General features: G+C 42.7%; 3 protein-coding genes across 13 annotated transcripts in view; 1 reads left to right on the forward strand and 2 right to left on the reverse strand.

Annotated features, from left to right (window-relative positions):
• Positions 1-9652, reverse strand: part of IST1 (IST1 factor associated with ESCRT-III) — a 21710-nt gene extending 12058 nt beyond the window's left edge. The window contains exons 1-3 of the mRNA XM_034639038.1: positions 9503-9652; positions 1557-1659; positions 947-1128 (exon numbers count right to left, since the gene is read on the reverse strand). Coding sequence (XP_034494929.1) covers positions 947-1128; positions 1557-1644 — 270 coding nt within the window. The 5' untranslated portion in view covers positions 1645-1659; positions 9503-9652. The remainder of the gene's footprint in view (positions 1-946; positions 1129-1556; positions 1660-9502) is intronic.
• Positions 9653-25221: 15569 nt separating this feature from the next.
• ZNF821 (zinc finger protein 821) lies at positions 25222-43084 on the forward strand. 10 transcript variants are annotated; one of them, XM_011227189.3, is made up of 9 exons: positions 25222-25360; positions 26022-26083; positions 27280-27367; positions 28661-28777; positions 36382-36507; positions 39130-39275; positions 39944-40048; positions 41204-41370; positions 42135-43084. In XM_011227189.3, exons 4-9 carry the CDS (start codon positions 28738-28740, stop codon positions 42787-42789), a joined length of 1239 nt encoding a protein of 412 aa, XP_011225491.1. In that variant the 5' UTR covers positions 25222-25360; positions 26022-26083; positions 27280-27367; positions 28661-28737; the 3' UTR covers positions 42790-43084. The 10 variants fall into 10 exon arrangements, with proteins under 10 accessions (XP_011225491.1, XP_034528202.1, XP_011225492.1 ...); XM_011227188.3 differs by having other exon boundaries at positions 25223-25360; positions 25803-26083; XM_019801519.2 differs by lacking the exon at positions 26022-26083 and adding an exon at positions 25803-25970 and having other exon boundaries at positions 25223-25360.
• A 1810-nt stretch (positions 43085-44894) lies between these two features.
• On the reverse strand, positions 44895-55805 carry ATXN1L (ataxin 1 like). 2 transcript variants are annotated; one of them, XM_011227192.3, is made up of 3 exons: positions 55668-55805; positions 53719-53786; positions 44895-52565 (listed from the first exon to the last, which is right to left on the reverse strand). In XM_011227192.3, the coding sequence occupies exon 3, from the start codon at positions 52446-52448 to the stop codon at positions 50382-50384; it is 2067 nt and encodes a 688-aa protein (XP_011225494.1). In that variant the 5' UTR covers positions 52449-52565; positions 53719-53786; positions 55668-55805; the 3' UTR covers positions 44895-50381. The 2 variants fall into 2 exon arrangements, with proteins under 2 accessions (XP_011225494.1, XP_011225495.1); XM_011227193.3 differs by having other exon boundaries at positions 44895-52568.
• Between the last annotated feature and the right edge of the window lie 8749 nt (positions 55806-64554).

Below are 64554 nucleotides of genomic sequence, written 5' to 3' on the forward strand. Positions count from 1 at the left end.
TTAAAAAAAAAAAAAAATTTAAATCAAACCAACAAAACCCTAGAATTTGTATCATATATACTTTACAGCCTCTGAACTTCTTTCACGAATCTCACTGGATTCTCACAAAGAATTCTAGGATTTCTAACAATTTTCATCATCCTATTTTACTTCTGGGGAAATTCTGACAAGCCCAAGGTCAAAAAAGGAAATGGCAGAGCCAAGACTCAAACTTAGACCTTTTGATTTCAGAATCCTTATTTTCTTTTCAATTGTCTATGTGGAGATCAGGCCTTCCAGCAAAAGTATTAGGAAAAAGGTCCTTGGGTATGTAAAGTAGTCCCCCTAATGCTACCCACCACATGCAGTAGGAGACCAGTATTACTCCTTTCTCAAATTCCCTTTCTCAAAAAGGTGACTTGATCTAGGTCTTCAAAATACCTTATTTCATCTCATTACAGTTACACAAGATGAATAAGTTGTAGAGACCTACTGAACAACGCTGTGCATATAGTTAACAATACTGTACTATGCACTTAAAAAATGCTAAGAAAGTAGAGGAGCGCCTGGGTAGCTGTTGGTTGAGTGTCTGACACTTGGTTTCGGCTCAGGTCGTGACCTCACAGTCATGATATCAAGACCCCCCGTCAGGCTCAGCGCTCAGCACAGAGTCTGCCTGGGGTTCTCTCCCTCTGCTCTGCCCCCCAATGCCGCTGCTGGTGCATGCACGCTCTTTGTAAAATAAATAAATATTTTTAAAAAATGTTAAGAGGGAAGAGATCTGATATCATGTGTTCTTACCAAAAAAGGGTGGGGGGGTACCACAGGAAAATTTATTACCTTGATTGTGGTGATAGTATAGAGGTGTATACAGAAGGCCAAACTCAAATTGTATACATATGTACAGTTTCCTTCTATAAATCATACCTAAATTAAGGTTAAAAAAAAAAAAAGACAAAATATCTTACTTCATAGACTGGATAAGGCCAAACCGAGCCAGCAGCAGATCACAATACAGCTCCAGAATCTCCATGGCCTCCACAAGGTAGTCTTCTCGGATAATGTGCTCCACCCGGATCCGAGCTCGTTCATCTTTCCCAGCAGCCAGATAATCAGCAATCTCTTTCCTTGCTTTCTGGGCCAGTTCAGCTAAGGCACAAATCCCATCCAATCACATAGCAGCAGCACATTGGGCCCTGGTCTGCAGGAGACTTCCACCCAAAGAGCAAAGTGGGTGTTTCTAGTACATCCTAGCTTACTTCTCTCTTACCAAATCTAGTCCCAACTCATCTTGTCTCCAGAATTTGCTCCTTTATCTAGGTGAGAATATTGTTGTAGCCAGAAATTTCCACCTCAGGAGTCACATTACTATTCCCTGCAAAAGAATGCTTCAATTCCCTGCAACTGAATGATTCAATCTAACTGGTCACAAAGAGCAGCAGTAATATATCTAAAGCTTCAAGGATATGGGATCCCTAAGACTTCATAGTACTAGTTTGACAGAGCCAATATTAGGGTGGTAGAACCCAGTGATATATTTTGGAAAAGAAAATACAAGGCAATCATGCATTACTCACTTTTTTTTTTCTCCAATAGTTTAAGCCGGTTTATGACTAATCTCAAATTGACTCGTAAACGCTCAGCTTTAAATCCAGAGCCCAGCATGCTGTGCTGTTCCTCCTAGAAAAAGATAAGCACAGTTACTACTTTCAAGTTGAAATTATTCCAGTTAGAGGATGGATTAGCTGACACTATAAACCAGAATGGCTTCCTAATATAGGCAATACAACAAGATCTGATTCACACTTCTTAAAGATCATTTTGGCTTGTGTGGAGAACTGAATGGGGGAGGGCAGTAACAGAAGCAACAGGACCAAGGAAAAGGCTTTCACTGTAGTCCAGACAAGAGATGGAAATACCTTAGACCAGGGTTGCATGACTGGATTTGAGACCTATCTTGAAGGAAGAGCTAAAACAACCTGGTAATGGATAAAATGACTATCTATATATTGGTGTAGGAGTGGGTTGATAAAAAGACCAAGCAGCAGCAGGAAGGACTCCTACTTCTCCCAAAAATCTCATCAGGGCAGTGTTGAGGACAAGATTAACAAATTTAGAACCAGGGGCGCCTGGGTGGCACAGCGGTTGAGCGTCTGCCTTCGGCTCAGGGCGTGATCCCGGCGTTATGGGATCGAGCCCCACATCGGGCTCCTCCGCTATGAGCCTGCTTCTTCCTCTCCCACTCCCCCTGCTTGTTCCCTCTCTCGCTGGCTGTCTCTATCTCTGTCGAATAAATAAATAAAATCTTTAAAAAAAAACAAAAAAACAAATTTAGAACCAAATTCAAAAACTTCTCCCATTAGTTCCTCACCTCCTCCTACTAAGTCTCAGCCTTTGGGAAAAAACCAGTGCCCAAGATCACAAATAATATATTAACATTTACTGACATACAAAGAAATATACAAAGGGATGAAAAGTCTAAGAAAAAAAAACTGCTCTACAAAATTTAACAACAGAAAGCTATTTATCAAGACTTTCAATGAATAGGGAAGTTATAGTCAACAAAACCACTCTTCTATTATACCACTGTGCATTCCATATTGAGACAGCACAAATTCTATGTCTCTCAATGAATTCTGGAGTTGAACGTCAAAACATATAACATCCAAACAAAAGCTAGGTCTAACAAACTAACCAATAAACAGACAAACCAAAAAAGATATCCAATGTAAGAAAAAACACTAGGGATATTTGTGCATAAACTACTACTAAACATCAGATGTATTTTTCTTTTGTAAAATTGCCTCCAGAAGCTTTTATACATTTAATCATTAACCTAAGTCTCAGTTTAGAATGGGGCTTGTATGTCATGAAACATCTGGGATGCATTACAATGAATTACGACCAATCCACAAGAAATATTTACCAAATATTTCTATATCAGACAATAGCTAAACACTGAAGATTTACAAAAAAAAAAAAAAAAAAAAGGTACAGTCCTTGCCCTCAAAGGAACTTATATTCTACCGGAAAAAAAAACAACTAAGAAAATCTGGCAACTATAATACTATTTAGTAACAAGTGTAATTTTAGAGTGGTTCTCAACTGAAAGTGACTGCCCCATATGGGACATTTGGCAATGACTGGAAACATCCTGGGCTGTCACGACTGGAAGGGATGCTACTGGCACTGGTGGGTAGATGCCAGGAATGCTGCTAAACATTCTACAATAAACAGGACAGTCCCCCACAAAAGAATTATCCGGCCCAAATGTGTGCCAAGATTAAGAAACCTAATTCTAAAGAGAAGACACCCAATCTGAGAGACATTACAGAACACTTTCCAGAAGAAGGAAAGCCTAAGTTGAGTCCTAAAGGACAAACAAATTATAAGGTAAAAAGAGGATGTGACTACCCCAGGCAGAGGAAGTGCCATATGTAAACTCCAGGTACCAGAGAGAACAAGAAACTTTCAGAGGAACCCAAGTTCAGTACAGTTGAAGAATGGCATTAACTACAGTTTATCTCTCATCATAAATTTAAAACTTCAATTTGACAATTATTTATAAGAGAACAGGTGCTGTGGTAGGTTCTGGTGCTAACTAGATCCAGACAGTACCCTTGTTTTCAAGGCATTCATAACGAGACATGGATGGGAGGTAGAAGGACAGCTAGAAAAACAGTAACTAGCACTATCATTTGCTGTACCAGGCACTGGCCCAGGACCAACCAGGAACTAAGTGATAGAATGAAGAATAAAATCTAAGTCCATCTAAATTCAAAACCCAAGTAAACAATCTTAATCATACAGTCCTATAGCATTTCAGCACAAAAATTGTAACACTATATATTTTTAATCCCTTTCAACAAATATTCACTGAATGTGTTAATACTGTGACAGGGGCTAGAGATACACTGGCACTGAAAAACAGACATGGTTATTGCCCTCATGGAGTTCACAGTCTAGTTACAGAAAGCTATCACCTCAGTAACTATAAAATCGCAAATAAGTAAGTGGGGCTCTGGAGTTTATTCCAAGAGGGTTTAACCTCTTTGGCCACTTGCTTGGATACTGTTTTGAAGATAAAAGATAACAATATCAGTGGTCTAGCAGCCTCGCAAGGTATGACAGAAAAATGTCAAGATTTCTCTGTGGTTCTTAACTAATCTATAAGCAACAAAACTTTAGTATTATAAATATTTTCAAAAGGCTTAAAAACACATACATTTTGACCTATTAATTCTACTTCTAGGAACTTAGCCTAAAGAAACAGAGCTTCATTCAGACTTTTATATAAAAATATTTATCAGCATATTTTAAGACCAAAAAATTAGAATAACGAATTAATACTGCTTATTAAACTATAGTATATTTGTGATGGAATTTTATGTAGCCACTAAAATTTTTAAAAAGCATTTACTGATGTGAAAATATATCAATAGTATCAGCTGAAAAGGCTGGACTACATATATGAAGTATGACCCCAAATTCTGAGTTTAAAAACACAAATGTAAACAAAGGCAGGACTAAAAAGAAAAAAGATTTAATTATTACTATACATAAAGTCTTTTCAAACCCAATGAGTTAAGACTAACAGTAGAGTTAATATTAAAAACCAAACCCACCTCAGAAAGCATATAATTTAGAATTTCTAAAAGACAAATAAATTTGCCTCCTTAGAAAAACAAAATAATAACCCATCAGAAAACAATAATCAACATCACCTTATCATAAGTGAATATATGGGGAATCTGGGAAAAAAACAACCACCCACGAGCTCACAGATACAGAGAACAGACTGGTGGTTGCCAGAGGTGGGGGGGGGGCGGGGGGGGCAGAGGGGTCAGAGGATGTCAAAAATTACAATGAAAAATAAGTATGGTGCATTACTGAGCATCAAAAAAGTGCTTACAACTGTCCAGTAATTTATCACCATCGCCTCTGACAAACAAACACACATTAAAAAAAAGAGCACATGCATACTGTGTGCGAGCCTGTGATGAAGAACTAATGCAAGAAAAGGAGCACAAAGGAGAAATCTTCTCACTGGGTGCCAGTCCCTGGCCTTCATATCCATCAGCTCATCTGTCTCACCACAATGAATAAGGACAAGATTTGGGTTTAAAGCCCAAATGCAACATTACCCACACAGGGTGACCACTTAGCAAAAATATTACAACTGTGACTAAAAATGTAAATGTGGTCTTGATATCCCTCTTAACTCAAATGCTCTTCCAGTGGAAGGGGAGAGCTATGGAGAACATCCATTCTGCCACGGAGCTGTGGGAAGCTTCCAAGAAGAGGAAGGATGTGCACTAGGCTTGAAATGTAAAGAGGACTCTACAGACTGGCAATGCAGCAAAGGTTAACAGAGACTTGATTCTCAATCCTCACTTCTGTTCTTCTACCCCTGCTTGTGTTGTTGCTCTAACAAATAAATAAAATCTTAAAAAAAAAAAAAAAGTCAAAGCAAAAATACTACATCTCCCCATCTCAAAAAAAAGCAAAAGTTAATGAGGACGTGAACAGAAAAAGAGTAGAGCTGATTAATACATTAATACATATTTAAGAAAATTAACTTTACCAAAAAAATTAATTCACCACAACAGGTATCTAAAGTAAGCCAGACACTGAAAGACACATATTAACAGAGGAAATAGGTAAAAAGGTGTGGTTTTAGCAACATGAAATGCTGGAGGGTATAAACATATATTTATTTCACATAACTGCCTAACATGGTCGGTGTCCACAAATGCTAGTTTAGGACCATGCTGGAACCGCCTGGGAAAGAAAAGATCCCAAGTCAAAAGAAAAGGAACTCTGAAGAAGAAAAAAGTGCTAAAATTCTCTGAAAGAGGCGCTTAACAAATGTTTTATGCTGCAAATAAAAATCTGATTCTGTGAAGGAAGTTGAAAATACTGAAGTGTGGCAAAGTTGTTTATATTTCACCTTAATCTTTTAGCTGGGGATGTTTGGAGAAGAGAAACTCCAAAAGCCTATTGTAAATCTCAGTGGAAGGCAGATAAAAATAAACCCAAATTACTAATCTTATCATTCAGTAATAACATTTTTTTTTGTTCAAGTCTAAAACAGTAAGTAAAATCAAAAGGCCTGTTCAGGGACTCTAACAATCACGTTTCCAGCTAAAAACAGATTAGCATCCACAACCTGGGTAATGTGAGAAGAATTTAATTGACTATGAACAAAGATGTGGGTAAGGTTTAGAGAAACCAACAAAGGATAGTGTACTGCCCCAGAACCACTAACATATCCAGGCCTGAAACGGCATGATGAGGAACTGAAACCTCATAGGGGTAGCAACCCTGAAGAGGGGTCTCCAGACAGGAATCAAGCTCACTGACAGACGCATGGAGATAATTTGCAGCACCTGGCAAGAAAGGAGAAGGGAAATAAACACCCAGCCCTCATTCCTTCTGCCCTCTGGTCTCCTGGTACCTCCCATCTACCACCAACTGAAGAAAGGAAAGGGACCTATAAACACAGTGCACAAGAGTCAGCCTCCAGGGACATACATCAGAGGAAGGATGCTATGCAGCTCTGGAGAACGTAACAAGCCCAAAGACTATACAAACACACAAGACCAAACAAGAAGGAACCTAGATCTACCAAAGCAACCCCAGATTTACACTGTAGTTAAGATTTCAGCTAACCAGACTAGAAAACTGAATTTAAATGAATTGCCTAAAAAAAGAAAACTATGAGGGTACCCAGGTAGCTCAGTCGGTTGAGCAACCAACTCTGTTTTGGCTGGGGTTGTAATCTCGGGGTCATAGGATTGAGCCCCAGTGTGGGGCTCCTCACTCAGCAAGAAGCCTGCTCCCCCTCTCCCGCTGTCCCTCCGTGCCCCCCAACTTGTGTGCTTTCTCTGAAATAAATACATCTTTAAAAAAAAAAAAAAAGGTAAGGGCCAGTTAAACGTCTGCCTTCAGCTCAGGTCATGATCCCAGGGTCCTGGAATTGAGTCCCAGGTTGGGCTCCCTCCTCAGTCGGAAGCTTGCTTCTCCCTCTCCCTCTGTAGCTCCCTTTCTGCTCCCCGTTTGTGCTCTCTGTCAAAGAAAAAAATAAATGCTGTAAAAAAAAAAAAAAGTGTTGGAAAGGATACGGAAAAAACTGGAGCCCCTGTGTACCATTGTTGGTGAGATTGTAAAGTGGAGTACCACTATGGAAAACAGTATGACAGTTCCTTAAAAAACTGAAAATAAAAAGACCATATGATCCAACATGATCCAACAATCCCACTTCTGGGTAAATATTCAAAAGAACTGAAAATAGGATTTCAAAGAGATATTTGCACACCATGTTCCTAGCAGCATTATTCACTATAGCCAAGAGGTGGAAGTAACCCAAATGTTCACTGACAGATGAATGGATAAACAAAACATGCCGTTTATGTTTGTTTATGTTTTCTGATACATATATAATAATAAAGTCTGAGTCCATGTTGTAGCACGTAACAGGATCTCCTTCCTTTACAAGGCTGAATAATACTCTGTTAGTATATTAGTATTTAATAAAATGTATGCCTTAATGTGTAAGATAAATGTACACATATACCTTAGGATCTGGCAATCCCATTCCTGAACATATACCCTCAAAGAAATTCGTACAGAGGGCCATGAAGACACATGCATAAGCATCCTATGGTAGGAAGGAGGTGGCAGAATACCGTTATAAGAGGACAAATAAAATTAACAGAAGCATACAACAGACTACTATGCAGCAATCAGAATTAATAACTAACTATACTTAGAGCAATACGTGTAGTCCTTAAAAAACAGAACCAAGAGAGTGCCTGGGTGGCTCATTCAGATGAGTGCCTGACTCTTGGTTTTGGCTTAGGTCATGATCTCCTGGATCGGGAGATCCAGCCCCTCATCAGGTTCCGTGCTCGGTGGGGTGTCTGCTTGAAGATTCTCTCCCTCAGCCCCTCCCCCACCCGAAGTCTCACTTTCTCAAATACATAAACCTTAAAAAAAAAAAAAGAAAAAGAAATAAAAGACACAAAGAGAGAACAAACAGAAACCTTAGAATTGAAAAAAACAATAACCAAGGTAAGAAACTCACTGATGGCCTCAACAGCAAAATGGAAACGACAGAAGAAAAAGCCAGGGCACTTGAAGATAGATTAATAAAAAGTATCCAATTTGAAAGAGATTTTTTAAAAAATTGAAAAAGTGAATAAAGTCTCAAGAGATCTGTAGGGCAATAGCAAAGGATCTATTATTTGTGTCCTCAGAGTCCCAGAAGTGTGATACCAAAAAAATCGTGAAAACCTAGAGGCTGAGGGGGCACCTGGGTGGCTGGATCAGTCAGTTAAGTGTGCAACTCTTGATTTTGGCTCAGGTCACGATCTCAGGGTTGGCATATCAAGCCCTGCATAGGGCTCCACACTCAGCTGGAGTCTACTTGAGATTCTCTCTCTCCCTCTCCCTTTGCCTCTCCTCCCCCACTTGCACACACACTCTCTATAAAATAAATCTTCAAAAAAGAAAACTATAGGCTGAAAACTTCCCAAATTTAGCAAATGGCATAAATCTATAGACTGAAAAAGCTTAGGGAATTCCAAACAGAATAAATCCAAAGCAATGTATGCACAAACTAATCATCATAAAAGTGCTGAAAACTAAAGATAAATCTGTAAAATACTGAAAGCAGCCAGAGAAAAAAATGCATTACTTATAGATGACCTATTCAAATGACTAAGAATTTCACATCAGAAATCATAGAGGCCAAAGAGAAGTGGAACAGTACTTCTAAATCGCTGAAAGAACGGTTAAGCAGGAATTCCATATCCACTGAAACTATCCTTCAGAAATGAAGGTGAGATAAAGTCATTCTCAGATGAAGGAAAACTAATAAAAGAAGTTGTCAGCAACCTGCTCTTAAGTTTTCCAGGCAGAAGGAAGTGATACCAGAAGGAAATCTGGACTATTAAAGGAAGAAATGGAAAATATAACTTTCATTACAGATATAAGTATCTGGGAAATATAATAGATGACTCTTCTCTTGAGTGTCTTAAAATGCATTTTTAATAGTTAAAAGCAAAACTAGTAACACTGTCTAATGGGGTTTTCAATGTATGTAGATAAATACATAAGACAAACATAACATAATGGGATAAAGAGGGCAGGGTAAAGTGATCGATATGATGTTTCTATATTCCACAGGAAGTGGTAAAATACTGACTGTAGGTACACTGTGAAAGTACATCTATTGTAATCCCTACAGGGACCTGTAAAAGATACGACACAAAAAAAACAAAACAAAAACCAAAAAAACTCAAGATTTTAAACTAGAATACTAAAGTGTTCAAATAACCCAAAAGAAGCAAAAGCAAAAACAGAAATGAAAAAGAGGAACAGAAAACCTAATAAAATGGTGGACCTAATTTCAAATATAGTAATAATTACATAAAAAATTATATAGAAATGGTCTAAAAACAATTTAAAGACAGACTATCCAAAAAATAGTCCATCTATATACTATCAACAAGAAACTCACTTCAATATAATGAGTATGTTTAAAGTAAAAGGATGAGGGGTGCCTGAGTGGCTCAGTGGATTGAGTATCTGCCTTCGTCTCAGGTCGTGATCTCAGGGTCCCAGGATTGAGCCCCACATCAGGCTCCCTGCTCGCTCTCTTTCCTTCTTGTGCTCTCTCTCTCTCCTCTCAAATAAAATCTGAGAAAAAAAAAAAAAAAAGCCATTGTCCATAGCATACAAGTGCAAGATGAAGCAAGTGCTGATGCAGAAGCTGCAGCCAATTATCCAGGTGTAGCTAAGACAATTAATAAAGGTGGCTATACTAAACAACAGATTTTTTTTTTTTTAATTTGACAGAGACAGCCAGCGAGAGGGAACACAAGCAGGGGGAGAGGAGAGGAAGCAGCAGCTCCTAGCAGAGGAGCCTGATGTGGGGCGTGACCCCGACGGGATCACGCCCTAAGAGGAAGGCAGACGCTTAACGACTGCGCCACCCAGGCTCCCCAAACAACAGATTTTTTTTAGGGGCTCCATGCTCAATACAGAGCCCAACATGGGGCTTGAACTCATGACCCTGAGATCAAGACCTGAGCTGAGATCAAGAGACAGATGTTTAACCGACTGAGTCACCCAGGCCCCCCCCCCAAACAACATTTTTTAAATGTAGATGAAACAGCCTTATACTGAAAGGAGATGCCATCCAGGACTTCCATAGCTGGATAGAAATCAATACCTGGATTCAAAGTTTCAAAGGACAGGCTAACTCTTGTTAGGGGCTAATGCAGCCTGTGACTTTAAATTGAAGCCAATGCTCATTTATCATTCTGAAAATCCTAGGGCCCTTAAGAATTATGCTAAATATATTCTGCCTGTGCTCTATAAATGAAACAACAAAGCCTGAATGACAGCATATCTGTTTACAACATGGTTTATTGAATATTTTAAGCCCACCACTGAGAACTTCTACTCAGAAAAAAAAAAAAAAAAAAATCCTTTTACTGTTCATTGACAACACACCTGGTAACCCAAGAACTCTGACGGAGATGTATGAGATTAACATTGTTTTCATGCCTGCTAACAAAACATCCATTCTGCAGCCCATGGATCAAGGAGTAACTTCAACCTTCAAGTCTTACTATTTAAGAAATATATCTTATATGGCTAGAGATGCCATAGACAGTGATTCCTCTGATGGATTTGGACAAAGTCAACTGAAAACCTTCTGGAAAGGATTCACCATTCTAGATGCCATTAAGAACATCTGATTCATGGCAAGAGGGCAAAATATCAACATTAACAGGAGTTTGGAAAAAGTTAATTCCAATCTTCGTGGATGACTTTGAGGGGTTCAAGACTTTAGTGGAGGAAGTAACTATACATGTATAAATAGAAAAACAATTAAAATTAGAAGTGGAGCCTGAAGATGTGACTGAATTGCATGATAAAACCTTGATGAGAAGTTTCTTATGAATGAGCAAAGAAAGGGGTTTCTTGAGATGAATTCTACTCCTGGTGAAGATGCTGTGAAGATCGGTGAAATGACAACAAAGAATTTAGAATATTAACATAAACTTAATTGATAAAGCAGCAACAGGGTTTAAGAGGACTGACTCAAATTTTGAAAGAAAGTTCTATGGTGCATAAAATGTTATCAAACAGTATCACATGCTGAGAAACTATTCATGAAAGAAGTCAAATGATGCCAAAAAAATCTATTATTTTAAGAAATTGCCACAGCTTCAGCTTCACCCAGATCAGTCAGCAGCCATCAACAGGCAGCGAAGATCCTCCACCAGCACAAAGTTACAACTTGCTGAAAGTTCAGGTGATGGTTAGCCTTTTTTTAGCAATATCTTCAAATTAAGATACGCAGGTTGTTTTGTCAGACATAATGCTACTGCACACTTAACGGACTACAATGTAGTATAAACATTAATTATTATATGCACTTTGTAAACAAAAAAATTCAGGGGCGCCTAGGTGGCTGGGTCAACGGGTTAAGCATCTGCCTTTGATCACTGGCGCTCTACTCAGCAGGGAGTTGCTTCTCCCTCTCACTCTTCCTCAGTGATCTCCCTCTCTCTCTCTCTCAAATAAATAAAATCTTTAGGGAGGAAGGGAGGGAGGAAGGGAGGGAGCAGAGAGAGAAAAGATCAGATCCTGAAGTCCTAAGAAACAAGCTTTAGAGTATGTAGCTCCAAAATGCCAAGTGGGGAAGGGAGGCAGCAGAGTCAATAGTGGCTAGGATGATATTATGCAGTATAAAGGAAAACTTTTGTATTTGAAATGTATTATTTTACGTATCTTGAATACTTCTTCCTTATAAATGACATGAACAGATTTAGGTATGACCACTGTAATGCAGCTATGAAGATGTGACATCCTTAAAACCTCTGATTTACAGAATGCCAACTTTACTATATTTTCACACTGTTAACTGTTAATTAAATCTTCACTGACCAAATTAATCAAGATTAAAAAGTTAATAAAATGAAGGGCCACAAGACCAGTAGCATGTGTAACTTTCAAGTACAGACTACAGAAAGCAAAGACCATCAAGATATTCCAGAAGAAGCTATAAATACTGAAATGTGTAGGCATTATCAAAGTATTTCTGTTTTGTTTCAATATAAAAAAAATTACAGAAAGGTCATTGGGTATACGTTTTACCAAGAGTTTTTCCTCATATTTTTACACAGTTGTAATCATGGACTCTGACACTACGGAGTCCTTTTATCACGTGATATATGTCATGTTATAGTCTTCAGCTTTAATGGCTGCCTAATATTCCATAGTAATTTTTAAATTATTTCCCAAACTTTGACATTTGTCATATAAATAATGCTGAAATTAGTATTCATATGCATACTACTTTTCCTATATTTGAAATTATGTCATTAGACTACATCCTATCTTCTAGTTTTATCTTTTAAATCAGACTAGACTACATACAGCTGGGACTTGATTCTAATTTTAAAGGAATGAGAATTTAAGTAGACTGGGGATTCTGAAGGCTCCTGATCACTTAAAAGCCCACAGGCACAGCAAGAGAGGAAAAAACATTTGGACAAAACAGTAATAGTACTTTACGAACGGATTTAGAAACTGGGTGACTTTAAAATACAATGGTAACATTAAAGTTTCAAAACACTCTTTTAACTTCTAAGAAAAGGGTATTACCAAGTCTTTTATTCCCTGAAGATGTGATTCTGAGAAAAGTTGTAAAAACAAAATTTCCCACGGACTACTGGATTGTAGCTGAGTCAAAAGGCTTCTACGTGTATACGCACCCACTCACATATATCTCAACTAATGTTTCGTTAAACACATGCACAAGGAGATATATACAAAATTGGCCCTGAACTGATCGATGTTGAAGCTAGATGAGGGAATTCATTCCACTCTTTGTATGAAATTTTAACTGCAAGTTAAACGCGTAATGCAAAACAAAAAATTACAATCCATGAAAAGAGTTATTTATGAGCGGCTTTTAATTTTACTACCGCAGAGAATGAAAGCGGCTGTGTCTTTCCAACTGGCTAATTGTAAAGGGAGCCCTCCATGGATCCCGATACTGGCAAAAGTTTACGCTGCTGAGTTTAAAATCTTCAGCTCCAGCACCCCGAAGAGGAGCTCTGAGAACACAAAGGAGAAAGGCAAGGACAGGGCCTCAGGCTCTTCACAAGGTCTCCCATATAAGACACGGAGGAGTCTTCGAAAAGGGGCAAAGGCCGCTGCTCGCTTAAGCTAAAGAGAAAGCCAATTTCCTCCAGCCAAAAGGGGCACCACCTCAGGAGGCCGCCCCGCCAGGTAGAGGCGATCTGAGTCTCGCAGTCAACGCAGACCCCGACCTTCCCGAAGTCTCTTTGGACCAGTAGAAACGGCACACGGGTGTTACCGAGACCGCAGGCCGAGCCCGTCACCAACAGAAGCCGGAGCCGAGGCCGCGGCGTTTCCGCCTCGGGGAAGAGTCCTCGAGGCAGGAAGGACAACAGGAAAGTTTCGCCGCCTCAAGTAGCCAGGACCAGCGGTACCCAAGCGGCTCGCGGCCCTGCCACGCCCCCAACCCCGGCCGCAGGCGGCCTCCAGCACCGCGGACCTCCGGCCTGACCCCAAACCCAGGATCCTTCCCTTTCTCCTCACCGGCCACCTCACGGTCGTCCGAACCCCAGACTAGGGACTTCTGAACCCGGAGCGCAGTGCGAGGAGAAAAACAGAGACCCTTGACGTTAAGACTGCCACACTCACCTGGCTGAATCCAGGCGTGAAAACGGCTGAGAGGAACTTGGCACGTAAAGCACAGCATCCAAAATGGCGGTTTTCTCAGCCTCAGCACAAGCAAGCGCGGGCGGAGGGATCTGCAGGACCAAGCTAGCCACGCCCTCCTTCCCAGAGATTGGCTGCGCACCCTTCGCTCCCGGAACTCACGTCCACAGGGGCTCGAGGCTCCCTCATTTAGCTCCCTTCGGAGCCAAAGCGATGGGGACTACTTCCCGCGGCGGAGGCATGGATGGTGACGCGTGATACGTCACGCCACCTGCGTTATCGTCACCTGGCAGAGGCGCACCCTGGATAGGGGAGGTCGTTCCCTGGGCGCGAAGAGGCAGTCGGGAGTGGTTAGTTCACCTGCTCCGTGCCCAAGTACGTTCTTCCGGATTTTTGCAGGTCCTCGAAAAACCGACTCCAGTATTACCTTTTAGAAACCTGCTCCCGTCCTTCGCTCAACTCCAATCGCCCTAGGGCCTTTCCCCCGGGTGCCGGGTTCTTTCCTCCCGCGGCAGTGACTGAGCAGGTTTCGATTCCTTAGACGCTGTTTATCCGACACTTCACCCTAGTCATTTAGTTGCCCACCATCACTCCATCGATGTCCACCAATAGCTCTGCTCCTCTTTTAAACCAGATCTGATTGCTCTGTCAACCCGAGTCTCTAGTCTGTATTATTTAATTCACGTGGTTTCCTCAACACCACGTTCTCCGGTAATTTACCTTATCTCTATTCAGAGGAAACTTCCATTTAGTTTTCTTTGTTTTTCACTTGAAAACCGGTCTCTCGGTTTACCGAGGGGCAGGGCCTTCCACGGCTTTCGGCTCCTAGGAGAGGTAATTCTGCCCCCTGCTGTAGAGGCTGCAACTACCAGGACCAAAATTGTGGTTTGCGAAATTGTAATGCGGTCGTGTGACAAGGATGGAACTACACGTCACTGTATGAGATTTATATGAATTTAGAAATAGTGTGTTTTTATAACCGCTTGAAATATTTCCTTAAAAGACCGGTTCCAGAACCTCAAAATACAGTGTTTGATTCTTTTAAAATGTGTGTGTTGGGGGTGGTTCCCCCTGTAAATGTATGCAAATATAATTGAGTCTGTTACGCAGTAAGATAACGGCATCTAAAAAAATGGAAGTGAGGGCGGACTGCTCGAATTTAAAAAGGCTTAGAGACACTGCAACCAAATGTAATGCGTGTGGATCTTGTTTAATGATTCAAACAAACAAACTATAAGACATTTTTTGAAACAACCGGGAAAATTAGATTATGGACCAGGTATTACACGATATCAACTAACCAAAGAATTGTTCTTTTGTTAAGCATGAAAATGGCATTGAGAATTTATAATAAAATGGCCTTTAAAAATTTTTTAAACAGTGAATATTTTGCATTGGGGTTAAAATGGGGCAAAAATCTTGATGATTGTCTAATTGAATAAGTTATTGTACAATTTCCTCTACTTTAAGTATGTCTTAAAATGTTCATAGTCAACAAGTCAAAAGGTGAAAATAACCCAACTGCCCATTGTCCGATGACCAATAAAAGATGGTACATACATACAATGGAATATTATTCATCCTAAAAAGGAAGGAAATTCTGACACATCATCTACAACATAGACAAACCTTGAAGCTATTATAGTATGTGAAATAAGCCAGTCACAAAAGGACGTAACACTGTGTAATTCTATCTATCTATATGAGGTCCCTAGAGAGGTCAAATTCAGAGAGAGGAAAAAGTAGAATAGTGATTACCAGAGGTTGGGGGTGGGGAAATGGCAAGTGGTGGTTTAATAAGTACAGTTTCATTTTGGGAAGACAAAAAAGTTCTGGAGATGTATGGTGGTGATGGCTACATGACAATGTGAGTGCACTTAACACCACTGAAATATATAATTAAAAATGGTTAAAATGCTAACTTTTAGGTTATGTATATTTTACCACAATAGAAAAATTTCATAAAAATTTTTTTAAATTAAGTCTATGTCATGGGGGGAATTAAACAGAATATGTACTAATCATTTAAATGCAAAATGTGGAATCTTTTACAAGAAAACTGGCTCTAATTAAAAGAGACTAATGAAACATAATAACCGAATGAAATACATAAACTCAATTGGATCCTGGTTAAAGAAAAAAAAAAAGATACTTGGGGAAACAATTTAGGGAATTTGAATGTGTTTCAAATATTAGATATTATGAAATTATTGTTAATTTTCATAGACAGTAATAATTGTAGTTGAACAAGGGAGTGCTCTTATCCTTAGGAGATGCATGTTGAACTATGTAAAAGTAAAGGATTGTGGTGTCTGCAAGTTACTTTCAAATTGTTCAGAAAAAAAAAAAAGAAAAATTGTGTGTGTGTTTATACTAGGCTATTATATTATATATCTCCTGGGAAATAGTAGTTTTCCCCCCTGAAACTACCAGATTAAGCCATGGTCCCAGCGATAAATATATTCTGATTTTGTCCTGCGTTTAGTTTAAAAGCAGAATAAAGGGGATGGAATTTAATAACTTCTCTTTTTTTAAGAGTAAAACTATGTTTGTTTTTACTAATTTGAGAGTATATATGTGGAGTTTAATGAAAGACGCCCCATGCCGTTATTTTTTTTGGAAAATATTATTAAAAATTTATGTTTATTTTTTTATTTTAAATTTAACACAAATAGGATAATATGCACACTATTCAATAAACCTTTTTATTTTTTTTTAATTAAAGATTTTATTTATTTATTTATTTATTTTAGGGAGAGCCATGTGGGGCTTGATCTCACAACTCTGAGATCATGACCTGAGCTTAAATCAAGTGTCAGACACTTCACCGACTGAGCCACCCAGGCACCCCTAAACCTGCTTTTTATATTTAATATATTCTGCATATCTTTTTAAAAAGGTTTTATTTTTAAGTGATCCCTACACCCAGGTGGGACTCAAACTTACAACCCTGAGATCAAGAGTTGCACACTCTACTGACCGAACAAGCCAGGCACCCCATTCTGCATATCCTTTTCTGTCAATAAATATAGATCCATCTTTAACCATGGAAGCAGATATACTGTTATTTAGCCAATTTCTTATTAATATTTAGGTTGATTCCAATACTTGTTCTGTAATGTGCTATAGTGAATATCCTTCTTCTTAGTACGTGTATGTACACCTTCAGACTATTTTTATTTCGGATTGTTTATTAAAGACATATTCCCGTAAGCGGCATTGCTAGGTCAAAGGGTATGCATATTTAAAAATTTCATTCCCACATTATGTGTCCCCCAAAATTCATATGTTGAAATGCTAACTCCCAGTATCTCAGAATGTGACCTTATTTGGAGATTGGGTCTTTACAGAGGTAGTCAAGTTCAAATGAGGTCCTTAGAGTGGGCCCTAATCCAATATGACTTATATCCCCATAAAAAGGTGAAATTTGGAGAGAGACACACACTCAGGGAGAACACCAAGTGAAGATGAAGTCAGAGATGGAGGTGAAACATCTACAAACCAAGAAACACCAGAGATTGCCAGCAAACCACCAGAAGCTAGGGAGAGGCCTGGAACAGATCCTTCCTTATAGCCCTCAGAAGGCACTAACCCTACTGATACCCTCAACTAGGACTTCTAGCCTCCAGAATCGTGAGACAATAAATTTCTGTTGTTTAAGCAACCCAGTCTGAGGGACTTTGTTGTAGCAGACTTACCAAACTAGTACAACCCATTACTAGACTTCTCTCCCAAAAGGTTCTATTATTTTATCCTCCTAGTGATAGTATATGAGAGTGCCCATTTCCTCATACTCCCCAACTATGGGTATTGTCAATCTTTCTAATCTTCTTGAAAGCAAGGAATTATTTTAATTTGCATGTCTTTGAATATTAGTGAGATTGACTAACTTGTAAATAGTGTGCTCGTTATAATCTTTTGCCCATTTTCCTAATGGTGCAGATAGACTTTTAAAATAAAATTTTTACAGTAGTGCAGAAATAGCCAAACACACAGCTGAAAAAGATGTACAAAAATCATTAAGTCTCCTTCCTCTGCCCTGTAGTCTTTTAGTCCCTCACTCCAGAAACAGAATAACCATTGTTACCAAGTTCTGGTACCTTTGAGCAAGTTACTTAATCTCTCTGTGCCTCAGTTTCCTCACCTGCAAAATGGGAGTAATTCACCTACCTTAATAAAGTTGTTATGAAGATTAAGTGTGTAAACTACAGGGTATTAAACAGATAATGTCAAATGCTTTCAAAATCCTTCCAGTGATATTACGTGCATGTAAAACTGTATGCATATACACGCCCTTTTTTTTACACAGTAGTAGCATGCTATGCACACTACACTGTAACCTGTACTATAACATACATTAAGAAAGTGTCCATATCAGTAGTTGACAGTAATTCTCATTCTTTAAAGGACTGCATAATACTCCAATATTATGTGTACCATAATTTTTAAAGCACTGTTCTATTGATGGGAATTTAGGGTATTTCCAATATTTTGCCTCTGTCAACAATACTGCAATGACTAGATATTGGCTTGCATGGATTGTGTTTACTAGGTAAATTCCCAGAACTGGGTCGAAGAGTAGGTATATTTTTAACGTTAATAGATATTGCCTGATCACCCTTGACAGAGGAGTATCAATTTATATCGACACCAGTGTATGAGCGTTTCTATTTCCCTATGCCCTCAGTAGCACAATGTGTTTGGATAAGTTTGGATAACTTGACATTATCACAACCTTATTCAAACCATGAAAGTAAAGATGAGTGAGAAGTGTCATGAAGCCCATGTCTTGCTAAAAGTGACACGATTCATTTAGAAAAATTGCTTCTGACCCAGCAGTTTCTTTAATTCAGCATTCGTCACCTATGTTCTGTCCTAGTTATTTAGATCCTATAGTACATCAGTGTAAATCGTACCACACCAGCCAGTTATCCGGACAGTACTTCTGTCCCTGGCTGAACAGATCAGTTTCAGAAGCAAAACATAATTGAAAAAAATCAAACTGACTCACATTATTTTGCTTGAAAATTCTGTTTTGCTCTTAGGATAAAAATTAATGCATAACATTTCTTTGGTTAACTAACCAGTAACTCTTTTTTTTGTGTAAATGATTATAACTAGTGGTCATAACAAAAACCTGATATAGTGCTAGGACACAGTAGAATAGGGGTCCATAACAGGCCTGCAGGCCAAGATCAGTCAGGGCTGTTTTTGTACACTCCCTGCAGCTAACAATGGTTTGTACAGCGTTAATGGATTGTAAAAAACAAAAAACAAAACAAAAAGAAAGAAGATGTGAGAGAATCCTTATGTGCCCACAAATAAAATATTTATTAACTGGCCCTTTACACAAAAGTTTTGCTGACTGCTATAATAGAAGAAAGTACTACATTTCATAAGAGAGAAGGGAAAGATGTTGGGCAGAGAGTGATTTGTCTTTTTTCCTTTTATTTATTTTATTTTTTTTAGAATTTGTTCATTTGAGAGAGAGAGAGTGAGTCAGGGGAGGAGCAGAAGGAGAGAATCCCAAGTCAACTCTCTGCTGAGCATAGAGCTAACTCAGGCTTGATCTCACAACGCTGAGATCATGACCTGAGCTGAAATCAAGAGTTGGATGCTCAACTGATTGAGCCACCTAGGCACCCCTTGTCTTTATTCTTTTAAATAATAACATTTAGAAAAGGGAAAGTCTTGGGGGTGCCTGGGTGGCCCAGTGGTTAAGTGTCTGCCTTCGGCTCAGGGCGTGATCCCGGCATTATGGGATCAAGCCCCATATCAGGCTCCTCCGCTATGAGCCTGCTTCTTCCTCTCCCACTCCCCCTGCTTGTGTTCCCTCTCTCGCTGGCTGTCTCTATCTCTGTCGCATAAATAAATTAAAAATCTTTAATAAATAAATAAAATCTTTTAAAAAAAAAAAAAAGAAAAGAGAAAGTCTTGGAGCACCTGGGTGGCTTAGTGGGTTAAGCATCTGACTTCAGCTCCACCCTCAGTTGGGAGTCTGCTTGTCCCTCTTCCTCTACCCTTCCCCCCGCTCATGCTCACTCTTTCAAATAAATAAACAAATAAAATCTTTTTTAAAAAAGGAAAGTCTCAGAAATATAAAATAGGGACCACTCTGGACATTTTCATAGGCCTACAGAAAAATCAAGAGCATTTTTTAGAGCACCTATGGAATGATTCTTCAAAGAACTTAATATCATTTATTAGGGCTACATACAATATTAAATATTTCTATGGTATTTTTCAGTTTACAGGTTACTTACAAGCACATTACCTCATTTTGAGGCACGACATTCATGTGAACCAACTATGGGTCAGAAGCGATTGTTCATTTTTAGAGGAGAAAAGTGAAGCTCAGAGCTGTAGTCATCAATTCAAGGCCAACGGGTATAAAAGCACCAGGGTCGGATTTTGACCCAATTCTTGAGACTAGTCTTTCCATTATATACATTCCTTTTCTTCCTACTTTTTTCTTCCTTATACTTCCTACTTTTCTTGAGACTAGTCTTTCCATTATATACCTTCCATTATCCATAATGATTTGCATCCTGGTTTTATCTCCAATTCATGTATATTGATTTCATCAACAAATGAAAAGAAAAATGCATTAAATCACTGATTTGGGTTCATATACAAAATCAAAAGAGAGTTCTCAAATCAGATTGGTTTCATGGCATTTACCATCATTGTAATCATCCTAGAAAACTTACTTTTTCCTTAAATGACTCCAAAGGGATGAAAATATAACTCTAGATTCTAAATATAAACTCAAAAATTAAAACAATCTCCTTAAAATATGAGATTCATATCAAGACTGTATGACACAGGCATAATGATAGACATAAAGATCAATAGTATGGAATTGAAAGTCCAGAGATAAACCCATATATTTATGGTCAATTGATACTTAACAAGGATAATAAGAAATCAATGGGGAAAGGATAGACTTTTCAACAAACAATTCTAGAAAAACTGGATATTCACATGCAAAAGAATAAGGTTGAAACTTCCTGTCTCACACTTATGCAAAAATTAGCTCAAAATGGATCAAAAACTTAAATGTAAGAACCAAAACTATAAAATTCTTGGAAGAAAACATGGGTGTAACTTTTCATGACTGTGGACTAGGCTTCTTAGATATGACACCTAAATCACAAGCTCCCAAAGGAAAAAATATACAAGTTGGACCTCATACATAAAAATCTTTGATGCTTCCAAGGACACTACCAAGAAAAGTAAAAAGACAGCCTACGCAATGGCAGAAAATTTTTGGAAGTCACATATCCTATAAGGGTCTAGTATCCAGAATATTAAAAAACAACAACTCTTGCAAAACAACTCTGAAAAGACAAATAACCTAATTCAAAAATGGGCAAAAGTGTTGTATAACGCATTCTTCAAATGGTCAATAATAAGCACAGAGAAGGTGTTCAACATCCTTAGTCATCAGGGAAATGTAAGTCAAGACCACAATAAACTGTCACTTCACACCCACTACAATGGCTATAGTAAAAAAGAAAAAAACAATAACAAGTGTAGTCTAGGATGTGGATAAATTGGAACCCTCCTGCATTGTAGGAATATAAATTGATGCAGGCACTTTGGGAAACAGCCTGGCCGTTCCTCAAAAAGTTAGAGTTACCATATGACCCAGTTATTTCACTCCTAGAGTGAAATTTCAAGAGAATTGAAAAAAATGTGTTCACACAAAAATTATACACCAATGTTCATAGCAACAGTATTCAGAATAGTCCAAAAGTGGAAACAACACAAATATCCATCAACTGACAAATGGAAGTAAAATGTAGTATATCCATACATGGGAATATTATTTGGCCATAAAAAGGAATGAAGTATTGGGGCACCTGGCTGGCTCAGTTGGTAGAGCATGTGACTCTTGATCTCAGGGTCATGAGTTAAAGCCCCATGTTGGAGGTAGTGTTTACTCAAAAATTTTAAAAATCTAAAAAAAAAAAAGAGGAATGAAGTACTGACACATACTACAATATGGATGAACCTTGAAAACATTATGCCAAGTGAAAGCAACAGACATAGAAGGCCCCATATTGTATGATTCCATTTATGTGAAATGTCCAGAATAGGCAAATCTGCAGAGACAGAAAGTAGATGAGCGATTGCCCACGGCTGGGGGGAGGAAGAGTGGGGAATGACTGCTAATGAGTATAGGGTTTCTATTTGGGGTAATGAAAATGTTTTGGAATTAGTTAATGGTAATGGTGCACGACCTTGTGAATATACTAAAAACCACTAAATTACATACTCTAAACGTATGCCAGGGGCACCTGGCTGGCTCAGTAGGTACAGCAGGCTGTTGATCTTGGGGTTATAAATTCAAGCCCTGGTTGGGTGTGGAGATTACTTAAAAAAAAATCTTTACCAAAAAAAAAAAAAAGTGTGAATCTCATGGTACGTGAATTGTATCTTAATGAATTTTTAAATGAAGTTCTTAAAATTATCTTACCAATGCTGTTGTAATGTAAAGCCCTAATGAGGTCATTGTAGAAGCCAAAAAATATAAAACAGATTAGGAAGATAATTTCAAGAAAAAGTTTACAGAGTTAAAGTGGCAAAATAATAGCACAACTCCATGAGTGGATTGGGAAAGTAGAAATAAAAAATGAAGCTGAAAAAAAATCTATGATTAATGAAAAAGTATCCTAGATCCACAAGTTAGGTGAGAACAGAGGAAAAAGAAATGAATTCCTTATTTAGTAATTTTTCCCTTATATGATTATAACCCTGAGTCACACCACCTCAGAGACACAGGAAGGTTGTAAGAATAGCATCATTATGATCCTATTTTATTGGCAGCTCAAGGAGACAGAACGAGCCGCCCAGCTTTGCGCAGTAACTTAATGATGAAACCAAGAAATTTCACTGGAGGCTTTCTCCTAATGTTTTACCTGCTTGCTATTTTCATGTTGAAAATATCATCTATGTGAACTTTAAACACAATAAAGCTATATTTGCATCCCTCAGTCTAAACTCATCAAGAATTACTGTTAAGTATGAAAGCCAATACTTATTCTGGCTTGCATTCTTTTTTCCTCCAAGTTTTTATTTAAATTCCAGTTAGTTAAGATACAGTGTTAAATCAGTTTCAGAGGTAGAATTTAGTGATTCAACACATACAACATCCAGTGCTCACCACAACAAGTGCCACACTCCTTAATCCCCATCACCTATTTAACCCATCACCTCCTCCACCTCCTCCCTGGTAAACATCAGTTTCTTCTCTATAGTTAAGAGTCTGTTTTTTGGCTTGCCTCTCCTGTTTCCCTCCTATGTTCATTTATTTTGTTTCTTAAATTCCACATAAGTGAAATCATATGGTAGTTGTCTTTCTCTGACTGACTACTGTTATCATAATACTCTCTAACCCCATTCATGTCACTGTAAATGGCACGATTTCACTCTTCTTTATGGCTGAGTAATATTCCATTTGTAACGGTGTGTGTGCGTGTGTGTGTGTGCTAAATCTTTTTTTAAAAGATTTATTTATTTATTTATTTATTTGGAGCGAGTGTGTGTGCATGTGTGAGCAAGGGGAGGGACAGTGGGAGAGGGAGAGAGAATCTCAAGCAAACTCCCCACTGAGCACAGAGCCCAACCTGGGTCTCCATATCACGATCTGGAGATCATGACCTGAGCTGAAATCAAGAGTCAAATGCTTAACAGACGGAGTCACCCAGACAGCCCACACTACATCCTCTTTATCCATTCATCAGTTGATGGACATGTGGGATCTTTCCATAATTTGGCTATTGTAGATAATGCTGCTATAAACATTGGAGTGCATGTATCCATTCAAATTAGTATTTTTGTATCCTTTGGGTAAATACCTAGTAGTGCAATTTATTCCACCTTGCATTCTTATATAAAAGTGTCTAAAAAACTTCTGGTTAGATGAAAATATTCCACTTTCTGGCTACCTAGGAATTAACATTTAAAATGAAATTAAAATGTTCCCTTAACCGAAATAATTTCTACCTAAATACCCCAGCCACAACAAATGAATGAATGAATGAATGAATGAATGAATGAATGAAGCTGCTTACCACACAATTGTGAAGGACCAAGTTCCTTCAATACAGCCATTCTCCCACAAGATGCAGACAATGATACCATCTCATTGGAGATTTATGGGAAGAACATTTTGCAAGAACGCTTTATGCAAATACCAGGACTTGGTGCTTTAAAAACATGGGTCAGCATCTTCATTAGCTCTTCTTCCTGGGGCCAGGAATCACAAGGACTATTTGCCTAACACTTTCATATCTTCATTTTACCTAATCCTCTAATTACAAAAACCCTATGAGAATAAGGTTAAGAACTATTACATTATTATCCAATTTGCATTTTAGGAAGTAGAGGTTCAGAATAGGGACTTGCTCAAAGTCACCAGGCTGGTCAGTGGCAGGGCTGGGACTCAAGGCTAAATCTTCTATTGCCAGATCCCATTTTCATTTCTCCGCATTCCCTACTTCAGGTAGGCTCTGTCAGAGGCAGTCTTAGGCATTCTTCAAGAAGACGGAGTAAGAGGAAGGAAAGAAAACTAGTGAGAAAATGGGGATGATGGCAAGGGGAGGTGTCTTACTAGGAAGTGAATCTAACCACTGTCAATGGCCCCAAATGCCCCTTAAGTGGCAACAGTGCCAAAGTTACTCTGCTCTGTATCTTAAGCCCCTTGGTCTACAGCTACTGTTATTTTACTAGTTAAGAATCATGTTGGAGACTTAAACGCCTAAAAGAAATCTAAAGATTTTTCTCCTCTGAGGTTCTGACAGCGGACCTTGGCCCCTCCCACAAAGGCCCGTGGCCCCTAGGTCTTGGTCACATTAAATGCCTTGGGGGTCGAAGAAACAGCGAAGTTTAGGGGGAACCAAGGGAAGAGGGTTTGGGTTGGGGGAGAGACTCAGGTTGGGCTAAGGAGGGGGGAGCCTGCGGTGTGTGGTTGGGGGATGTGGGTTTTGTGGCTGAACTCAAAGGTAGGGTAAGAAACCAGTATCGGAGCTGTCAGGGCGGAGTTCACAAGTCCAGGAAAGGATAGGGGACCTGAGGGGCTGACGGGGCTGAAGAAAGACCAAAGAGGAGGCGAGGCTGGGTGGTCTCCGGTGCGCGAGGATGGAGGCGAGGCCCCCCCTCACACATCTGTGATTGGACGCTCCCTTAAGTCCCGCCTCCCCAGACCCCCTCTCCCCTAAAGCCCCGCCCACGCCGCTGGGCGCGCGCCTGGGGAGCGGGGAAGGGGACCAGCCTGGAGAAGGGGGGAGGGAGGAGAGGCTCGTGCACGCGCCCCACTCGCTGCGGGTGCGCGAGCAGCGCGCTCCCGCCGCCCGCGTCGCCATCTTTTCCCCCTCCGTCTGTCTGTCTGCTGTTGGCTTTGTCCGTCTGCAGCGCCGCCCCTCGGCTCCCCGCCACCGGCTTGGCTCGAAGCCGCCCTCCGCCTGCCGGGGCCCAGTCCCGGAGAGCCCCGGCCCGGCCGGCCCGAGCTGCGGCCCGGGGCCCATTGTCCGGCGGTCCGTCTGTCCGGAGGCGGGACCCAGGGACGCGGAGCAACGCGGAGCGCCGCGGAGCGCCGAGGCGCCGGGTAAAAAGACCCCCATCTCCTTCCCTCCGGGGCTAGGCTGAGGATGCAGGGGCTCCTCGCCCTCCCCCTTGTTCGCCGGCTGTCGGTCCTTTTGTCTGTCTGTGTCTGGGGAGGGGGCTCCGGCTCGCTGGGCCGGGGGGCGGGGGCAGCCCAGGCGCCGACGCTCCCCCAGCGCCGGGTTCCCGAGACGAGGCCGGACTCGGCTGGCTCCCCACCGGCCGTTCCTCTTTCAGTCCCGCTGGCGGTCTCGGGCGGCGGGAGGGGCGTCCGCGCCGCCGCCCTCCCGCAGTGGGCCCAGGTCGGGCAGGGCCGGGCATGGCCGGGACGGCCCCGGCGTCTGACAGGCTGGGGTGGAGCTGGGGGAGGGGGAGGATGGGCGTGGGAGTGCAGACCCGGGTGTCAGTTCCGCGTCGCGGTCTCGCAGAACGGCTTCTAAATTTAGATTTCTGAGAAGACTGTGTCGTCTGAGGGTTTGTCTGAGCCGCCTGGGAAGACCTCTGGCTTTTGTCGATAATTCCTGGAAATCTACCTGTGCTCATGCTTGAAGAAGCCAAAGGGACCATCTCGGCTGATTGTACACATGCTCCAGACCAAAGAAAGTGGGAACAGGGTCAGTGAGGCAGCTACGTGACCAGCTTTCTTGTCCTCTCCTTTGTGGCAGATACAATCACTGGGATTCAGGCGAGTTTACTTTGCTTCGTGGGAACTGCACCAGAGCTGGAGGTGGGAGTGCACCCTCTTTTTTTAAAGATTGGATTTCACCTGTTTTTTTCATGCTCAAGTCTGGTGTGTGTTCTGGAAGCTGCAACCTAGCACCTGTGGGAGAGCAGGGACAATGTTAAGGGGAGATGTTGGCCCCCCTCCAAAGGACTATTAACCTCGTTTTAAAGAGAAAGCTTCCTTCCTTTTTACATAGAACCCCTTGTAAACCTGAATCTCAGCGTTTACCTTTCTTCCTGTCCCGTTTTTTCTTCCAGATGGTGATGTTCAGGCGGCTCTCCATTTACATTTTTTTGTTGGTTTTACATTCGGGCTTGGGAACAGAGGCAGTGTTAAAAGTAAAACTGAATGAGTGATTTTTAGGACAATGTGTCTATGAATTTTAGCTTTTATTGCCTATAAAACTGTTGTCTAACCTCTGAGATCTTAATGTGTTCAAGAATGCACTTACACTGCCGTTTATGTATGTATGTATTTTCTTATGTATTTTCTAGAGTCCACGACTCCACAGGCTTTCTTTTTTTTTTTGAGGGAGAAAAGGGTGTTTGCTTGTTTTTTCCCTTAATCCCTCAGGTGTGAAGTCCCATTGGGTACCATCTGGTCAGTTCCCCATTCGGCCGCTAGGAGGATTGTGAGATTCAGTGGACACTGCCTATTTAAATATGCAGATACTCATCTGTGTTTCTGACTTACAGCTTTAGTATTGAACTGTTGTCTCACTAAGATGATCTGAATTGAGTCTCTCTCAAGTTATTTGGTCTTCATTCAGAAGGATCTTCATTACTTTTATCTCACAGTTTCAATTTCTAATCTTGATGAAGAGAAAATTTAAACATTAGTATTTCATTTTTTTCTTATATAATAGAGAGGTGTAGCTCTGCAAATTTTAGAAAAAAATTATAGAAATCCTGCATTTCATTCAACTTTCTACCTTGTGATTCCACAGAGTTAAAGGAAAAGACCCAAAGTGAATATTCCTTCACTGCTTCCATTAATAAAGTAACTACTTGATTAGAAAGAAATGACCTATGCAAACAAAACTTAGCACAGAGAATACATACCATTAGCACTCAGCATATTGCCGTCTAACTAGTTAAAATTGATTTGTACTGTATACATTTGGAGTTGGGGTTTTTTGGGTTTTTTCTGTTGTTGTTTTTTAATTAAAGGTCTGAAAAAGAACTGTGTTTGATATGCAGATATGATAGAAGACTGCCTGAGAGCTGCTTCCTTTGCCACTTCCTGTGGAGGCCTGTCTTTGCCATTTGCGGTTTCTTTCTTCTTTTGGTAAGGGGAGGCAGGATCTGATTACAGGTCTGAGGTCCTTTCTAGCTACATCGAGAGGAGTTAGTTGGCATAACAGGAGATGAGTCTTCACTAACTGGAGTGCAAAGTATAGTTAGCAGTAGCCTCTCACAATGCCTCTTAAAGCATTAAACTACTTGCTTATTCAGTGTAAGTACAATTTGAAAAGGCAGGAACTGAAAGAAAACTTAGAGAGTTAACAGGTCTATATTCTTGTCTTAGTAGGAAAGAGAATCTCTCTGTCTATTTATTTATTTACTGTGCCTTTCATAGAAGATTTCACAGTTTTCACTACTAATCCATTTCAGACTCTCTAACAACACTTACTGCTGGGAAAGTCTTTCTTACAAACTAACCAGGAACCTCCAGGCTTACGTATCTGTTCCCTCCAATTTCAGGGAAGCAGATGCAGGTCTCTGCCGCACTTCTCACTTGGGGAGCTTTTCTCTTTGTTCTTCCCACTGATCTCTTTGCTACATAGAGGCTGGATTGAAAGGAGGCACTAAAGTTATTAACTTTGATCGCCACTCCAGAGCATGTGAGCAGGGCCAGATTGATGTTCCACACTGGGGTGTTGAATTAGCACTCAACAGTGTGGATGGCATATGGCTTTTCCGGTGAGAGCTCATCTTCAACATTGGAAGCCTGATTGCATTTAGTGCCCTGTCATCCTCAGTGCCCAGCACTGTGTCTACCCCACGAGATAGAGGCTCTATTTTCCATGTTGATTTCATTTATAGGTGCCTAAAAGTTTTGAGACATTTCCTGTATCACAGGGATGTGATGCTTTGTCACCTCCAGACAAGATAACTTTTTGAAAAAAACACCTGGAGGCTCCCATTTGTGCAGATTGCAGGGCTTGACTTCCAGTGGGTGTATACCATGTGAGCTGCCACCCTCTTTTCCTTCCTTTTGCTGCTTTTTGTGTTCACGGGGGTTATCCTTTTGAGCCTGCAGTGCTTCTAAAGCTGTTCGCCTGAGTTTTTTGCTTCTTTTTCTATACTTTTTCTATTCTATGACCTTGATCATGATCACTTAACAGTATTCTGGATTCCACAGATATATTTAGAGTGGAATTCTCTAAATCCTTTGAAGGAGTCCCCTCTTAAACTTCTTGGGATCTTGATGTTGTGCTAGAGATCTATTCATTTCTTTCTTTTTAAAATTCAGTTATTTATAACTGGTGAGTTTTATATACTCAACTATTTTTTAAAGTCTTTTTATCTTTAATTTTGTCTAATTTCTGCAGTGCTAACAATATCCTTACTACCGTAGGTCAGCATCCTGCAAGGAGGTAGTAACATATCCAGTTGTGAAACTGGGAAAGGACAGAGCTCTCGGATCAGGGAAACATGTCCCGTCGGAAACAGACAAATCCAAATAAAGTTCACTGTAAGTACTGGGTTTTGTCTTCTGGAACCTGGGAACATTGAGGGTTGAAGTGAAAGAGTAATCTGAATTCAGGTGAAAGCCTCAGTTTGTGAAGGAAAAAGGGTTAAAGAGGTTGAACAGGGTGGGTTTAAAGTGCGTCTGGTTGCTGGAGGAGGTGTTAGAAACTTGTTTTAGTAGGTGCACTTGATTCATCCTTAGTATTCACATTAACAGATGTTTATAGTATATCTGTACAAAGCCTGTGCTAGATGCCAGGGCTATAAAACAACATAAAGATATATGAGGCTATCATGTAGCCACAGATACATAAAGTAATATCTAAAAACACAAGATAGGGGCGCCTGGGTGGCACAGCGGTTAAGCGTCTGCCTTCGGCCCAGGGCGTGATCCTGGCGTGATGGGATCGAGTCCCACATCAGGCTCCTCCGCTATGAGCCTGCTTCTTCCTCTCCCATTCCCCCTACTTGTGTTCCCTCTCTCACTGGCTGTCTCTATCTCTGTCAAATAAATAAATAAAATCTTTAAAAAAAATAAAAAAAAATAAAAAATAAAAATAAAAACACAAGATAGTATATGCTGAGTGCCATATAGGGGTGCTGCAGACTGTGTGTACTACAGAAGTTAATAGGAGGGAGCAAGTTTCATGGACTAAGGTAGCAGGGAATGCTTCATGATAGAGGCCCTAGACTGTGAACTTGACTGGACCTTAGAAGGTAAGAAGTGGATTTTTAAAAAAGGAAGAAGGAAGAGGGAAAATCAGGTGGGGGAAATGATGTGAGCAAAGATACAAGAAGGAATGCACAGGGGCACCTGGGTGGCTCAGTTGATTGAGTGTCTGACTCTTGATTTTGGCTTAGGTCATGATCTCAGGATTGTGAGATCGAGCTCTGCATTGGGCTTCACGCTCAGCATGGAGTCTGCTTGGAATTCTCTCTCTCTCTCCCTCTGTCCTTCCCTCCACTTGACATGTATTCTCTGTCTCTCTCTAAAAATAAATAAATAAATAAAATCTTAAAACAAAAAAAAAAGGAATGCACATGTTCAGGGGATAAGGAGACTTTGTATGAAGCAGAAGTTTTATTTATTCAGGTGTCACAGGACACAAGATGAGGTTGCAGATGTTTCACTGTACGTTGTAGAGGCCTGAAGGCCAGTCCAAGTTCATACTTTATGCTGTGGACTATAAGGAGGTACCGAAGGTTTTTGAGCGGAGTAAATGGAGTGACATTTAGAATGCAGTGTTTTAGGACTATGAAGCAGTGTGTGGGATGTATCCCATGAGGGAAAGACTAGTAACAGGAAAACCAGGTATGCATTATTGCCTTGCATTGTTTCTCAACAATTTTATATGTATGTTTTATTTCATCAATTAGACTGTAAAATTCTAGAGGGTAGAGACTATGTCCCATTTATATTCCTGCTGTTCCTCTCTACGTCTAGCACTGCTTATAGAGGATGTTCAGAAGTGTCTCTTTAAATTAACATTAATATATGTATGCAGATTTGATGGAATTAACCAGTTTCCTACGATCTGGGCAGATAAGCATCCTCACCGAAATGTTTAAAAAAGAGCCAAATAGGGGCGCCTGGGTGGCACAGCGGTTAAGTGTCTGCCTTTGGCTCAGGGCGTGGTCCTGGCGTTGTGGGATCGAGCCCCACATCAGGCTCCTCTCCTATGAGCCTGCTTCTTCCTCTCCCACTCCCCCTGCTTGTGTTCCCTCTCTCGCTGGCTGTCTCTATCTCTGTTGAATAAATAAATAAAATCTTTAAAAAAAATAAATAAATAAAAATTAAAAAAAAAAGAGCCAAATAGTACCCTATTATTATGGAGGACTGACTACACAAGGTACAGGAACATCTGAAGAGAATTCAGTGGTATAATTATAACAGGTTTTTTCTTGAGGAAAGAACTCTACATATGAGAGAATAGATTAGTCAAGGAGTTTAAGATAAGAGGATTAAAACTTATTAAAAACACACTGTATGCCAGGTACTATGTACCTTGACTTACTGGGTAATTTCAAGAGTGCGAGAAGAAACAGTAGGAACAGAGGAATTAGGAAGACTTCAACACTGTTAATGAGATTAGGGTGGCAAGCCTCCATATATGATTAATTCTTCAACTCAAGTCTTGGAAAGGTTTTATAAGAGAACAAGTTTGATGCTTCTAGGAGTATATTCTGGAATAGGTGGGTGTGGAAGTCTGCTTAATATAAAGGTGAGTGAGTAGTTGAGGAAGGGGTTAGAAGTTGCTGCTTAAACGGTGAAATGTAGGGGGCCTGAGTGTGATGGTTGTCGAGAGAGATCTGTCTAGCCCAGGTAATCCAACCCAGAGGCTCAGGAGGATAGTCTTCTCTCTGGTTGAAAATGAGTAGTAATAAAAGATACAGATGAGACCCCAACAAGGGAGGGCAGGGCAGGAAAAGGTACTCTTAGTACAGATGAGGGGTACACAAATAAGGCAGCCATAGGAGTTGGGCATTTACCTATAAAAGCCACCTGTCCAAAAAGATTTGGTTAGATTTAAGGAGAGTAGCTGGTGGAGATGATGGCATGATTGTGATAAGGCCAGGGGAATCCAGTGAAGGCTTGTATGGTCTGTGCCTGTGTCCACAGAGCTTATATCCATCTGCTGACTCTCTTCCTACCATAGCTGAACACAGGATGAGCTGGTATTGGGTCAGACTACAGATGAACAAACAGGCCACGGAGAAGAGAGTATCACACATCCACAGCGGCAGAAATACAGTTTCCAGAGCGAGTGAACAGCATAGTGTGGTGGAGTGGGTGGGACTGTGCAGGCTCTGTGGTGGGGACCATTAAGAGGGCTGTGAACAGAAGTATTCAGCTGCAACCAAAAAGCAGACCCCCAGGGAGGGGCTGTGTTCAGTGATGCATTTGGGTAAGGAACCGTGGAGGCTTCTCAGGTAATAGACTAAGCCTAACTAAAGAAGAAAAGACACTGAGATTTGCTGGTGTCTCAGGACTTTCTACTTAGTGACTGTTTGGGGACTGAAGCCGGTCCTGCCGTTTTCAAAAGGGCCTCTTCTCATCGCCCATGACAATAATGGCAAGTAGGAATAGGTAATTTCAGTCTTCTGGCCCCTTGAGTCTCCTATCCCCTTGCAGTGAAATGGAACCAATCAAATGTATTGAATTTAATGCTGCTCATCTATTTAAAGTAAATGGAATGGACTCAAGGTCTGGGAGGCAAGAATGTCCGCACAGGCTTTGCTGAAGTGTTAAAGCCAGTCGGCACTTGAGTAGAGTAATGGCAGAGCTCCATTACATCTGCCTTCTGGGAAGAAGATTGTGTGGCATGAAGCTCAAAGCCCGCCTAAAAGAATGTATTAAGAATCCCACTGCTGTAACCTGACAGCATTTGTCAGATCCACTTTAGAAGCCAGCGGGCAGGCTGCACTGGCAGTTCCTCGGCTTTCCTCAGGACTGTCTCTATCTAAATTACCGTCATGATCTCTCCTGTCCCCAGAATCATCCAGGCATAATCGTGTAGTTTGCTCAGTTCATTAACAGATTTGACACAGAGCTTTCTGAATAAAAGCCCAGAATTGTTAGTCTCAGAGAAACTATGGATGGGCTGTTAGACTTTCCTCATCTCACCTCCTTCTGAGTACAAGTTTCTGTCAGCTGTTTCTAGAGAGGTTGAAAATAGAGTCCCTTGTACACTCATTTGGTGTGTTTATGCCAAGCAAACCACTAAGAAAAGGAAAACTTTTTTTTTAAGGAGAAGTTTTTCTTAAGACACTTTTGTTTTCAGATTACAAAGTACAAACAAGGCTAAAAACTTTGAACTTCAGTAAAAGCTTCTCGCCTTTTACAGAGGAGTAGGGAAAAAAGCCTTTAAAGTCCCTTCTCTTCCAAAAAGCACAACTTGTTTTGTCCCTATTCGTCCTGTCAGCATCCTTGTGAGGTAAATGGCTGTGGTCCCAGCATGTGGTAGCACCTTGGGTTACAGAGACTGTCAGCTGGAATGGAATCCTAAGCTCCTCATTCCCAAGATTAGCTCATTTTTTTCTGAATTTGACATCTGCTCTCTTAGAATTTTTCAGCTGCTTTGCTTTACTTAATTTCAGTCAGCCAGAAATTGCATTTATTTAATTGAATCAAGGGGTCAATATGGAGAATTGTAAAATCTTTGCCTTTCTAGTAACTTTCATCCTAGGCTTCTCATCTGTTCTCCAAACTTGCTTGGATGGCCTTCTTCTTGTCTGGTCTGAAAAACCTTAGCCAAATCAAATAGCATCTTGATTTCATACCAAAAAAAAAAAAAAAGTATGGGGCGCCTGGGTGGCACAGTGGTTAAGCGTCTGCCTTCGGCTCAGGGCGTGATCCCGGCGTTCTGGGATCGAGCCCCACATCAGGCTCCTCCGCTATGAGCCTGCTTCTTCCTCTCCCACTCCCCCTGCTTGTGTTCCCTCTCTCGCTGGCTTCTCTATCTCTGTCAAATAAATAAATAAAATCTTTAAAAAAAAAAAAAAGTAGCACCTTGGTTTTTACTGTAGAGTTTAGATGACTTGTTCTCAACTATTAATAGACAAATAAATACCCATGTTAAATTAAATAAAATGGTTGCCCTACATTAATATCTGGAGACGTGAGGTTTTTTTAACCTACTCCAATAGTCTCAAGATAGAAGGAAATAATAATTCTGCATTATAAAAAAAGGCAGTTATATAACACTTCTTAAGCACCAGTATCTCTATGGATCATATTTGACTTGAGTTACTATGACACACTTTTAGGTATGTAAAAGGTTATCACTACTTTTAGTATCATAGTAAAAGGTATCACTAACTTTTTATAAAAGGATAATTCTGGACAGTGGGATTTAGAGCTTAGGTAAACAGTGACTACTGAAAGATCATTCACGTATCTTCTCCTATGAGATATGCCAAAATCACTTTTTTAATGGTGTTTATATATTTTGCTTTACATTGATATTTAAGGTAGGAACAGCCCTGAGGAATAAAGTTTCCCTTAGCCTTTTTCCCAAGTTGGGAATAGAACCAAATATAAGAGCACAGCTTTTCTTTCCAAACTGCCAAAAAGGAATAACAGAATTAATTTGTTCCAACTATCCTAAGTGAGATTGCCAGCAAAAGTCCTAGATAGGGACGTCGTATGGGATAGACTCTTCTCTGTTCTGTGAAGGCCTAAATATTTAGATAGTATCAACAGGCAAAAATATTGAGCTCAAGTTGATGGGTCTAAACTGAATTACTAGTTGATCCTGAAAGGTACTTATCCTTTTAGATGCCCTTCTACTAATCCAATGGTAATTACCTAGTAAGGGGAAAAAAAAAGTATTCTTCATATGTTATAAACCTAGTTTGTTTCTGAGTAGGTTTCCTTAGAGATGAGAATGTCACTGATGAGAATGGTCTGCCCCTTGGTAATTATCTACGGGTATATAACGTGTCCCTTAGTGCCATTGCTGCCCATGGTTTCCAGGTCCGAAAGCATGCATCTACCCAGAAGAATTCAGTAACTAGTCCAGTTGGCCATGGTCTTGTGGTTACAGTGCAACCACCATGAAGAAAAACATTTTCTTTCTACAAAAAGGATGAGGAGGTGCTGTAACAGAATTCACTGTTTACTTTCCCTCGCAGTAATTTATATCCAGTTTGTGATTGTGATATTTTGAAAATGGACTTAAATAAAGCTGCTTATTTTTCTTTTACCTGAGGTCAGTATGGCTAGAAGGTTCACTTGAACCCTCACCACCTCTACTCCCACTCACAGTATTGATCAGAGTAGCCCCAGTATTAGTCAGCGTGGTAACTCACCACGGTATCAGAACCATCAAAATGATGTTCCCTTTGTCATTTACTGGCCTTGAGAACATTACTTTGGTATTTGAGGTGTAGCATCAGTTTCTTATGGTACGAAGGTAACATCATTGCTAGGATCAGAGCCATTCTTCTCACACAGAGACAAGTGTTTGTTTTCAGCAAAACCACTCTGATGAACCATCTCACCTGCTTACAGCTCTGCTTGAAAGCAGTTTAAAATACGGATATTAGAGCTGTACAGATCTGGTTTGAATACTTTGCTCTCCTATAAGCCTTAATTTTCTCTTGAGTAAAATACGGGTAGGAATACCTACCACATAGAGTTTTGCAGAGAATTAAGATAGAAACTATAAGGCACTTAACATAGAGTCTGGAACCTAGGACATGCCAAATAGTAATTATTAGTGTTTAACACTTAGCATATGGATGCTCACTGAATTTTTGCTGAACAAATGTCTAAGTGAATCACATGAAGCCTACTTCATATTAGTTCTTTCATTGCCCACAGACTGATAGCACAGGTCAACTGACCATTTCTCCTACCTCATTGTATCCTGTCTTGGAACCCGAGCCTGTTTACTTTCCTTTCTCTCCAGTAAGAAAGCGCCTGGCCTCTCGTCAGACATTTCACTAGGGCTTTTTATTATTCTCTCTTGGTGGCTGGAGAATGGGGACTGTAGTTTCCACTCTGACTGAGATAATGGAAACCTCGAGAAACCCAATTCTCTTTTCTCCTTATGCCTGGCCTCTTGGAAATAAAAGGGCACTTAAAAGTTAACTCTTCAGTAACTACACAGATCCTAGGCAGAGTTCATCGAAAGTAAATGCATAATCAGGGACAGGTCCAGGGCTTTTGGATATCCCATACAAGAAAAGAAAAGAAAAGAAAAAAGAAAACACACCACATTGACCAAGGAAACTAGATAACAATATTATTTGTTGCAAATTAGTTGGTGTCTTTCAGGAAGTTTGTTCCTTTTTTTTTTTTTAATGATTTTTTATTATGTTATGTTAGTCACCATACAGTACATCCCCGGTTTCCGATGTAAAGTTCGATGATTCATTAGTTGTGTATAACACCCAGTGCACCATGCAACACGTGCCCTCCTTACTACCCATCACCGGTCTATCCCATTCCCCCATCAGGAAGTTTGTTCCTTAGCTAAAATGAGTTCATATAATTATCTGTTAATCTATTATTCAACCAGTTGTTGATTTGCTTGTGGTTCATTCTGATAGACATAGAAGTAGAGTCAAGGAAGAACTTCCAGAGCATGTCTTGGAAGGAGGGTGGCTGAAGGTGAGATTAGAGAGATCGTTATTTGGAAGGATTGTTTGAAGCACTTGTTTATAGTCAGAGGTAGACACTGAGTCAGGGCCATAATGTTAGTACACTAAGAATCAGAGATTGTGCCCAGATTTGTTGCCCTCTCTTTATCATCCTGTCACTTTGCCTCTTCTGCCTCTCTCACCAATCCTGATGGAAGGTTACAAACGGAATTGAGATTCTGAAGTTCAATTTGTAAAGTAGCAATTGATTACCTTTTGAAAGGAGTCAAGATTAGGAGGATTTAAGCAAGTGATGCTTTCTAGAGCATCTGGCTTACTGCCCAGGAAGAGTAGCCTCGCCCAGAAACTCCAGGAGGCAGCAAGCTGACTTAGAGATGGATGACCCCACCGCAGGGTACCTGCCTGTCTCCTACCTTTGAATGGTCTGACTTTCCAGCCAGCTTCCTTGGGGATATATGCTGCCCAGCTGGTGGCCTGACTATTTTTCCTTGTGACCACCAGGGGATCAAGTATTTGCTGGGCTAGAGGAACAAGCCCGCCAGGCGATGATGAAAACTGATTTTCCTGGAGACCTTGGCAGTCAGCGACAAGCTATCCAACAACTAAGAGATCAGGACTCCAGTAGCAGTGAGTTCTGCACCTTCTGGTAATGACTCAGGGCAATGGGAGAAGAATTATCAAGAGTGTGTGTGCTCTGGGGATTGTGCATGGGGGTTGGGAGGAAGACATGAAGAAGGAGATTTGTGGATCTTCAGTGTTCCCAGAGGTGTTCTAAGGTGTATGAGCATATGCTTATCCAGAGAGAGGACAGGTTTGGCATTATGTTTTAACTCACGGACTGCAGTACTTGGTGCAGTGCCATACACAGAGAGGTTTGTGATGACTGTGATTGGGCAAGGGATCATTAGTACTCAACCTGTCCCTGGCTTAGGTCAAATGAAAAGAATCTCTGTCTCCTAGAGTCTATTTACTTATTATTAACAAAATGTAAGAGTGGCATTAATGAAATTTTTGCTTGAGGACCCCGGTTTAATGTTATATAAGAGAATTTCCTTACTAATGAGATTATGCATCATATAAAATGCTGAAGTCAGAGCACCTCGCTGGCTCACTTGGTAGAGCAGGCAGCTGTTGATCTTGGAGTCGTGAGTTTGAGACCCACAGTGGGTGTAGAGATTACTTTAAAAAAATCAATTAAAAAAATGGAATTTAAAGAAAGGAATAAAATGCTAAAGTCAAGGTGTTCCCACACCAAGTCCTAATAAATCTCTAGAAAGAGTAGGAAAAGACAGTGGCAGGTAACTAGCTGACCTTATGACCTGCCTGCACAAATACATTTTGAGATGTGTTATTTCCTAGGATGATTTCCTTACTTTACTAATCACATCCATCTGATATTGGTTGGTATTACTGTGAATTCAGAGTGGCATTTTTTATTTTTCTCCACATTTGAGGTTGAAGAATAACAGAGGGAAAGAGTTCAGTAGCCTTCTAGGCACTACAGTTTCCACTCAAGCTAATAATTTAGCAACAACAAACAAATAATAATTTAGTGTCTAATTGCTCGGGTACAGAAAAATGAACCCAAAGATTTCTAGAAAACCCTTGGAAGCCGCCAGTTTGAGTAACAGGATAGGAATGGCAACATCTATAAAATCTAATAGGTTTCCATTCTGGAAAAGCTGCATCATCCCTCTAGATGGCATACTTATTTTTAAAAAATCATTTTAGTAGAGAGATGTGTTTGGATTTTCGATCAGTCATGTAATGTGTTTGATACAATGTTGTCTTAGACTAAGTTTACAAATATTCCAGATAAGCTGGTAAGAAAATATGGTATGATTTAATCTGTTCCAATCCTTCATTATTGAGATGAATTCAGATGAAACTTTGAGCTAGGGAATAAGGCATAGATACCATAGGTCCTTCCAGGGCCCAAATCCAGTCCACGAAACAAGTAGAATGTCTAATAGAGACACATGTAACTACTAGCAGATGATTTGCTTAGATTTTCTTATGAAGAAAGGGAATGTAATCAGTTTTGCCCAGAAACTGGTGGATTTCAAAATTACACAAAGGATAGTAGAGAGAAGACAAGAAGCACTGTTAGCTAGGAAAGCTGAGTCTCACAGGTGAAAGTCTACCTTGTATTTCTCTTGCTCACAGTCAGGCCCGGGAATCCAGGATCTAAATGTGGTTGGGATGGGGCTGGAGTCTCACAGCTTCCCTAGGTTTGGCTTCCTCTTGTGATCTTCAAGGTACTAGCACTTCTTTTTTTCCTTTTCAGAACAAATTCCCTTTTTTATCATGGTTTTTAAAAAATCTTTCCCCCCCCCTATTTTATAAGTAATAGGGGAAAACATCAGTCCACAAAAACCTTGCAGATCCCCCAGCCACAGGCAGACACCCCCCCCAGCCATGTCCTACCCCCTAAATCAAAACAAACTCAATTCTTGGTCACAAGAAATTATATTTCATCCTAAAGAATGGCCTGTTCCCTTCACTTAATGCAGTCAGTTATCTGTCAGATAATCCAGAGAACCAACACAAACAATGGATTTATTTGGCCTAGAATTCTGAGGTACTAGCAGAGTAAGAACACCCTGAGTCAGGTAGCACAACAAATGGCCAAAGGTTGGTTGCTCTCCTCTTTTCTGCTGGGTTGAACAAACCTTTCCCTATAAGGTGACATCATTTTTAGCTAATTTACTACTGCCTCCTTTCTTGAGAAGAGAGAGAAAAAACACTTGGTTTTTCTCTAAGTGTGCCTTAGGGTTTGTTGGGAGAGAAAAGATTAGTGGGACTCAGAATAGAATAGTACGTGTGATACCATTGGAAAAATTGTGCAGGGGGTTATGGAGAAAAGTAAGTAATAAAATCAGTGAGAAGTGTGGGTAAGTCAGAGTGGTGTGTTGTGGGAATGAGCATGGTGTGAGGTGCGTGGGAGGTGTGATTTCACGTATGAGATATTTGGGAATCGTGTAAGAAGAATTATTTTTATGATAATGTACAGAGCCCAATAACTATTGTCTAATGCAATTTTGCCTCAGATTTTCTCTTTCATGTAAATGGCATTATAAACAATAGCTATAGCTCTTCCACCAACATGATTTGTACCCATCTATACAAACTGTACATTGATATGTAAGGCCTGAAAATGTTTTCCATTATAGCTACAAACTCTGTGGAAAGCAATTCAAGATGTATTCATGGAAAAATCAGAACAAGTGACCAAATTGTATGTTCCAGGTGACAGCGAGGGTGATGAAGAGGAGACCACGCAAGATGAAGTCTCTTCCCACACATCAGAGGAAGATGGAGGGGTGGTCAAAGTGGAAAAAGAGTTAGAAAATACGGAACAGCCTGTTGGCGGGAATGAAGTGGCAGAGCATGAGGCAAGTGACAACAGCTCCCGAGTCCAGGACCCCCCCTTGCACCCTTCTACTCGGCCCTGATGCGCTTGATCCACAGTAACGGTCTTGCCTCTGATGGGCTCCTGGGCCTTCATGTGAAGTCCTTCTTCCTTCACAGCTCCATTTACCCAAACCTCACACACAACTCTCATCACACCAGCTTTCCTATCCATCCATATATCACTAACCCAGGTACAGCTTCCCCACTTCTTTCCAGACAGAATATCCACTTTTGCAAGACTATCAGCCGACTTCCTGAAGCGTACTCTTGAATATGCTTGCAAATATAAGTCCGAGTGTTACCTGAGGTGCCATCTTTTCTCTAAATTGTTTCCTGAGGATTCCTGCAAGAAGCAGAGCAGGAGGGAAGCTAATCTTCTCTCTGCAGAGTTTACTGGGGGGTGGGCATAAATCAGCAATCCTGGGGCAGCCCTGTGTCCTCAGGGCAGAAAGCCTGGGAGAAAATGAAGACAGGAGCAAATGTGATTCCCTTTCCCTATTACTTTTCCCTTCAGTCCATAATGGGAACCTAAGAAAAACATGTGATATCAGGTTGTGTTCCTTTTAACAGGATACCCTGTTAAAAGAAGTAGGGGCAGGGCAAAGAGTGGTAAACAGTCTTAATGAATTGCCTACTTGTTGAATTGCAGGTCACGGGGAACTTGAATTCGGACCCCTTACTTGGACTCTGCCAGTGTCCCCTCTGCCAGCTAGACTGTGGGAGTCGGGAGCAGCTGATTGCTCATGTGTACCAGGTATGGGCTGGGGAGCCACGCGCTCTGGAACATGAGTGCCAGCAGCTCGTTTAGCCCTTGCCTCCAGCTCCCAGGGGAACCTTGGGTTGTTGCTTCCAGTAAGACTCCACTCCAGTCCCTAGAATGTTTTAAAGAATAAGTGGGATATGTTGGGTAAACCCGTTCTGCGTTCCCAGACAGACACACTATGAAAATTAAGTATTATTTTTTTCCAAATTACTTAATGCATGTTTGTTTGTTTGTTTGAGAGGGGGTGGGGCAGGGGCAGAGGGAGAGAGAGAATCCTAAGCAGCCTCCACACCCAGCATGGAGCCCAGTGCGGGGTGCAGGGTTGGATCTCACAACCCTGAGATCATGACCTGAGCAGAAATCATGAGTCGGACCCTTAATCCACTGAGCCACCCAGGTACCCCAGTGCATATTTTAAATAGTGACATAGAAACTAACATCTGTTTATAATGAGGTCTTGTTTTAAAGAAGAAAAAAATGAATTAACATAAATGTTTCTGTAATACTAGAGAAAGTATAAATGAGGGGATCAGAAGAACACAAGCTTTTTGTGCTTTTTTTCCCTGATCCAGTCGCAGAGCACCTGTGCCTTGTGATCTGTATTAGAAAGGTATTAGCACACATGGCAGCCTTGGTTTTACCATAAAGATAGTTGGTTCATGAAGGGAGGGCTTTCTTTAGAAGATTGTTTTTAAAAGATTAAAGAAAAGGCAGGGCAAAATGCTTTTGGATACCAGTCTTCCTAGCCAGCTTCTACACTTAGCCTTCATTGCTCCCTTAATATGCACCTGTACCTGCACAGTGTGAGGCAACAGATAGAAATTATCCCAAGCATGAATTCTTTGCAGGTTTTGAAGAGGGCTCTGGCTCTGGAGCCCTATTGTTTACCAATCCAGCCACATGTTCCAGAATATAGTCAAAACTCAAACTAATGAAATCTGAACAATAATCTGAATGGCCTGGCCCTTCTGAAGGCCTGTTAACACAAGAGACTCTTACTTTTCCAGGTGCTAAACGGGGAGAATAGTTGAAAATCCCTTGTTCTGAGACTAAGGAAAGGGGACATTTCCCAGAAAGCAGTTTCTAAGTGGGTGTAAATTATCTTAAAGGTAGCATGAGTTGACAGATTAAGGCTCTGTTTTACAGCACACTGCAGCAGTGGTGAGCGCCAAGAGCTACATGTGTCCTGTCTGTGGCCGGGCCCTAAGCTCCCCAGGGTCATTGGGTCGTCACCTCCTAATCCACTCGGAGGACCAGAGGTCTAACTGTGCTGTGTGTGGAGCCCGTTTTACCAGCCATGCCACATTTAACAGGTTAGCTGGTCACCGAACCCTCGTGCCCTGGGAACAAATTACTCGGTGTGGGTTCTGCTTTCCCAAATCAAAAGAAAGGCTAGAAATAGGTAATGCGAGGGCAACTGACTCTTTGGAAATACAGGTAATGAAGCTAGTAAATATGCCCGTTCCATTAGATATCCCCAAAGGGAAATGAATTCTCATTTCTTTCCCCTATTAGAATAATATTTTCAACTACAAAAAAGTGGGTGGGGGAAGTCCAATAACATCCATGATAAAGCTTGGAGAAGTTACAGGGTGCTGAGAGGCCCCTGATGTGTGAGGACATAGTCTATACTGTGTCCCCGGGAGACTGGAACTGTGTGAATTGTGTCCTAGTTAAATTTGCCTAGGGTACAATGCAGAGTCGGCCAGGGCAGGAGGGGTTGAGCCAGTGGACTCCTCTAAAGGTGGCCTCCACCTCCAGAAGGACTGCCATTTCCACAGTAGGACTGCCTTGCACAGCTCTTACAAACACCATCAGCCAGCTGGACTGAAAACTGCACATTTGTGGGGGATATCTGGCAGTTGGCTCAGTCTCTAACTCCAGGAGGGCTTTAAAACTTGGTAGACACCATAGCCCAGAGAAGGTGTGGGGTGGGGGTGGTAGAAGAGGTTCCCAAGTACTCAAGTCTGACCCCTAGTGGTGAACTTGGAGCAACTGGCCTGGTAGGACAAGAGTCAGAGCTGGATACCTGAGCCTTGCTAGGAGACACTAACCACCCCCAATTTTTATATTCCAGCGAGAAACTCCCTGAAGTACTTAATATGGAATCCCTACCCCCAGCCCATAGTGAGGGTCCCTCCAGTGCTGAGGGGAAGGACATTGCCTTTAGCCCTCCCGTGTACCCTGCTGGAATTCTGCTTGTGTGCAACAACTGTGCTGCCTACCGTAAGCTACTGGAAGCACAGACCCCCAGTGTTCGCAAGTGGGCCCTACGCCGACAGAATGAGCCGTTGGAAGTACGGCTGCAGCGGCTGGAACGAGAGCGCACGGCCAAGAAAAGTCGGCGGGACAATGAGACCCCGGAGGAGCGGGAAGTAAGGCGCATGAGGGACCGTGAAGCCAAGCGCCTGCAGCGCATGCAGGAGACAGATGAGCAGCGGGCACGCCGGCTGCAGCGGGATCGGGAGGCGATGAGGCTGAAGCGGGCCAATGAAACCCCCGAGAAGAGGCAGGCCCGGCTCATCCGGGAGCGGGAAGCCAAGCGGCTCAAGAGGAGGCTGGAGAAAATGGACATGATGTTGCGAGCTCAGTTTGGCCAGGACCCTTCTGCTATGGCAGCCTTAGCAGCCGAAATGAACTTCTTCCAGCTACCTGTGAGTGGGGTGGAGTTGGACAGCCAGCTCCTGGGCAAGATGGCCTTTGAAGAGCAGAACAGTGGCTCTCTGCACTGAACCCGCCTGCCCTCCCACTCATCCAGTTCCACAGGGATCCGTGTTACAGCCACCCACAGGGCCCTGTCCTTACTGCCAGAGGAAGGCCTGGGTTTGTTGCAGGTGGACCTAAGCACCTCTTGCATGTGGGAGCAGGATGATGGGGTCAGCAGGGAGCCAGCCTCAGGCAGCTCTGGACGAGGGAGTAGGCACTCCAGAGAACTGGACTCCCAGCCCACTGTTGCAGGGCATGCTTATAGGACTGTGGGGGCAAACCCACGGAGTTGTGAGGGCAAATAAATTAATTTTATCTTTACTGGCCTTTTTCTGCTTTTCTCTCCGTTTCATTCTAGCAAATGAAGTGATCTAGGAGAGACCTAGCTGGAAATTTTAGGCAGGGACTTCTGGCGGATTGTCTTCTGAAGGGAGGGTGCTCCTCAGTTTAGGTGGCCCAGAGATCCCTTGTTTGGGCCTTTACAGGTTGATGAGGCGTTAACTATGACATTAAAGAAAGAACCGATGCTGACCTACTGGATCCATTCCCACAACCCTAACAAAGATCATCTCTGGTCCTGAAGTCCACTTAAACCTAGCTTACCTTTTCCAAACTCAGAAGTAGAGCCTTTCCACCTAACTGGCATTTTCTAAAGAGATGCAGTATTTAGGCTAGGTATTGGCTACTTTTCGCAGCAGACTGCAGTTTGTTAAACTTTAAAAGTTCTATTCTAGACAGCAGTCACCTTCATTTAGGAACATGTTCATAGAAATAGCTCTAATATTAAGGTCTATAGCACCAAGGAACTCTTGTTTGAGAGAAGAGATGATCCATCTTATTTATTCCCCAGAGCCAAGGTAGGATAAGACCCACTGAGAAAAATCCAGAATTAAGGTGAGATGAGAGCTCAAGTTGATAGTGGTCAAAGCAGGGCAAAATGACCAGTTTGTATGTCTGCCAAACCAAGGAGGAGACAAGAGCTGAGGTCATTTCTAAAAAGTGTCTGTGATGGTACAGAACAAGTACAGAACTTTCCTTAGCCTGCACCAAAGGTTGTGTACAGTTTAGATAATTATAGATCTCGAGGTCCAGAAGGAAGTGCCCTAGTTAAGTTGTAGCCAGAAAAATAACTATGCCAGGAATGTGGACCTCTTCCAGTATCATAACAAGGAAACTTGGACTCCACTCTGACCTCCATAGGTTTAAGGCTATTTAATAATGTTAACGGACCCCCTTCCCACCACCAAGCTAGGGTTAATTCCTACCAGGCTGGCTGAAATAGTTCTGTTCTGGGAACATAAAAATTTTAATAAGCTTATTCCAAAGTACTGGACATTTGAAAGAAAGTACTTGATTGAGTCAAATGTCTGTCTCTCACAGAGCTCCATACTGAAGTCCTACTTGGGATCTCTCAAAATGGTTGAGCACTCACTATGTGTCAAAGATTATTCTGAGCACTTTACATGGATTATCTCATTTAATTTTCACAACAAAGTAGGAGTTGCAATACAAACTCAGGAGCCCAATGCCTGGATTTAAAATGCTGCACTGCCATTTAAAAACTTACTTTGGGCAAGTTACTTAACTTCTGTCTTGCTTTCCCCAAACACAAAATGGAAATAATAGTATTGGCAACAAAAGACTATTAACATATAATTAAAATATGTAATATATAAATGTATTAATATGATATATAATAATATATGTAACTTAGGATGGTTTGTGGCACCTACTAAGTGCTCAATAAACGTATCTGAGTCACGATCCTGTATTTGAGTGTTTCACCTCTTAACTACCGGCAAGCTTTCTAGTTTAGAAGCAGTAGCTATGATTGTAGCTGATGTATTCCAGTGATTTCTGGCAGCATTCCTGAGGAAAGAAAAGAACTGGAGAAAAGGCCAGCAGTGAGGACATCTACAAGTCCTTGTGATTGATTGTGCTGTATCGAAGTCTATAGGTAGACTTCTGGGTCACTGAAATACACACCAACAGAACGTGCAGATCTGCCGAGAGCCCACCACATAAAGATGGGCAGTATTAGCCATTACAAGCTCTCCCATGAAGGGCTTCTATCCCCCACCCAACAGCCACCATCTAAGGCTGGGATAAGAAGAAGGCGCAAACACCAAAAGGAAAAGCTAGTAGTTTATATAGATAGATATATAGATATATAGATATTGATATATATTGTGTTTACATAGTCCACAAGTTAAATGCAGGTATCCATAAGAAGAGCATTAACAATAAAAATACAATCTGTGTGTAGCCAAGTACAGAGACTTAAAATGGTAAAACAGCAAAAAGGATCTCACAAAAGTACAAATATACAGTACAAATTGATTTATTTAAAACAGTTACAAAAAAGCACAACAAAATAGAGATTATCCTTAGAATTATTAATGCTTTGTTAAAGATCAGGTAGGATTAGAGGGTAAGAAATGGTACTGGGTGGGGGGAGCACCTGACTAGTTCTAAGGCTTTAGATACAATGCAGTTGATTACATATTAATTCAGCCATTACATACTGGGGATAGTAGTTGGGGGATCAGTAATTTATCTACAGGGAACTCCTACACAAATCAGATCCAACCAGACCTCCCCAGTGCCGTCCTTCTTTACTCCTCAGGACCCTAAAGCCACATGATGACAACATTCCCACTTTCCTTTCTCCACCCCATTCCCTATCCATATATTCTTCCCTCCCCTAAGGTGCTGTGCAAGCTGAGAGCAGTCTGCTCTCTGCAGCTGGAACATATACTGTTTTGGCTACAGGGATCCTGTGTGTGACTAGGAAGGTTGCAGGGGACAGCCTTATTTTAATACTTCAAGTTTGCCACGAGTACAGTCAGTCTCTTCCCAGCACAATCTATATTCTCTTGAGTGTGAGCATCAAGCAAATGAGGGATGAACCCTGCCTTCAGCAATACCAGCAACGCACTAACCACTCACAGCTCACAACTACGTGCAAACTCCCCGTCCAGGGAGTGGGTGTAAAACCACGGTGTCACCAGCTCGCTCTCTGAAGAACCTCAGTCCCCGTGACAGTCATAAAGACAGAAATAAATGCTTGCAAGTTTGACTATAGGTAAAGGCACATGGGCTGCTGCCATACACACTGCAGACAGGAACCCAATTTGAGGCCATCTTCACTGCCGGGCATTTGCAGTAGAATGGCTTTGGGATCACACAGACTTTGAGTTTGCAATCTATCGGGGGAGGATCTAGGCTTAACAGGAGAACTAATAAAGAAACCTTAGTGTGAAAAGTGCATTTATTACTACTGTTCCTGCTGGGGAGGCTCAGCAGGGCAAACCGCACCACCTCTCCTCCTTCCACCCCAGGCACTGTGCATAGTCTGCAGGTAAGGAGAGAGTGCAGTCGACTCTAGCATCTCGAGGGCCAGTGTCATCCTAGGCCCAGATCAGGTTTCTGCCCCAAAGATGGACCCCAGAGTTGAAAGAGCAACTGAAAGCTGCAAAGACCCAGATGCTTATTTTATTATTGCATAATGTGGGAGGCCTTCCCCAGCCCAGGGAAGCTGGACAGTGAAGGCTTCCCAGCAAAGGGCTAATAGGTTCCTGGTCAACATCCAACCTTGCACAGTCCAGCTCAACTGTAGTGTACACTTTTTCCCATCTGGAAAGTATTGTAGCTTCAGTGTGGTTTAGTAAACTTAGCCCTAGGAGGCCAGGAAGTCTCCCTAAAACTTGGCCTCTATCCAATTTACTTTGCTCTTAAGACTGTGACCTAATCTCCATGGCCAATTCAGTTAATCAGGTATCCTTACTCCAAAGGACCCAGGCCCTTTCCCAGTCAGCCCACGTCCACCCTTCATCTCCAGTGTGATCATTCAACTCTCCAATGTGCCTGCGTGACGCAGGTTTAAATCACACCACCACCCTGTTTATCTCCTATGATGTCCACTGGTAAAAATACAACTAAACCCTACTGAGGGGCTATTTCGGTCAAACTTCAAACCCTCTTCAGTCCCAGAATTCACATAACTGGAGCCGAATGTCCCTCCCAAGGATGCTGACAAAGGCCCTAACCTGGTTCCCCATCATTTATTTTTAAAAACAGGATATAAGATACCACAAAGGAAAGCAGTTAATACATAGAAAATGCCCACTAATAAGACCTGTTTGCTTCTCCTTCAAGACAGTCAGATATTAGGAGCCAAAAGGCTTCCGACAAGCACTGAAGCCACATCCCTTTGGATTCACCAGCCCACCAGCAGCATTTCGTACTATCCCTATTCAATATGACTTTGCTATAAAGTAACACTTGCACAGGTAAGAATGGACAGGATGCCTGGATTTCCTCTATATAGTCAGACATGGAAGGACAGGGAGCTATAAAGGGTAGCAGGCAGGACAGTGAGCAGACAGCAGCAGTGGCAAAGCAGCACAGAGCAAAGCCCTTGGTGTTATGACCGACCGGGACCAAGACTGTAGAAGGGTCAGTCGAGATCTGCTTGGGCCCCTTCCCTTGGGTATAAGTATTCAGCTCTGAATTCCAGTCCCCCATGCCACCACCCATGCCCCCCCCCCGCCATGTACACCATGTACATCTTGATAGGAACGATGATCCAAGATGTGGATGTATTACCCATCCTTTACCTGGTCACTCTACTCCCAAACTGGTAGAGGCATTCCTGTTTAGTGCCAGAGTTAGCAGTCCTCCTTTCTATTCCTAAACTCTGGGAATTTCCTACCACTGTCAAGGGAGTGGCTTTGGCCTTCTTCAGTTGCCCATTTCCCAAAAAGCTGAAAGCTTCCCACTAAAATGCTCACTATCTCAAAACCACTCTTAGGTCTCTTGTCAGCTTATGAAATTCCTTTAAGGAAGGGAAGACCACCGTAGGCTCGTCTTATTTCTTATGCCTGGAAGAAAAGCCTGAACCAGAGGGAAATGACAAGCGGATGCCACAGCTCTGACCAAGATTTAGAGCACAGAGCTTCTTTTCCTGGGAGCCCATACTTTACAATAAAGACACCTCTGCAGCTTAGCAGACTTGACTATTAATATATTACACAGACATGGCATGGTATTAGAAGAGCTGCTGATATTCTTTCACTGGCAAGAGACAGAAGAGGAACAGCAGCAGAAAGGTCAGGGTCCAACTTGCCAATGTGCACAAGATGCTCTCTTTCCAGGATTAAGTGGAAATTACCAGGTTGGGAAGTGGAGGATCACTTGGTTTAAACTACTCTATCTGGTTGGACATAGGTTTGCTCCCACCAGGAAGAAGCTCAAATGGCGTCCTTGGTGGACACTTCTTATCTACTGTGTGCATGCCACTGTATTCAGTTGGTGAGCCTTCCTATGAGGAAGGAGGTTTCTGAGAAACCCGTGCAAACAATAATCCCTAGGAATGAGCTGATCACGGAACAGCCAGAGATGAGGCCTTCTCCCAGGGCGGTCATCTGAGAGGATTCCTCAAGACTTAGCCCCATAGGCCCCCTCTGTAGGAAACAAGCCAGAGAAAGCAGCACTCAGAGAAAATGGGGGATGGAGAAAGGAAAGGTGAGGATCCCAATCGCATACAAGGTTGAGTGTTCACCAGAGTTGGTGTTTGGTTCTGAGGTGACCCGGAGACTTAAGTACTCACAGTCAGGTCAGCAGCTTCCTCTGGATGGGCCTCTAAAACCTGACTGACTGCTCTCTAGGAATGAAACAGTGGCGTGTAGGGCTTGTAGCAAACAAGCCAGTCTCAGTCACTTTGTTCCCCTAGGAGAACAACCTTTAGCACCTGAACACTAAGAATGACTCCATTCTCAGAACTCCCCCTCCCCCCCAGGAGGTAGGTAAGATTATTTATCCCCATTTGGCAGCTGGGGAGGAAGTGAAAGAGCGAGAGGTCACAAGACTTGCCTGAAGTCCTTGACAGAGCAGAGATCAGACCTCAGAGGTTTGGGACTCCTGATGACAGGCAAGGCCTCGACCAGTCCAAGTACATTTCTAAACGAAATGTCAGGATCATACACTGGGAGAAGCCTCATCAGAGAGCTGGGTGGACAATACCCTGAGTTGCTTCAAGAGTCCGAAGACCCCTGAAAAACAAACAAAAAACCCACCCACCCACCTGAAAGCTGGTGGGGGAGCCTAATTCTCAATACCCAGTGGAAACCCACAGTCCAAGCTGATGCTAAAGTTGTGAAGAAAACATGGGCTTAAGACACAAGGGGAGCAAATGCAACTAAGACTGAGAATGCTCTTTGCAGAGGAACACTCCACCATAAAATGAGATCTAGAAGACTTCAGGTACTGGAAACTTATCAAGACTATCCCAGAACCTTAGAGCTGGCTGTGGGAGGGGACGGCTTGAAGAAGCCTGAATGCTGACATGAAGTGGAATAGGATGGGAGGGGCTGTGTAAAAACACCAGGACGGGCACTGCCCAGACAGGTGTATTTGCCCTGACCCAGGGCATAGTTCCCTTCTTGTTTCTCTACCAAGCTGTTCAGCTGCAGAAGAGGGGACATGATTCTTTATGAGTCTTCTTGAAAAACAGGGAATATAACTGAAGAGGAAATCAAAGAGACCACTCCACACCAAAAACTAGAGGTCTTGGTCAGAGTGGACAAAAACAATGTTGCAGAAGGGGAAAGGCAATGCAGCTACAAATCAGGCCCAGGTCAAGACACCATGCAGAGGACAGGGCAGCAGAAGGGTGGGGGCAGCGCAGGCACTTAGGCACAACATAGACAGAAGAGGAGAGTAGGGGACTGGGGACAAAGGTCCACTGGTTCTTTCAAAAGTCACCATTACCAACTAGAAATTCGGTACAATTTTGAAGTAGGTCTGGCATGCTGGGTACAAGGAGCTCTGTTAGGTCAGCTACCTTTCCAGAAGCCCTGCCTAGAGCCTGATCACCTGGCCATCAGGTCTTTCTCCCAAAGTCCCCTGACTGGGTCCCCGCCGAAGCAGTACTTCACTCTGAACCCTGGAGGGGCTTCTCTTTCTCGTGGTGCTAGAAGCCTTGTGGGAGGAACAGTGGGAAGATGGGAAAGGGCTGAGCACAGGATCAAGCAGAGTCCTGCAGATGAGCGCTCCTCCCCCACAAACCCACAGACATCTGTAACAAAATCACCCTTTAAAGTGCACAGCTCTCAAAAGAAGAGTTCTGGGTGGGAACCCTCTTAATCCCGATCATGGGGCTTCCTGCCCTCCCACCACAAAAAAGAAAGGAAAAAAACTTCAGACAGTTGAACTGCTACTATAAGCTGTGGATCATCATTTTTGGCTCTTTCTTTGCTCCCTCCCTCTGCCACCTGCCCCCAAAGCCCGACTTTCCCCTTGCAGGAGCTGGGGATGGGGAGGAAAGAACAGGGAGGCCCTGATATTTGGAATGTTTCTTATCCTGTGCGCACCCCCATCCCTCCTTGGCTCAGGCCTGCTGCTCCCCATCACAGCACCCTCTGGGGCTGTCCTGAAAGGATGCCATGGGGTAATGAGCAACAGATCCTGCCTTGGGAGGCTGCCTTCATGCCTCCTCTTTCCCCCCAATCTCACTGCCAAGAGAGCCATTCCCTGCTCGGCATGTGCAAATCCTCTGCCTGCTCATGGTGAGGCCCAGCTCTGGGGTAAAGCCCCAGTCCTGGTCTGGGAGAGAGGCTCATTTTCCCGCATTGGAACGCCCTTCGATGGACAGCTTTACCTCCTGCGGAATGAAAGAGGGACGGAGCAGTGTAGCCCGTGCCTCCTCCCCTTGCATGCTGTATCTTTGGAAGCTTGGGGCTGGCCAGCAGGCCTGAGCACCAGGCTCCGGCTGCGAGGGCTCTACCATTTGGGAGCCCTCACCTGACAGCTGGCTCTTCCCCTCACTGTCACATTGCTCTCTGGGTCCCAAGACTGTCCTCTCAGGCCTTTCTCGGGGGGGACCCAGCTGGCCTGGGGGAGCACAGCTAGCCTGAGAAACTGAGTTACTGTTCAAGCTCTGTAAACTGATAGAGATGCAGACATCTCCCACCTGCAGCCTATGGCAGGGCAAAGAGAAGAGCTGTGCAGTCCGCCCAGGGCTGCAGGAGGACCAGCCCTGGCCATACACAAAGAAAGGGTGCTCGGGGGGCACCTCGATGCTCACTTTGCTCTGCTGCTCACCAACCACGAAATGCAGCATGACAAATCCAGGCCACTGGCTCTCCTGAATGTCCACGACCGTGCTAGAGTCAATCTTCAGCCCCCCGCTCACTTCGGCACTGCGCACAAAGTCCTGGGTCTGGAGGTCCTCCACCCGCTTCAGCTCCCCTGTAGCCAGCTGGATGATGGCGCCTTTCATGAAATGGGAGGGCAAGTGGGAGGAGGTAATGGGGGGTGGCGTTGGCTCCTTATCTGGGAAGGTGGCTCTGGCCTGCATGTCCAAACTTGATGCCACCAGGATCTCCGAGCCCACGGGCAGCAGACCTGGGTCAGTTCCAGTGGGCACCAGGTTGCCATTGGCTACAACCATTGCTTTGGGTAAAGGTCTATGTTTCACCGGTTCCTGATGGGACTGAGGGTAGAACCCCCGGGCCTGATTTTTCTCGGCCATCTCTGCTGGGTTCCTGGCTGACCCTCGCCCCTCACCCTGATGGTCAGGGGTATGATGCGACAGGTTGAGGGGGCTGGGCTCATCCTTCCTCTGAGCTGTCACCACACGATAGTCCTGAGAAGCTAAAGCGCCAACCACCCGCTGGACCTCAAGGTCGGTGTCTGGGGTCCCTCGGTGTGCCGGCACTGCCACCTCCACCCGTGCAGTCTGAGAACCTGAAAACAACTGTCCATCCACCACACATTCTACCACTGGCACCAGTCCCTGGCCTTCACTCTTGCTGTTGGGGGAGTCGAGGGCTTCACTTTCCCGCCTTACTAAACTTCGTTCTCGCTGTCTCTGTCCGTTGGCAGCGGCTGCTTCCAGAGCAGACTGGCCCTCCTGAGGGGTAAGAATTGGGCTGGCACCTGCTGGAGGGGTTTCATGCAAAGTATACCCAGCAGGTAGCCTGGACATCTGATAATAAATGGGCATCCGGCCTGGAGCAAGGTCCAGTGGCTGAGTACTCGAGTGATGTGACAACTGCCCAGGTGGGGAGGTGGCAGAAGGGGCTTTGTTGAACGAGTGGGCTGGGGATGAAGCCTGGGGAGGCGGAGTGGCTCCTTCTGCCAGGAGTGAGGCATATGGCACAAAGTGTGGAAGGTGAGAGGTGGCGAGGTTGGCAGAAGGAGAAAGGAGGGGACTTGGTAGGAAATTAGGTGGCACAGCATAGGGAAGGCTATAAGGAGACCCGATAAACTGCAGAGAGGTGGACGGGAGTTGAGCATAGTGGATTGGGGGATAGTGGATTCCTGGATGTTGAATCAGTGAAGACGCTACATTAAATGTGGGGGGCAAGGGGCTCATGTTCACCACAGATGGGAGGCCAGTTGGGGAGAAGGTAGCAGGTGGCACAGCCACCTTATAGAGCATACCATACTGGTCCACCGTCAGACCAGTGATGGCCTCAGCTCCATCACCCCCCAGGCTGACTCTGGCTCCTGCCTGGCTCTGCCCGGCCACCACAACCCCTCGGGACCACTCAGAGGCATCACTGGAGGGTGTGTGGTTAGTTGAGCAGCTGGTAGTTCTCCCCATATCCTCGCTGGTCACGGGGAGGTCTCGTTTCTTTGGTGGAAGGCATTCCTGACTCCTCTCATGAACAGGTTTCATATTGCTTTGTGGTGTTCCTGGAGCCTGGAAGGGGTCGGCTTGCTCCTTGGGGCATCAGAAGGGGCTTCTCTGTGGCTCCCCTGCACCCCTCTCTGCTGCTGGCTGGGGCGCCCACATCTGCTAGGGAACAAATCAGAAGCAAAGAAAAGTAACCTAGGGGCGAACCAAGTCAAAGGAAGTAGCAGAAACTGTGCCCATGGAAGAAGATGTAACAAAGGGGACTGCTGGGGGAAAAAAAGCATGAGAAAGGGGCAAACAAGGATGCTACCCTCCCCTCATTCATCCAGCCCAGGACATGAAAGAAACAGGGAAACCACAGAGAGCTACAGGAACAAACATTCAACGATCAGTGAACAACCTGTAGGCTCTACAACCCCAGAGAGACCAACAGCTTCAGGATCTGGTGTGCCTCTGATGGGGACCTTGACTCTTCCCAGCCTTCTCCCCTAAGAGAAGATTTGACCACCTGGTTTTTGCTGCTGGTTCTTTTTCCTAAGCTTCTCCTTTTGTCACCAAAGATTACCGTGCTACCTTCTTTCCAACATATGACCTCATCCTCACTTCCTTTCCCCAGCCCAATTCGGGTTATGATCTCACCTTTCCCCATCCCCCCTCCCCAAGCCTGGTTAAACTCTCATACTCCTCTCCCTCATATCACCACTACGTCCAAGACCCAGTTGCCACTGAAAAATAGCGTCTTCTTTGCCCCTTGAAATACTACATTCAAACTTGGCCCCTATGGGGAAAGTGACTGTACTACTGTGTTCTATAATGTATTTGTTTCTCCTCTTCCTTAAAGAGCAACAAAACCCTTCTGACCACACATAGACTTTTCTCCCCTAATCTGGAAAGACTTCTTTTCTTCTCATTAACCATCTTCAAGGTACTTTCTTCATTCGTTCTCTTTTTTCCTGTGTGTTTTCTTTTGCCAATGGCTCCTTTTTCACTGTAGGCCTGCTCTAGGTACCACTTCCTAAATTCTGGTTCCATTCCTCCAAACGTGTCTAGGTCTCTATGATTCATAAGAAAGTTCTCTCCCCCCTTCTCTTGCTGTCACCTTTCATACATGCTTTTTTTGGTCCATTGTCATAAAGTACCCTTTTGGTCTAAACATTTCAATGCATGAGCTTTGTCACCTATTTCTTCCTTCCAATCAAGGCTCCAGTTCTTTGGATCTGGATATTACACTCTGTTTTTACGTTCTGTTTTTCCACTGTTGAATCCCAGATGTTTTTGTCGGCAACAAGGCTTCCAAATTTCCCTTTATTACCTGAGCTTCCAGTAGTGCCTCTGAGCAGCTGTAGTAAGAAGCAGTGTCCTCCCCGCTGCCTTGGGAGCCTAGAAGACAGAAATAGGAATAAAGTAAGCAGGAGCCTAGCCTCTCACTTCCCCAGGGTCATCAAGGTAATTCTAAAGCCCCAAAAACATTAAAGTCCATGAGTCCCTTGCCTAATGCTCTGCTCCAGAGGTAACAGAACATTTATCAAGCCTCTAGGAATATGAATAGAGAAAAAGCTATCTTTTAAGCTCTAATCTGTAGAAAGATGTCCCTGAAAAAAAATTTTCACTGTGTGTCAAATTTCATTGTTTTCCTTAACATCATATTTTTCATTCTCTACCTGTACTTATTCCCCAAAGGTTAAATTTACTTTCAATTCCAATTTCAGGTAAATATGCAACTAAAAATGGAAGATTCAACATTATTCACATGTGAACAATGGGAAGCTGGAAAAATCGACCACATGGATTTCAGCTTTATTCAGGGCTGATGAAAACACAGATGTGGAGGTTATTTAAATGAGAAAAGTGGCACTAGAGGAAAAAGAACAATTATTTATGTTTCTGGGGCAGAAAAAGAGGTCAAGGGGGAGTCACTCAAGGGGAAGTCTTATTAACAGACTTTCAGGGTAAAAAAAATAGGATCCTGTGTGTATAAAATTTTCTGAGTGACGACTTCATACCAAGTGTTGAGTCAGGTGTGACAGAAAATGAAAACACTGCCTAGGTCCTCATGTAGCTATTAACAATGGGGAAACAAAGCTCAAACAAAATTATCAGTATCTGAATCAACACATGCCAGAAACATCAAGCACTGAAGAATGGAGCCTTAATCTCTGACAACAGATAAAGCAGTACTGACCAGTACTCTGAGAAACTATCCACTTTTCTGTCCAAGTCCTACAGAACTGCAAGCCTCTAACTAAACTGAAACAACATTTATCTCTTAAGATTGGCAAGGTGTGTATGTACAAGAAAAGGTGATGAGATAGGAAAACAAAGGGGAAGAAAAATTCTCAGTTCCATAAATACAAATTACACAGTGGGAACGAGTCTTGCATCCCTCCTTCCCAGGCAGTTCCAGTAACTGAAAAGCAATTAGCTTTCTCCCTCATTGGCAACAGAAATTGGGGTCACATCTCCAATTCCTGAATGATCTTTGCTTCCTGCAACTAAAATCTTGAAAACCTGCCTCAAGGTTAGCCAAACACAGCCAAATAAAAGAAATAAAAGAGGCAGGAGGTCTGAGGGAATGACAACAAAGAGTCAAGCCTGTGCACCAGGTTCCAACAACGCAAAACACATTTCGGAATCTGAAACCTCGGCCTCAGGAGGGGCTCAATGAGGACTTCTCAGAGGGAAGATGCAGCTTGTGACCCCAACCGAGCTAACGGGGAAGGGGGTCTGTACCGGCGAGCTGCCAATACTGCCAGTCAGAGCCCAGAAACAAGAGACTGAACCCAAAATTCGGTGAGGGCGAGAGGTACGCCCGCCAGAAAAGAGTGGAGCTCGGAAGAGACTACGAGTTATGGCTTCCCGTGATCCTGCAATCATTGCTTCAACAAGGGTAGGGCCCGAAATTGGGAATTTAACGTTTAAGGGTGGGGAGTCGATCCTTGAAGCAGAGGGACAGGGGCAAGGCCCCACAGGCGATGCTTCCTTGTTTGGGGGCCCCTTCCCGCCCCGAAGACTCGGACACCCCGGCCCGCGGGGACAGAGCCGCGGGGGCGCCCGGGCCTGAGGCCCCCTTCTGGGCCGGGCCGGAGAAAAGCGCGCGGGACTCGAGGCGCGCGGCCTCTTTCGCTCCCGGTCCGCGGTTCTCGGGCCCCGGTCCGGAGGGGCAATGGGCTCCAGGGGGCCACTTCCTCCTAAGCTCCGAGCCCAGGCCCGCTTGGCCTCAGTGAGGCCGGCCCAGCGGCCCCCACTCCCAGCGACACTCACCGGCCCATCTCACGGCGCTCCTCGGGGTCCTCCCGCTCGTCCCGGAGCCGCCGCGACCGCGGCCGCCGCCATCCCCGGCCCCGGAGCCGCCCCACACCCAGCGCCCCCCCAACTCGGGCGCCCGGAGATGGCGTCAAGTGCGTTCCGCCCCGGTCGCTGGCAGATGGCGTCACCCAGGAGTACCCGGGAAGGGAGGGAGGCGACGCCCAGGAGTACCCGGGAAGGGAGGGAGGCGGCCCATAACCCCTCGGCCCTCGGACCCAGCGCCCCCTATGGTGGGAAAACGAACTCCTCCCCGGGGGATACAGGGTCACGTGAAGAAGGTTGGTCAGGCCCTCTCGCCCTGACCCCACCATGACCCCCGCAACCTCTCTACTCCAGTAAATTCTGGGGGTTCTCAAACAGGGCCCTGGGGCGTGGCCAACAGCGACCCTCATTTCCTGGACTTCCGAGGCCTGACAGGTGAAGCCTCCTTTTGGGAACCTCGGGGAACCCCGAGGCGCCCCCTGTACAGGAGAGAAAGAAGATACCCCTGGAGACCCAGGGTGGAGATGGAGGAGCTCCTTGAGTTGAGAAATGGCTTTGACCAGGCTGAGAATGGAAGGGGTCCAGGATCTAGGGGAAGGTGAAGCAAGTAGTGGAAACTTGAGGGATGAGAAGAAGGGGTTTAGTCAGTTAGAAGCAGCTTAGTTTAGTGGGGAGAGGGCTTGACTACTCGATCAAATATTAAGTCACCATTCATTGACAATTAACTCGTCAACTTCATAGTAGCATGAACACCTGATTAACGATAAGTGAAAAAGTGAACACCAGTCGAATTTGTGGTTTGATTACAACCATGTAAAAAAGGAGTTCTGGGGGCACCTGGGTGGCTCAGTCGTTAAGCGTCTGCCTTCAGCTCAGGGCATGATCCTGGCATTCTGGGATCGAGCTCCACATCAGGCTCCTCTGCTGGGAGCCTGCTTCTTCCTCTCCCACTCCCCTTGCTTGTGTTCCCTCTCTCACTGGCTGTCTCTCTCTCTGTGTCAAATAAATAAATAAAGTCTTAAAAGAAAAAAAGGGAGTTCTGCATACAGACAGAAATGAACTAAACTGTGGGGCGCCTGGGTGGCTCAGTCGTTGAGCGTCTGCCTTCGGCTCAGGGCATGATCCCGGCGTTCTGGGATCAAGCCCCACATCAGGTTCCTCCGCTGGGAGCCTGCTTCTTCCACTCCCACTCCCCCTGCCTGTGTTCCCTCTCTCGCTGGCTGTCTCTATCTCTGTCTAATAAATAAATAAAAAATCTTTAAAAAAAAAAAAAAAAGAAAGAAAAAGAAATGAACTAAACTGAGAAAAAAGTAAGTCTAACTATTAAAGAGATTAGATCTGAATGATTTTTTTCCCCTTTCGATTTCTGCAAACTCTGTTCTCTAAATAACAATTGATTTGTATTTGATTTTGAAAATACTTGGGGCGCCTGGGTGGTACAGCAGTTAAGCGTCTGCCTTCGGCTCAGGGCGTGATCCCGGTGTTAGGGGATCGAGCCCCACATCAGGCTCCTCCGCTAGGAGCCTGCTTCTTTCTCTCCCACTCCCCCTGCTTGTGTTCCCTCTCTCGCTGGCTGTCTCTATCAAATAAATAAATAAAATCCTTAAAAAAAAAAAAAGAAAGAAAGAAAATACTGGCTGGGCTCTGGTCCCTACTCTGTAGCTATCTAACCTTAGGAAAATCATTTTACTACTTTAGACTTAGGTTTCTACTGCAAAATGAGGAGCTTAAGTTAGACGAAGGAGTGGAAGTACAGTGTAGATAAAAGAGCTCTCTATAAACATTTTATGTGAAAATATAAGTAAACATGTACAGTGTGATACCATGTATTTAATGTGAAAAGATGTACATAACAGATATAAAGACATATTTATGTATCTGTACAGAAAAGGAAGGCTATGTAACAATTAGTTAACATTGGTTAACTCAGGAGAGGAAAGTGGCATTGGGTGGTGACCAAAAGATACAAAAGGGGACTTATTATTTGGATTTCTTATGAAAATATTATCTTAGAAATATTAAGATAAGTAAGTTAAAATACATGTAAAGTATATGGTCTCTAAGATTCTTTCTAGGGAATCAGTAGACCTCAATTTTTGTATTTTTTCACCTGGATGGGCACAAAGGATCGTCAAAATCATTGAATGCTCCAACACACACACACACACACACACCTTGCACCAGTGAGTGAAATGGTGAAGCTACGGATCTGTAGCCATCTGAATCAACAGAGGGATGTGCTTCGAGGATATTAGTATTATTCATGACAGTCATCTTCTCTCTCAGTTTGGCCAAGAAGGAAGTCCTGTGGTCACTCAGTGATTCCATTTTGGCACTAACTGACATTCTGGCTTCTAATTCATTGCTTAGCTCACTAAATTGGCATTAAAACTACCAAGATTTAAAAAATAACTGCCATGATAGACAAATAAGCCAATACTATTTAGTTATTTGTTTCTAAAGATTTTATTTATTTATTTAATTTACAGAGAGAGAGCACAAGCAGGGGAAGCAGGAGACGAAGAAGTAGGGTTCCCACTGAGCAGGGAGCCTGATGCGGGACTCAATCCCAGGACCCTGGGATCATGACCTGAGCTGAAGGTAGACGCTTAACCGACTGAGCCAGTTAGGCACCCCCATACTCTTTTTTTAAATTAAAATGATATACATTCTGCTGTCTTTGCCAATTTTTTCCGTATCAATAAATTCAAACCAATCTTTTAAAAATCTGCCAAGATCGAGAGGCTTAGATCATCCAGGTGTATTCAAGGGTAGCCATTTCCTCCTAGATTAAGATACGCCCTCAGGGAGCTGGTATTTCAGACAAAACTGAGAGAGCAGACACAGGTAGATGCAAGTAAAAAAAAAATTTTGGCTACCAGCCATTAACATGCTTACATAGTGCAAAGGCGTGTCTGATGTAAAAACAAAAAAAACCAGGATGTTCTGATTGGCGAGACACAGGTGATTTCCTGGTTTGGTGCAGCAGTCCCAAAAGAGTGGGTCATATCTCTGCTGTATTCTCTTCTAGAACTCTACTCCAAGCAATCTTCATTTCTTTGATCGTACATATTGACAGTAGGAAGCTCCATAGTGACAGTTTGATAGGAGTATTAGTAGTAAGTAAACTGGCATAGTTTTTATATTTAAGACACTAAAATAACTAAAAGTTACCTCATTTCTCCAAAAATCTGTATTTTTCTCTGCAATCTGGATAATTCCCAATGTAAGTTACTTATAGTAAGTAAACCCAGGGTCTTATTCAGTGTAACTAGCTCAATAAATAGTTGTTGAAGGAAATTTCACAAAGATATCTCAAACTGGGAGACTTTCCTTGCTAATTTTTTTGCTCCCATTTCCTCATTTCTACACTTACCTGGTTTTGCCTGTTTGTTACCTGTTTTCGCTCTCTCTCATCTGAAAGTCTTTCGTTTTCTTTCACCAAGTTTGTTTGTTTAATTTCCAAGGAGTTTTAAGAACTGATGACGTGAAAGGAGATTTCTTTCATTTAAAAAAATTTTTCCCTGACCCATAAAAGATTTTTTTAAAGGTATTTGAGAGTTTAGGAACTGGAAAGTTATACTTCAATCTGTTTTGTCTACCTCTTCTCTTTCCTTGGATTCCCACTGAATTCCTCTGATGTGTGTAGATTGAATTTGTGTGATGGGAGAGTTTGACCTCTTCTGTTGAGAGGAAAACAACAATGACCACAGAACCCTGCTGAGCTGGTTCTTCTCCCTAAGCAGGCACGGGTTTCAAACCAGCTCTCTGTGTTGCCCTAGTTCCTCATTGGTGATTTTTCTAGACCTGTTGTACAGGCAGTGGACATTCAGACACCTTCCCAACTCTTTTTTGATGTTAAGGGATCAGACCACAGAGAAGAGCTGGTAATTTGGGAAACCACGTGTGTCATAACAAGAGAAATAAGTGGGTTTTTTTTTTCATTACTGTCCTGTCCTTTTGATTGTATTGCTCAGCACGTAAAGGTGTGATTGTAGGTAAGAACTTTATCTTTTAATGCCAATGGCAGAAACAACAATTAATCTCAAGTATAGGTTGAAATTCTAGAAATACTTGGCAGATCTAGCTTTTCCAAGAAATGTGTTGGTGCCTGGTATTATATTATTTTTCAAAAGCTTTTCTAGATGTCCAAATGTAGAAATGTGCAGTTTTCAAGCTTCTGTTTTATCTACTTCGCTGAACAATTCTGTTCCTTATTTCCACGTGCTTTTAATGTTATGTGCCCTCTCCAGATTCCAATGGGGATTTCCCTTTCAAATTCATCAATATTTCATTTACAAGGAGGTCTTGGAATTTCTCCATAAGTGACTAATACATCCTTTGGGGAGGGGAGGCTTTCATTTTTATCAGAAACTGCCTGCAGAACTCTGAAAAGTGGCAGTCAGAACACTGACAACTGGAATAAACTGAAGGAAACCTAACCTATATTTGAATTGTAAGAGTCCTTTCTGGGGAATTGAGCCATAGCGAAGGAAGTACATTCAAGCCATTGCTGAGCAGCCAGGAACTCCTTACAGGGGCCCAGCGAATGAATAAAGTAGATGTGGAAAAATTAATGCCCCCATGACATTGATAACTCTCTGCGAAACTGGCTCAGCGAGGTGATTTGTGAGCTGTCGTGCCTTGTGGTGAAATCATGTTCAGCCTTCCAAGCTGATCGGTCAACCTGCAGCTGGTTGTCAATCGTCTAAAACTCCTGGAAAAAAGGAAAAGTGAGTAAACACTCCAGAAAGCACAGCAAGCTGCCTCTCATACCCCATACCCCATAGATCTCCTAAGACGTTACTTAGCAATTTTGGAATTCAAAGGAATGTGCCTGAGTTGTGGGAATGATGATTATAGTGATCAAATCACTTAAAAGTTTGCAGAGACTGTTCTGTATCTTGATGGTATCGGTATCACTATTTTGGTTTTGCAAGATGTGATCCCTGCATGAAACTAAGTAAAGGGTACCCTAGATCTCTCTGCATTACTTCTCACAAACTGCGCGTGAATCTACGATGATAAAAAGTTTCCAAAGATTTAAAATGTAAAACAATGTCCAGATTACTGGACTCTTCTTCACCAAAGCAGAGAGCTTTATCTAGTCAAGCTTTTTCAAATGTGCAGTAGCTATTAAGTTTGANTATTACTTCTCACAAACTGCGCGTGAATCTACGATGAAAAAAGTTTCCAAAGATTTAAAATGTAAAACAATGTCCAGATTACTGAACTCTTCTTCACCAAAGCAGAGAGCTTTATCTAGTCAAGCTTTTTCAAATGTGCAGTAGCTATTAAGTTTGAGCTTCAGGGCAATTTTTTCTGGAAGGGCTTCCTTGCATTTTTTCAAACACATCAAAAAGAAAAAAAAAAAGCTATTTCTTCTATCAGGTTATAGCTCAAGCAGTGTTATACCCGTGAGCTGGGGTAGTAGCTGACAAGCGGTCCTCTTTAAATCCAACCTATTTTCTGTTGCCTTTTCCTCTTTCCTCATTTCAGTGGGTCACATGAGCCATTGTTAACCCCTCAAAAAACTGAAAAATTGATGATCTCTGATTATGAGGAGGGTTCAAGTAAAATAAGTATTGCATGTGCATGCAGTTTTCTGAGTGCCCCATAAATACCACTATTTACTATTGAATTACTGTGATCTTTTTGGTGGAGAGGCAGCTGTTACTTAAACTTCCAAACTGAGTTTTGGGCATTCTTTAGAAAATAGGGGCCTAAGAAAAATACCTTAAACAAATAAAATTTAGGCAAACCCAATGGTATCCACCATTGTTACCATGAACCATGATGATGACATTGGTGGTGTACAAAGAACTTCTGAATTTTAAACTGTATGCCCATGTGTCCTTTTATTTGATCCTGGCAATTCAGTGACACATGTAATTATCCAGATAAATTATATCCTCTTTTTTACAAATGCAATGTAAACTTGGAGCGCCGGAGTGATTTGAGGTAAGGAAAGCAAATGAGCCCTGTCTTACCTAAATTTATTCCTCTTAAAGGGAGACAGTAATCTTGACTTTCTATCACTCCAGGGTTCTATTTGTAACACAAACTATAACCTGGGCACACAATAAGTGTTTGCCAATATCAGTAGTGGTGTAACAACAGTTCAGTATTTATCTGAAACCAGTCCATTTCTACTATAATTTCTTTTCCCTGTGATGTCTACAACAGAGAACATTTTCCTACTTTGGACTTGGCTAAACAACTTTTCAAGCCCTGAGCTTTATGTTTATTTCAGATTCAAAAGTAGTCTCGTGTCAAGATTTGCTTACAATGACAGAGTAACTCTGTTCATGATTAGAAGGTGAGCATAACTCAGTGAACAGATGGGTTACATAGTTTGGAGGCTCAGGTTTTCCTTACTTGTGAAATGCCTCTTTCCCCAGGCTGTCATCAGTTGATAAAACAGGGTGGTAAGACTTATCTCAGTGGATTGGCCTGGGACAGGTTACATTTGTTGCCTCCCCAGCATGACTCTACTTGTTCATTTTATTGGCATACTATGGTGAAAAAGCAAAGGAACTTGCAGTCTGAAGATTTGGCCTTGTTCTAATTCAGTCACTCCTAATCATATGACCAGGGGCAAGCCATTTAACCTCTCAGTATCTCAATTTTCTCAGCTGTAAATTGCAAATAACAGCATGACCGTCATGCAAGTGTTACAGCGATCAAATGGAACTGTATATATGAAAACAGTTTCTTATTTTTTATTTTGTTTTTTTAAGATTTTATTTTTAAGTAATCTCTACCCCTAACATGGGGTTTGCACCCACAACCCTGCAATCAGAAGTTGCATGATCCACAGACTGAACCAGCCAGGCGTCCTTTTTTAAATGCAAACACTTCATGCATTCTTCTTTTTTAAATAATCTTTTTATTATGGGGGTGCTTGGGTGGCTCAGTCAGTTAAGCATCTGACTTCGGCTCAAGTCATGATTTCAAGGTCCTGGGATTGAGCCCCATTTGGGACTCTGCACTCAGTGGGGAATCTGCTTGTCCCTTTGCCCCTACCTCCTCTTGTGCTCTCTCTCTCTCAAATAAATAAATAAAATCTTTAAATAATCTTTTTATTACAAAAACAATACATGTTCACTATGGGACACTTTAGAAAAGCAAGGCAAGCTGAAAGGATAAAACAAAGACCACTCATCAAAGCACCCCCTAGAGCAGTAGTCCTTAGCCTTCAACAGGTGCCTTGTTCAAACACAGATTGCTGGGCTCATTTCCAGAGTTTCTGATTCAGTATTTCTGGGGTGGGCCCCCAGAATCTGCATTTCCAGCAGGTTCCCAGGTGATGCTGGTGTTGCTGATCTGGAGATGGCACTTTGAGAACCACTGGCCTAGTGCAAAACACTGATAACTTTATATATACATATATGGTGTATATTTTTTATTGTTTTTATAAAAACATTGTTTCACCCTATCGTATAACCTGCCTTTTTTATTCAACAAACTCCACTTTGTACATGCATTTCTCTATACACGTGCTTTGTGCTGCAGCCGAGCAGGCCCAGAAAGCAAGGAAAGAGATTGCTGACCATCTGGCTGCTGGGAAAGATGAATGAGCTCGGATCCGAGTGGAGCACATTATCCAAGAAGACTACCTTGTGGAGGCCATGGAGATTCTGGAACTGTGTTGTGATCTGCTGCTGGCTCGGCTTAGCTTGATCCAGGCCACAAAGTAAGACCTATGGAACTTGCACCATTTCTTAGGCTCAAAGGCGTGAGAGAGCATCCCTGCCCCTAGTGAGGGAGAGGGTGGGCTTCAGCTTGTTGGGACTGTGCCAAAGGACTTTGTCTCTAATTTTTATAGGAAGAAGTGTGCTGTTTGAAGAGACTAGGTCAGTCCAAAGAGCCATTTTTAGAACCATATGGTTGTCTTTTTCCCCCTTGAGCTTGTAGAAAAGTGGGGAAATACAGACAAAAAAAGAATCCGTAATCTCCAAGTCTGGAGCTAAGAATTTTGGTATATTTCTTTCAGTCTATATATGTAGTTCTTTTTTTAAAAAAAGATTTTATTTATTTATTTATTTATTTATTTATTTATTTATTTGTTTGAGAGAGAGAGAGACAGAGATAGTGACAGAGAGCACAAGCTGGGAGGAGAGGGAGAAGCAGACTCCCCAGCTGAGCAAGGAGCCTGATTTGGGACTCGATCCCAGGACCCCAGAATCACAGCCTGAGCCAAGAGCAGACACTTAACCAACTGAGCCACCCAGGCGCCCCTATATATGTGTTTCTGTATTTATCTATGTTGTATAAACACATATGTAAACACATATGTGTGTATATATATAGTTACATATACCTATATGTACATATATATTCTAATTTCAGTTAAGAAGAATTAGTTGACATTATATTTTGAACATTGTCCATGGGCTACCTTTTATTTATTCATTTATTTTTATTTTTTAAAAAGATTTTATTTATTTATGCGACAGAGATAGAGACAGACAGCCAGCAAAAGAGGGAACACAAGCAGGGGGAGTGGGAGAGGAAGAAGCAGGCTCCTAGCGGAGGAGCCTGATGTGGGGCTTGATCCCATAACGCCGGGATCACGCCCTGAGCCGAAGGCAGACGCTTAACCTCCGTGCCACCCAGACGCCCCTATTTATTCCTTTATTTTTAAAGATTTTATTTATTTGTCAGAGCGTGCGCACAAGCAGGGGGAGTGGCAGACAGAGGAGATGCAGGCTCCCCGCTGAGCAAGGAACCTATGCGAGCTCGATCCCAGGATCCTGGGATCATGACCTGAGCCAAAGGCAGCTGCTTAACCAACTGAGCCAACCAGGCACCCCTATGGGCTACCTTTGAAGCAGGGGCAAGGGGCAGGGGGCAGGGG

This window comes from Ailuropoda melanoleuca, chromosome 12 (genome assembly GCF_002007445.2).
Source record: "Ailuropoda melanoleuca isolate Jingjing chromosome 12, ASM200744v2, whole genome shotgun sequence".
NCBI lineage: Eukaryota > Metazoa > Chordata > Mammalia > Carnivora > Ursidae > Ailuropoda > Ailuropoda melanoleuca.

Bases quoted from the DNA above. Each gene is read 5' to 3' on its own strand.
- ZNF821 (XM_011227189.3), top strand. From the start codon at position 28,738: ATGTCCCGTCGGAAACAGACAAATCCAAATAAAGTTCACT. The intron at 28,778-36,381 runs GTAAGTACTGGG...TGTGACCACCAG, and splicing joins AAATCCAAATAAAGTTCACT to GGGATCAAGTATTTGCTGGG. The intron at 39,276-39,943 runs GCAAGTGACAAC...GTTGAATTGCAG, and splicing joins ATGAAGTGGCAGAGCATGAG to GTCACGGGGAACTTGAATTC.
- ATXN1L (XM_011227192.3), bottom strand. From the start codon at position 52,448: ATGAAACCTGTTCATGAGAGGAGTCAGGAATGCCTTCCACCAAAGAAA.